This window comes from Leptopilina heterotoma, unplaced genomic scaffold (assembly GCF_015476425.1).
Source record: "Leptopilina heterotoma isolate Lh14 unplaced genomic scaffold, ASM1547642v1 Lhet_67, whole genome shotgun sequence".
In the NCBI taxonomy this organism is placed as follows: Eukaryota; Metazoa; Arthropoda; class Insecta; order Hymenoptera; family Figitidae; genus Leptopilina; species Leptopilina heterotoma.
In genome coordinates this window covers 602765-674853 of record NW_025111155.1, presented here as the reverse complement: position 1 = coordinate 674853, position 72089 = coordinate 602765, and the positions used below count along the sequence as shown (strand labels likewise).

Genomic DNA, 72089 nt, shown 5'->3' with positions numbered 1-72089 from the left:
TGTTGTTAAACATCCTGAAAAAAAATTTTATTTCAACTTTTAAGTCGTAGCAGCCACAATTTTTTTCACTCCTGGCCCAATATTGGGAGCCATTAATTTTCTCTAGGTTTATTATTGGCACCCAATAATGGATCACTAATGGTAAAATCGTGGGATGTCCACGCCGATGCCAATAATTGGCAACCATTATTGGCACATTATTGGCTGCCATTAAAAAACCAATAATAAAAAAAAACTTTTTTATTAAATTTTATTAAATAATAAATTTATTTATTTAATAATTATTTTATTTATTATTATTATTCTTTATTATTAAAAATATTAATTTTTTTAATTAATTATTTTGTAGAAACGGTTATTATTTTCTATCACATCGAAATGTGAATAACCCTTCTGTTCAGAGTCTAAAAATTATTTACCTCACATCCATCAGTGCAAAAATAGGAGAGGACGGGCAGAATAAAATTCCACAAATATTCGTGAGAATGCTGCCTCCTTATATACTTTTCAAGTTTCGTGTTAGTTGCGAGAGAGTTTTAAGCAACACCTCTTACGGAGCGTTGAGCGAACTACGTACTTACCCGCGTTGCAGAAATTATCATGAGGTAAGTATGTAGTTCGCTCAACGGCCCATAGGAGGTGTTGCGTGAAACTCTCTCGCAACTAACATGAAACTTGAAAAGTATATAAGCAGGCAGCATTCTCACGAATATTTGTGGAATTTTATTCTCCCCGTCCTCTCCTATTTTTGCACTGATGGATGTGAGGTAAATAATTCTTAGACTCTGAACGAAAGGGTTATTCATATTTCGATGTGATAGAAAATAATAACCATTTCTATAAAATAATTAATTAAAAAAATTAATATTTTTAATAATAAATAATAATAATAATAAATAAAATAATTATTAAATAAATAAATTTATTATTTAATAAAATTTAATAAAAATTTTTTTTTTATTATTGGTTTTTTAATGGCAGCCAATAATGTGCCAATAATGGTTGCCAATTAAAAGGCATCGGCGTGGACATCCCACTATTTTACCATTAGTGGTCCATTATTGGGTGCCAATAATGGGACAATAATGGAATGGTGGCTCCCATTATTGGGCCATTAATGCGCCAATGGTCTTTTTCCCATTGGGTGACAATAATTTCTTTTTAAATAACTTTATTCTTGTAAACTACCATAAAATTGTTACTTAGAAATCATTTTATGAATAATTTTATTTAAATACATTTCAAAATTAATTGAATTTTAAAAGATTTGCGTTTACAATTATTTTCATAAATAGATGAACTTTAAAGGATTTTAATTACAAATTTTATTAAACTGTGTGAAGAGATACCAGGATACATTCCCTCCGCGGAAACTTCCTGCTATCTCGGAGAGATACATCGACCTCCACGTCCGAACGAACAACGTTCACGTGCCCTTGGATATCATAGACGTCGCATCAATGCATCGGCAATGCTATAACGTCTATGTAACTAACGGAGGCGGTTCAGGGTCCATCTTGGCCAGATGGTAGTACCCTGTTAAGGTCAGATAGTCTCTCGATACGGGACAAACATCAAGTATGAGCGATTGTAAAAACATGGAAGAGTACCTGCGGGGTAATGCTTCGGCTAAATCCTTCACTGGTTCCGATAGTCAAGTGCCTGGCGTGGGAACGGTGGACAGTGGCCCAAGGATGCAGGAGGGCAACAACTCGTTGGTGGTACCAAGAATTGTCTTGGAAAGAGTAGATATACGAGGAAGTACGAGCAGCGTTACAAGTCAAGCCAGCTGCATTTCTGTCTTCAGTAATGCTTCAGCTAATGATATTGCTTGCTGAAATAAAGACCGAGATCAAGCTATAAGGCTGCGCAAGGAGAAAGCAGCTTGCATTCAAAGAATGGAGGAAGAGGCGATTAAGGACGGACTGAAAAGCATAACATCGCTCATACAGGAGATTAAGGAAAAGCATGCAGCTACAAAAAAAGTAAATGAGAGTTTCTACCAACAATTAGTGTGGTCAGAGGAATCAAGACAACATCGAAGAGTTAGATGCGACCGTTTAAACGCTGTAGTGTTAAGAAATGTCGTCTTGGAAGGTCAGAAACGGAAGAGGAACAGTCCTAAGTTGAACAAAAACTCAAAGAAGACGAAGAATGAAGGGCCTCCAAAAAAGCCGAAGGACAAAACATAGAAAGAAGGAAGGCCACAAAAGAGATCATCAATGATCGTTAAGGTAGCTAAAGATTCGACGTTCGCAGCAGTTCTGGGGAAGATTCGTAAGGAGGTAAACCCAGAAAAAAGCAATACAATTTGTATGGAAGCTGTACCCACCAAAAAGGGGGACCTCTTTATCAAACTTAGAGGTTCTTCTGATAAGGAGACCTTCACCAATGAGGTGACTAGGGTGATTGGTGACATGGGTAAGGTGCAGATTGTAGATCGGCTAACTACTTTGGAGATCCGCGATCTGGATTGCCTTACAGAGCCAACAGATGTCCAGGAGGCCCTGGATAGAGTTTCGGCAATGCCAGTAGGAAGAAGAAGGATAACTGTCCTGGGACCTAACAAGCGAGGTGTAAAGCTCGCTATTGTAGTAACCACACAGAAAGATGCAGAAAATCTGGAACGTCTCGGCCACATAAGGGTAGGCTTTTTGTCTTGTCCAGTAAGGAAAAGAGTTATGCTCACAAGGTGTCATAGGTGCCTTGGCTATGGCCATATAGGTAAAGATTGTAAATCGGTAGATAGGTCAACTGCGTGCTTTAAGTGTGGAGAAGCCGACCACAAGATAGCAATCTGTTAGAAGAGCCCATGCTGCTTCTTATGCGAAAAGAAGTTCGACGGGAAGGAGAAAACTAACCACGTGACAGGGTCTGGAAGCTGCAAGGTCTTCAGAACTGCCTTTGAGGAAGCAAAGAAGACTTTGTCTAGGATGCGAAGAAAATAAGGAGAACCATGATAGAAGGGCCATGTTTGCGGCAGTTGGCTTTGAAATCAACGTCGATAACATGGTGTGTATCATGGTTCAAAACCTGGACTCGTGTAGACATTTAATCCTTAATTATTAAAGTAATGGGGAAAATATAGAGACGGAAGACGAGGTTGACCGAAAGAATCCAGTGCTCAGGAGTGTGTGAGCGTGGGGGGAGGAAAACATTTAGCTTTTCCTCCCGTCCTTGCTCACACATTGCACGAGCGGATTAATGGCAAGTTAAGGAGCAGGACAAGGGGATCACCACTTGCGAAGTTTAAAGCCTGACGGTAGTGCCGCAGGTGGATCAAAGTGTCCCAAATTAAGACGGGAGTGGTTTTTAGTGGGTCGACCAGAACAAGAGCGGTCATCCCCGCATAACCTGGGTTTATCTAAAAAAGGTATCTGAATTTACAGATTTTCCACTTCCGACTACAAAAAAAAAATAAAAAAAAAATTACAAATTTTATAAAATTTCAATTTTGAATGAATTTTATTAGAAATTCTAAAGAACTTAAATTTTTGCAAAAATTTTTAAAATTTAAATTATTCTGAAATTAGTCAAATTTTTTAATATAATACATATATATTTAATTATTTGTTAAAAATATTGAATTTATCGAGGAATTTTAGTTTAAAACACTAAAAAAATTTGAATTTTTGAGAAGTTTCAAATGATTGCAAAAATTAAATTATTTTCAAGAGTAATAAAATTCTTCGCAAAATTCAATTATATTAAAAAGATTTCAAAAATTCTCTTCAAAATTACAATTCTCTTTATAAATAATAAAATTCTTCTTCAAAATTCAATTATCGTCAAAAAGGTTAATAAAATTCTTGGCAAAACTTCAATTATTGCAAAAATTTTCTTAAATTCAATGATTTTCAATAGGTATATTTACTATTTTAATTAAGTTTTCCAAAAACATTCAATTATTTAAAAAAAAATTTATTACAATTCTACGCAAACGTTTAATTATTATCATAAACAATAAAATAATTTTACAGGAATTCTATTATTTACAAACTTTTTATAAATTTCTTGGCAATAATTCAATTATTTTCACAAATAAAAAACTCATCGCAGAATTTCAATTATTTTTAGTACAATTGAGGCCTTAGATCCAATAACTTGCCTGACGCTCGAAGGCACGCGCTAATACCAGTCGGGTAGCAGTGAGTGGCCCAGAGGCGCTCACTGCTCACTGACTGGCAGTTGCGCGTTCCTCCGAGCGTCTGGCGAGTTATTGGATCCAAGACATCAATTTTAATCAAATAGGGTAAACCAGATAGTAGTCGGCCACTTTTCAATTTTAAATAGCTATAAAACCGTATGAGATATAAAAATATTTTGTTTGTTGATAATCATTTCTAAGGTTATCATAAACAAATCTAAGCTTTTGTAATTAAAAAAAAAAATTTTTACGGTTTTTGAAAGCTTTTTTAAGAGGCTGATTACTATAGGTTAGGTGGCCGATTATTGTCGGATTCTTACTTGTTACTTACTTGTTACTTACATCACATGGAAGAATTAGAAAAAAATATGAATTGCACTTTTAAAACAGTGTTAATTTAAAAGATTGCTTAAGGTGGCCGACTATACTGTCGGATTCTTACTTTTTTTGTAAATTTTTTTAGCGAATAAGAAATTTTTTTGTAAACATGATTAGTATACTAATTTTGTAAGACCATTAGGAACAATCACACATGAAAGAAACTTTAAAGAAATTTTAATTGTAATTTTTAAACAGTACCTATTCATTAAAAAGATTTTCTTTACGAGAATTCAATTAATTTAATTAGAAATTTTAAAGAAATTAAATTTTTTGAAAATTTTAATAATTCAAAATTATTCTGAAATTAGTTACATTTTTTAATATTTCTTTAATTAATTATAAAAAAAATAATGGATTTTAGTAGGTATATAGAAACATTTGAGTTAAAAACCCTAAAAAAATTGAATTTTGGAAAAGTTAGAAATAATTGCAGAAATTCATTATTTATTTTTAAAAGTAATAAAATTCTTCTCCGAAATTCAATTATTTAAAAAAATTTTAATAAAACTCTTGGCAAAATTTCAATTATTTTCAAAAAATTTCCTTAATTTAATGATTTTCAATATCTACCTACTATTTTAATAAAATTTTCAAAAACAATTCAATTATTTAAAAAAAATTTTGATAAAATTCTTCGCAAAAATTCAATTATTTTCATAAACAATAAAATAAAAATAATAATAATAAAAAAAAAAAAAAAAACAATAAAATAAAAATAATAATAATATTTTATTTTTAATAACATTTTAATCGAATTCCACGAAAAATGTAATTATTCTTAAAAAATTGATAAAAATTCGTTGTAAGAATTTAATTATTTAAAAATTTGATGATATAATTCTTAATGAAAATTCAATATTAAGGAACATTCAATCATTCAATAAATTATTTATTTTTTCATTTATATAATATTGAATTCTCATATAATTTTCTAATAAAAATTGAATTAAAAATGAATTTCATTTAAAATTTCAGACAATAATTGAATATTAAAAGCATTATAGCCTAAATTTCTAGAAAAAATTGAATTTTGAAAAGTTTTCAAATTTAAATATTTGATAACACAAACCTGCAAAAAAATAAAAATTTCCGTTGTCTGAGATCAAGAAGTCATTTCCCGCAGTATTTGGTGCGCTGAATCCGAATCTGGCAACGAAAACCTCCCATCACGTCAAGATTTTGAGAAAAGTGGGAGTAAATTCCCAAAAATCATTTTTTTTGCTGTTTTTGTAAATCTCCTTCGGGTAAATCCGACGTGCTAGAGACTTATCATAGGAGTCAAAATAAATCCTAAACCCTGTACTTTAAGAAGATATAGCGATATTGCTAACAACAAAATAAATTAGCTGTCAAAAATGATTTTTTTAATAGTTGTCAAGTATAAAAATTGACTGACACTGTCCGTAAATAAAACTATTTGAAAAATGATTGAATTCGCTTAAAATTTGTTACGCAGTGGTTTTTGGGGTCGCTGATTACGAATATGTTGTCAGATTATTAAAATTAAAAATTTCGGATCCAATATGGCGTACTTAATTTTCAAAATTGATCAAATTTAGTTGAAACTTGTTACTCGGGGATTTTCGGGGTCGTTGATTATGAATCCAACTACAGATTTTTTATTTTGAAATCGTATTTGTAAGCAACGACCCCGAAAACCCCAAAGCAACAAATTCTAAGCGAATCCAATCTTTTTACATGTTGTTAAAAATATTTTTTACATTTTTCGTTTTTTTGGGTTTATTTGTTTAAAAATTATTTATTTGACATTTGGCACAAGTACTCTGTCAAAAACAAGACCGTTCACGTTAGAGTTGTGCAAAAAGCTCGATCGAGTATTTCAAGCTTTTCGTTTTTCTAGCAGAGCTGAGCAGAATCAATCCGAACTCGAACCAAATTCCATCCGACACGTGCAGTATTAAACCTAAAATAATTTTGAGCATTTGAATTTTTCGAGCACTCAAATATTTTTGAGTAACTAAAACTCGAGCCCGGCTCGAGCTCGACCATGCTATTCGAGCTTTTTGCACACCTCTAGTTCATGTGAAATAAACCAAAAAAAATTATTTTTTTTTGAAATTTTAATTTATTAACTTTATAACTGTTGTAAAGCTTTTGTTTAATAGACACAAATCTTTTATTAACTAAATTACTTGTTTACGTATAGTTTAACTTATCTACTACTTAACACCTATCAGAAAATAGTTTTAGTAGGCTAGAAATAGAATTTAACATTTAGCCCCAGCATGGGGCGAAAAGTTAAAAAAAACAAAATTTTCAAAAAAGGACAAAACATGTATTTTATGCGAAAATATCAGAAACTTTTATTGAAAGTTGTAGAGGACAAGTTGCCCTACAATATATATATATATATATATTTGCATCTAAGCATATTATATTGTTTAAAAAAAATCATTTATACAAAATTTAACCTTTCGCCCCAGTCTCCCATATAATAAAACTTGAACTCATTTACTATAGTTATTATTATTAAAACTATTAGAATTAGAATTATTATAATTATTATTCATATATTTAGTAAACATTGAATTTAACGATCATTCCGACTCGGAATGATCGTCAAATTCAATGTTTATTAAATATTTATAACAACCGAGTGATAATATCATATAATAATATTATTCATATAGTTATTATTATAAATCTAATTATAGTTATAATAATTTTATTATAAAATATAAGAGATGTTTATTATTAATATATGTTATTATTGCTTCCTCATAAAGGAAGCCTTATAGTGATGTCGATTTCCGAATTTTTTAGAACCAATTATTTTTACAAATTTTCAAGTGTAGTATATATAATTCGTCGAGAGGAACAAATGTCCGGATGTATGTGTGTATGTATGTGTGTGTGTATGTATGTGTGTATGTATGTGTGTGTGTGTGTGTGTATGTCACCGATTCTTGTGGACAAATTTTCTCTTACACGTCTTGACGGATTTTGATAAAATTTTGTAGGTGTATTACGGTCACGAATACCAAAAATCAGACAAAAGGATTTTCAAAAATATCTAAAAAAAAAATTTTTTTTCAACAATTTTTTAATTTTTGAAAAAATAATTTTTGGATTTTTTGAAGTAACTTTTTTCTATATTAAAATTTTTATTAATTCTTGTCAAAATTGCATTCCTGACATAAAAACGAATCGATTCATGTATATAAAGTATATATTTTATCAAAATTTATAGAATTAATAAATATTTTTAATTTTCACAAAAAATTGAAATTTTGTATTTTTTGACATTTTATCTTAACACTTTAAAATAATTATTCTAAAATAAAAAATTAAACAATTGGTATATATTATATTGAGGAAGCTTAATGATCATGAAATTAACAACTTGTTATTATTGCAGTTATTATTATTATTCTCATTACTATAGTTGTTATTACTATCAGGCTCGACAAGAGGGCGGGACAGCAGGGGTAAATGCCCCGGGGCTCGGACTCTTGGGGGCTCGGTCGTTCTGGGTTTAGAGAAAAATGTAGTATTAACCAAAATTTAGCGTGAGTCCCATGTTAGCAGAGATTACCATACATTTTCCCGATTCTAATTTCCGGAAAGACGCCCTCCCGAATTACAATTTTTTCAAATACATTTTTCACGAATCTAATTTCCCGAATACCATTTTTCCGAATAAGTAATGTCCTGAAATTTGTGAACTGTTATAGTAAACTGTCATAGATATGTCTATCAATGTTCTAAACGTAAAGATGGTAAAGCTTATTGGGAGTGTCTTAATGTACGAAAAAGGACGTGTACAGCCCGTTGCGAAATATGACGAATACAAAAACAATGACGACATTTTATTTTTGTGTTGTTTATTTTTGTAGTATTTTATTTTTATAGCTTTTGTACTGTATGTCATATTTTCTAATAAATGTTTTCCACTTATTTTTAATGAAATATATTTTTTTATTTTTCGGGAACATAGACAGTCGGGAAAAATGTATTCGGAAATTTTGTAATTCGGGAGAGCGTCTTTCGGGAAATTAGATTCGGGAAAATGACCGGGAATTTATATATTTATTTATCATTTAATAAATGAGAAAATGATAGTATTATCTCACTATCTCTCTTACACTCAGGAAATTCTGCTTTCGGTTTTACGCTTTCTGCTCACTTGGGAATCCACATGAAAATGGAATGCGATTTGGCTTGTCAAATAAATTTTTATGATGTAATTGATAATTTTTCTAGCATCAAAGCTAGAAAATGTATTAAGGTGCGATCTCATGTGAGCAGAATACGTCGACCGAAAGCAGAATATCGTGAGAGTGAAAAGGACAACAATATCTACCTCTCTTTTGCACTCATGATTTTCAGCTTTCGGTCGACCCAGTAAAAATAGTTATTTATGATACAAGTGCGTAAAATCGTTGATTATACGAGTGTGACGTTTGCAGCTCGAGCCGAAGGCGAGTGCTGCAAGTCACACAAGTATAATCTGATTTACGCAAGAGTGTCATACAAAATTTTTTGCAACACTAAAACAACTAAACTTGCAGAAATATTGCCAATATTACTGAAAGTTTAGGTGTAGTGGGGGAACTGTTAAATGAAGTTTTCTAGAAGCTAAAATAAAAATGTGATTGTAAATTGTTGTTTAAAAGCTTTAATTCATGGTTTCTCATCAAACAGTCACAAGAATGCGTAAAGTAATCATTTTACGCACTGAAAATCACTTTACACACTGGAATTCACTTTACACACTGCTAGCGGTGTGTAAAGTAACACTTTACACACCGCTATAAAATGAAGTACTTTACACACAGTTTTCTGTGTGTAAAATTCAATTTTACAGGTTAGTGTTGCAAAAAGGATTTTTTAATATAGCATTTTGGACGATTGAGCAAGCCCTCTGCTCGATTGTCCAAACGGCATTTGGACAATTGGACTGGTTGCTCAATTATCCGATGCATTAGGTCGAATCATCCCAAATGTTTTTCGTGGCTGAAAAACTGCTGAATTAACCCTTTAATGCCCGAGTTTTCTGCCGTTATTATAAATGTATAATGTTTAGTAAATTCGATTATTCTATTATTCAATATGAGAAAATTTTTTTTTAACATGTTCCACCCCTTAAAACCACCCCTAACGTACATTACTACCCAAAAAAATTGATAATTAATCTAAGTGATAAATTAAATATTTTTTAGCTCCTGTCTGCTTTATAATTATTTATAAATATTCTCTGGTTGTTCAAAAATGAAAAATAATTATAAATAACCACTTGAACACAACCCTCAAAGTCAAATAGTAGCCACCCCTTGACGATAATAGTTTTGGTGAATATTTAAAAAAAATGTATAGATTCTAAATGCCTTCAAATTATAAAAAATGTTTCTAAGTGACACAAATATGAATAATAATGTTAAACACCCCCCTTGGAACCCACCCCTATTTTAGAATTATTCTTACATACTGTCAATAGTTTTGAACAATTAAAAAAATAATTTTCATTGATTCTATACGTTTCGAAAATACGAAAAAATATTTGTATGATGACTATAGGTAATGATACCTAGTAAATGTAAACTACCCTTTAAAAACAACCCTAAGGTCAAATAACCACCTTGTTGATAAAAGTTTTTGTGAATGATAAAAAAAATCTATGCTTCTAAATGCTTCTAAATTATAAAAAAAATGTTTCTAAGTGACACAGATATGGATAATATTAATAAGCACCCCCCTCGAAACCACCCCTATTGCATAACAAGATTCAGGCGAATCTGATAAATTTTTTTTTATTTTTGTCCGCAATATTGGATCCGCAATTTTTAATTTTTGAAAACTGACATCGGTTTAGTAATAAGCAACCCCGAAAACCCCCGAGTAACAAATTTTATGCGAATTTGGTAGATTTTTAAATTTATGGTCCGCCATGTTGGATCCGCTATTTTGAATTTTTTAAAACTGTCATCGGATTCGTAATCAGCGACCCCAAAAACCCCCGAGTAACAATTTTTAGACGAATCTGATGAATTTTCAATTTATCGTCCGCCATATTGGATCCGTCATTTTGAATTTTTGAAAACTAACATTGGATTCGTAAACAGCGATCCCGAAAACCACCAAGTATCAAATTTTAGGTGAATTTGGTAGATTTTTAAATTGTTTCGTTTTTTGGGGTAGTTTTCATTAATTTTTTTTACCCTGAGGTAAAATTTTGTTATTAATTTTTTTTACAAAGTTTAAAATATTTTAAAACATGTTACTTTGAAACCCGAAAAAAAATTTTTCTTGAATTTATAACTTTTTCTTAATTTTTGTCATTTCTTGCGTTTTTTTAAGGGGTCTATTTCATAAAGGGTAGTATTTTGGAAAATGGCATTCATATGTATTATTGTTACTCTCGCTCACCCCTTCAAAATGAGACTCTAGCGGAGTTGATCCGTTAAGTTTTAAGAAAGTTATGATTTTTTGAAGTAGAGGTGGTACGTATGTGTACCACTGGCCATTAAGAGGTTACGTACAGTTAGAGCTTCAAAAAAAGCTGTTTTTTAGGAATTTTTTGTGGCCACACTTTAAAATAATTAATAACAAATCTTTTTCCACATAAAATATATATATTTTAAGAAAATTTTCTGAAATTATAGTCCATAAATATAAAGAAATATGCGAATGATAGAACATTTGCGTAAGCTCCTTAAATAAAAATGGTTTCGCGGTGATCACGCTATCTCGTGACTGGATCATCTAAAATCAAATCGCGAAAAAGAAATCGTTAGGTAATGATATAATGTGGTACTTGAACGAAGGGATTTGAAAAATTTTGATTTTTCGCAAAATGGCGGATGTTGAAAGTCAAAAATTGTTTTTTGACCAAAATTTTACTGACATTTTCAGCTATAAAAAAAATTATTGTCAAAAAAAAATCCTTCGTTCAAGTAACGGCCAATTATATAACAAATAAGTGGTAAAAATTTCAAACCGATCGGTAAAGCCGTTCTCAAGTCACAGTAATCACAAACTCTCAAAACATGTCCGATTTGTCTCAAATTTTCAGAGAATACTTTTGAAATGGTATACTTTTAGAAAATGCATTGAAAAAAAATCGATTTTTTGAAAATCCTAAGTGTACGTAACCCCTTAAAGGGTTAAAGAACCAGCAGAAGAATTTACAGTCAAAATTTACGGTAATTGAACCTAAAGACAAAAATTAACTACGAAAATTTTTTTAAATCCTTAAAAAACAGGTCAACATGACCAGAAAATTTCAAGACAAAAACTTAGTATCTTATTATTCTTTTTTTCATGAAGGAAACAAAAATTTTATTTATAAAATAAAAAACCAAATTACGAAAATTAGAAAAAAACGTAAACAAAAAAACTAAAAATTTTAGGTCAATTTTCAGGGTCTCTAAGGTCAAAATCAAAAGAAGAAGTAAACATTGAGGTAAATGCGATGAATCCAAAGTCAAATTTAGTTTTAAATTTACAAATTAAGAGGGTAAAAATATTAAAGTTTTAAGAAAAAATGTACTGAAATTTTACAGAAACTTTAGAGAATTCTTAATTCCAGACAAATACAGAAAAATTAGGTATAAAAATACCTCGAGTGAGGAAAAAGAACAAGATTTCTAAAATATCACTTTTTAACTGACAGTGCAATGCTGTACTTGGAATTTAGTTGGCAAAGAAGTGAGGATTCTGATAAAGAGAAACACTTCATTATCCACTCTCAATACTCCTCATGTGGTAATATATTGTAGATTTCGGTTTCTCATTTTAAAAAAGAGAGAATTCAGCAAAATAAAATATTATTGTTAATACACTATTATTGAAAATCTACAAATATACATATTACCACATGAGGAGTATTGAGAGTGGATAATGAAGTGTTTCTCTTTATCAGAATCCTCACTTTTTTGCCAACTAAATTCCAAGTACAGCATTGCACTGTCAGTTAAAAAGTGATATTTTAGAAATCTTGTTCTTTTTCCTCACTCGAGGTATTTTTATACCTAATTTTTCTGTATTTGTCTGGAATTAAGAATTCTCTAAAGTTTCTGTAACATTTCAGTACTTTTTTCTTAATTCAGCAGTTTTTTAGCCACGAAAAACATTTAGGATGATTGGACTTAATGCATCGGATAATTGAGCAACCAGTCCAATTGTCCAAATGCCGTTTGGACAATTGAGCAGACGGCTTGCTCAATCGTCCAAAATGCTATATTAAAAAATTCTTTTTTACTGGGGACGTATTCTGTTGACATGGGATCGCACCCTAACTCAAGACGAAAAAAGTGTATTAAAAAATGATTAAAGTTTTTTTTGTATACTTTTAGCAAGGGATTAAATTTGTTAATTAAAATGTTTGAATAAAAGAGTTTTAATAAAAATTTTAGGTCTGAAATAATTCAAATAAAATCCTATTTTTATTAAAAGAGAATAATTTATTATTGTAACAAATAACATCTTTTACTATATTAGAACAATCCAAAAAAGTTAAACATCTTTAAAAAAAAAAGAAAATAATTTATGTTTTTATAATCCTACTATGGGGCCCGTCTCGGCTCTCCACGGCCCAGATTACTACTATAATTATAGTCATATTATTTATATTTTTAATAATTAAGTTAATGAATGAATAATTAAAATAAAAATTTTCCTAATTGTTATTCTTAATAAATTTTAATGAATGATAAAGTAGAATACATATTCGGCATGCTGTATAAAGAAGAGAGCATTAAGACAAATATTAATTCCATTAAATTGGGGAAAGAGACTAAGTCATTAGGGCACGAATAGCACCTTGCCATCCATACTTATTTTTCAATTAAGACAACGATTAATCACTTATATTCGCGCACCCATTCTTTTTCACCTTCTTCTTCTTCTTCTTCTTCTTCTTCATCATCTTCTTCTTGTTCGATCGTCAATCCTTTCGTTGAAATTAGAAGGGTGACGTCGAGTGTCAAGTTTTAATGAAGATTAAGCTGCATCATTGAGCAAAAGGGTGAGAGAGAGAAGGTGAAACAGTGAGATTTTTTTTGTCGAGAAACTTTGTTTTTTTCTTTATATTTTCTTATGTTCGTATTTCCCGTTTCCTATTAGTACATATCACGGTACATCTTTGACACGATATCATAAAATTTTGACTCTGACAGGAGTAAAAACATTCCCTCCTTATTTTTTTATAATTTTAAGTTCACCCTCTTTATTTTTCGATATATAATTTTTATATTTCTCCAAAAAGGATTTTTAAATTTGGAAATTCCTTTGGATTTTTGAAAGTAATTTTCGTTTATGGATATAAAATTGCGAGTCGAAATTTTGTTTCTGAAGGAATGTATTTTCGAAATTTTTTAGGGAACTCGGAATGCAAAAGTCAAAAGTTAAAAATATCAATTACTTTCGACAATATATCGTTTTAAAGATGGGTATGTTAAGCGTAGTTAACCTCAATCGTTGACTCTCCACGATAAAACACGGCTTAGGTCGAAAAAATCAATTTGAGTTTTTTATGGTAATCGACAGATTTTATGTTGCTTTTTCAAATGCAAAAGTCAGAAGTTAAAAATATCAATTACTTTCGACAATATATCGTTTTAAAGATGGGTATGTCAAGCGTAGTTAACTTCAATCGTAGTACTTCAATCGCTCGCCCTGTGAAATTCACGTTTGGGAGCTAAGCCTTGTTTTCTCGTGGACAGTCACATATATATATATATATATATATATATATATATATATATATATATATATATATATATATATGTGACGCGTTCCCAAGAAAGGTACCTAAGAAGAAAAAAATTTGAGGTTATGTTTTAAATTTTTTGAGTAAAAATACAGAAAGAGAATCAATTAATAATTAAAAACTGTTGGTCTTTAAGTTTTTATTATATTCAAAATATTTAATGAATATTGGTTTCAAATTCAAATAATTAAAAATGAACTTTTAATCAAGATAAATCTAACTCGAACCCAACCTATAATTCGTTTGCTTCTTAGGTACCTTTCTTGGGGTCGCGTCACATATATTGACAAATTTAACTAATTTTAGAAGATTTTAAATTATTAAAATTTTTCAAAACTCTAAGTTCATTGAAATTTCTAATTAAATTCATTCAACATTGAAATTTTATAAAATTTTAAATTAAAAACGTTTGAAGTTCATTTATTTATGAAAATTGTAAACGCAACTCTTTTAAAATTCAATTCATTTTGAAATACATATTTGAGTAAAATTATTCGTTAAATAATTTATTTATTTTATGATAGTTGTTCAAGATTTATGTTATTTAAAATGAAATTTTTGTCAGAAATTGAAAAAATGGAGGGTTTTGTATTAAAATTCGTAGTAATTTTATAGTTTATGAGTCAAATAAAAAAGTCACAAAAATTCAGAATTTTCTTATTATATGAATTCGAAAAATTTAATTTTTTCAGTAATTTTAATAAAAATTCCTGACTTTTCCCTGAATTCCCTATGTCAGAATATATGATTATTATAATTATAATAATATTAAAATTTTATTCCAATTCATATTTTATTTTTATATAAAAAAAATTTAAATTAAAAAAATTTACGTTCTCTTATTTTTGAAATTGCTAATTTTATTTAAAAAGTGAGTGAGAAGTCAGCCGTGCGCGTAAACGCGCGAATTGTTGCTAGTAATTAATTATTTTAGAAATCAAACTAAAAATACTTAATTTAAACTATAAATGACTTAAATTTTTTTTAAATATTTAAAAATCGAGGTTTGGTGTACCATTTTGTCGAGGTTACTATTGTACCTATGTTGTCTGAGAGTCATTAGGATCAGGTAGAATAATAATTTTTAATTTGTCTTTTCAATTTTTCAAAGGAACAATTTTTTACTTACCTTATTTCTTCATTTTTTTCTGAAAAGTAATGATTAATTTTCTATGCTGCACTGAAAGAATTTTGGGCAGGCTGCAGGCTTTACATGAGTGCCGCTAGAGCTCGCTGCCTTAAGCTCGCAGTTAACCTCAAAAAGGCGAGAATCTACTCCCGAAAGGTAAGCAGCAACTCCTCAGGGGCAGCTGCTCACCTTTCGGGAGTAGATGCTCGCTTTTTTGAGGTGAGCTGCGAGCCCTGCGCAAGGGGCACTGATTTCGGACATGAAAAGCCAGCAGCCTGCCTAAAATTCTTTCAGTGTGGTTCTCGACAATTTTAATTAATATGATTTTTAATTCGTTCACCTTCATCTGTAACCGAAACTTTTCAAATTGACAATATTGTTAACAAAAGGATAATAGAGAAAGTAAAAGAGAAGAGAAGAAGTAAAAAGGAGAAAAAAAGAAAGAAAGAGATATATTAAGAGAGGGAAATTGACTCCTTCCCCAAAGTGCCTCTTCATCTAAGAGAAAAACATACGAACCTCCAGTCTTTCATAGTCGATGTCGCCTCGTTGTTGACGTCGTCGTCATCTCTTTGACGTAATTCTGCAAAAGCAAACTTCATTACAGTGAATATAACATCGCGGGTGTGTATCAGACGTAATAAGGGAACAGCTGACAATGGCACCATACAACACGCAGCTAAAAGCAATTATGAAACTGACATCCCGTAGATTTCTATGGGTGCTTCAGGATCCCCGTATGGTCTTTTGCCTGAGTAATATCTCGCCGCACACCGTTTTCCTTCTCTCAAATACATGTGCGAGAGTTTTACGGGTCCTCCATTTTCTTGCAAGTATTGGTAGTGGTGGTGGTGGGTGAAATACCCCTCGTAGATTCTGGTTCACCAGAGACGCAGTAAAGGAAGAGTAAGTAAGACAATAATACTAAGAACATACAGGAGGGAGTGAGTAGAAAAAAACCAACCTCTACAGACCCAAAAGGGGAACTGCAAAGATACCGCTCTCGAAGATTAGAAGCTTTTATCGTTATTAAGACTAACTGGGTCGCTACCGCGTTTCCTGTTTCCCCCTTTCCAAAACATGACTCCTTTTAATCAAAAAAAAAATATTCTTCCTTAGTAATTAGTATTTTTCTTTGTTCCCTTTTTATTAACGTAATAAAGTATATAGGTGAAGATTACTCTGTAGTTTCACTTCTAAAAATTTTTTCGAATTTAACCCTTTAACGCTTAAATATACAAAATTTTGGCAGCTCAAAAATGGAATCTGAAGTTCAAATTTTTTTGCAAAATTTACCCGAATGAACGAAATTGTTAAAAGGGTTTAGATTAGCTTGAAACTTAATACTCGAGGGTATTAAGGGTCGCTGATCACAAAACTGAAGTCCAATTTTAAAAATTCAAAATGGCGGATCCAATATGGCGGACAATGTTTCTAAAAACTCATTAGATTCACTTAAAACTTGTTACTCGGGGGTTTTTGGGGTCGCTTATTATGAATATGAAATTCAATTTTCAAAATCAAAATGGCGGATCCAATATGGCGGACAAATTTCCAATAACTCATTAGATTCGATTGAAACTTGTTAGTTGGGAGTTCTTGGGGTCGCCGATCACGAATCTGAAGTCCAGATTTCAAAATTCATAACGGCGGATCCAATATGGCATATAATTTTTCTAAAACACTTTATTTTTTTTATTTATATTTAAATTTAAAGCTTGAAAAATCTAAATTTAAATGCTTGGTTTTAATTATTAGTTATGTTTGTTAGCAAAACTCTGTTTGCAGAAAAAGACTGTCTTGTTCACGTTTACCTCTACATGCTGAAAAAGGGGCAACATTAGAAAGACTTTAAACATTTTAATAGCTAAAAAACGTGATTAACGAATTTCAACGGACCGATGAGTTTTTATATGAAAATTCGTCGGTTATATTGGATCCGCCTTTTTGAATTTTGAAAATTGTTCATTACATTCGTCATGAGCGAACCAAAAAAAAACCCGAGTAACAAGTTTCAAACGAATCTAAGGAGTTTTTGAAAATTTGTCCGCCATATTGGATCCGCCATTTTGAATTTTGACAATTGAATTTCATATTCATAATTAACGACCCCAAAAACCCCCGAGTAACAAATTTCAAACGAATCTAATGAGTTTTTGAAAATTTGTCCGCCATATTGGATCCGACATTTTGAATTTTGAAAATTTAATTTTATATTCATAATTAGCAACCTCAAAAACCCCCGAGTAACAAGTTTCAAGTGAATTTAATGAGTTTTTAGAAACATTGTCCGCCATATTGGATCCGCCATTTTTAATTTTTAAAATTGGACTTTAGATTCGTGATCAGCGACCCTTAATACCCTCGAGTATTAAGTTTCAAGCTAATCTAAACCCTTTTAACAATTTCGTTCATTCGGGTAAATTTTGCAAAAAAATTTGAACTTCAGATTCCATTTTTGAGCTGCCTTTTTAATTTTTTCTATAGTCCCATCTTGTAGCATATATATTTATGTCACGTTATTTGTAACATTTAGAATTATTTTTCTGTTATTTCGTAGTAGAAAAAATTGAAAATTAAACAAAACATAATTGATTTTTCTATTGTTTTTTGAGTACCGAAATAACTCTTCAAACTTCATGCAAAAATTTTGTACATTTGGGCGTTAAAGGGTTAAGAAAAAACCCTTTTATTGGTCTAACGGACTTTGAAACGACCTAACCAAGCTCATTACAAATCCACACCCACATAGTGGGCGTGGATTTAAAATGGGCGTGGTTTAGTATTACTAAACGACCTTTATTTGGTAGGCGTGGTTTTCAAATGTTTTTCTGATTTTTATGGGCGTGGTTTGGTACCCTCCGCCCTTGGAGTAACATGAAATACAAGAAGGCGTGGCTTATGAACGGTTCTCCTCTACGAAGAGGAGTGGCTAAAAATTCTTTATTCTAAAGAAAGAATGGTTACAGATTTGAGCCTTAACAAAGTTTAAATAGCAAAATTATACCCCTCCTCATAGAAAAGCGTGGCTAAAAATGTTTGAAAGCCTAAAAATGCCTTATAGAATGCGTGGCTATGAAAAAGTCTCGCCATAAAAGGGAAGTGTTATATTTACGCCTCCCTATTTTACAAGGAGTAGTTGGAAAAAATCCATTTCTTAAAAAGGCGTGGCTTAAATATTAAGTGTATCTAAGTACATAAGGAGGCGTGCCTGAAGTGTATCCAAATATATGAGAAGGCGTGTCTTAAGTGTATAGGCGTGGTTATATGCTGACTCGTAAGAAGGCGTGGCTTAACCCCTTGACTGTGGATGACGTGTATACACGTCATGAAAAAAACTGGCCCAAACAGTGGATGACGTGTATACACGTCATGGCCCGAACAAGAAAACATCTTAACGTATATTCGCAAAAATTTTTACTCGGGGGTTTTTGGGGTCGCTGATCACGATTCTGAAGTCAGATTTTCAAAATAAATCATTTTTCATCCAAAATGGCCGCCAAAAATTTTGAAAAATTTCAAAAGTGGATAAATTCTTTTAGAAATTCTTACTCGGGGATTTTTGAGGTCGCTGATCACGATTCTGAAGTCATATTTTCAGAATACATAATTTTTTATCCAAAATGGCCGCCAAAAATTTTGAAAAATTTTAAAAATGGATAAATTCTTTTAAAAATTTTTACTCGGGGGTTTTTGGGGTCGCTGATCACGAATCTGAAGTAAGATTTTAAAAACAAATAATTTTTCATCCAAAATGGTCGCCAAAAATTTTGAAAAAATTTAAAAGTGGATAAATTCTTTTAATAATTCTTACCATTTAAACTTTGAAAAGCTAATAACAGATTCGTAATCAGCGACCCCGAAAACACCCGAATAACGAATTTTAGGCGTATTCAATGAATTTTTCAAAATCGTGTCCGCCATTTTGGATCCGCCATTTTGAATTTTTAAAAACTAATGTCAGATTCGTAATCAGCGACCACGAAAATCCCCGAGTAACGATTTTTAAGCGAATCCAATGAATTTTTCAAAATCGTGTCCGCCATTTTGGATCCGCCATTTTGAATTTTTGAAAACTAACACCGGAATCGTAATCAGCGACCCCAAAAACCCCTTAGTACCTACTGTCATGAAAATTTATTTACAAGAAGGTCTTACACATTTTGGGACCATTTTGTTATATTTTAGATACACACTGAAGGGGTTAAGTGTATCCAAATATATATGGAGGTGTGACTTTCTACAAGTCAGCATATAACCATTTCTATACACTTAAGCCTCGCCTCCTTATATATATTTGGACTTTTAGTTAAATAAAGGAGGAGGGCTTAACTGTCTCCGGATATATACCGAGGCGTGGCTTACTTGTGTAGGCGTTTACATATTGCAAAATTAATTTCTTATAAAAGCTAACAATTTTTAAACCACGCTTTTAAAGGACAAACGTCATTTCTGATTCATTATTATTACACAGTGCAACATTTTTGAGGTCATCGAATGTGCACTAAGTTTTGACTTCAGTTTCTGAAAGTACTTATCAAAACTAGCAAAAAGCTATTTCAGTTTTGCTAGATTAGCTCGGATTTGAATTTTATCGACATTTGAATTTTTTTTTGAATTTTCACATTTTTCAGTTTTCTGATACGGGCTGATGGGAACACTGGCTATAAAAAGTTAATTAAAAAAATTCGCAATGGTCAAAATTTGAAAAGTAATAATCCCGCTTTAATTACAGAGAAAGAAAAAAAATTTGGTCAAAAATTGTTCCAGTTACGAATTTTTTTTTGGCTTTTTTACATTTTTTGGTTTTATGAAAAGGGCGGGTGAGAAAGCTGGCTATTAAAAGATTATTAAAAAAGATTTCGCAGTGGTCACCATTTGAAGAGCAATAATTCCTCTTTAATTTCTGACATTGAAAAAAAATTTGGTCGAAAATTATTTGAGTTATGAATTTTTTTTTGTAATTTTTCAAATTTTTCGGTTTTTCTAATACGAGAGGGTGGGAACGCTATCTATTAAAAGTTTATTACAAAAAATTCCCAATTGTCATAATTTAAAAAGCAATAATCGCTCTTTAAATTCTGATAAAGAAAAAAAAATTTGGTCAAAAATTGTTCGAGTTATGAATTTTCTTTTGACTTTTTCACATTTTTCGGTTTTTTGATAAAGCGGGTGGAAACGCTGGCTATTAGAAGTTTATAAAAAAAATTCGCAATGGTCACCATTTGAAGAGCAGTAATTCCAACCTAATTTCTGACAATGAAAAAAAAATTTGGTCGAAAATTGTTCGAGTTATGAATTTTTTTTTGACTTTTTCACATTTTTCAATTTTTTGATCAGGCGGGTGGGAACGCAGGCTATTAAAAATTCATAAAAAAATTTCGAATGATCACAATTTAAAGAGCATTAATCCGTCTTTAATTTCTGCCCAAGAAAAAAAATTTGGTCAAAAATTGTTCAAGTTATTAATTTTTTTTACTTTTTTTCAATTTTCGGTTTTCTGATAACGGAAGTGGTTGCACAGGACTGCGGGTATACAAATGTACAGAAATGAATAAATAACACGAATAATTTTCTACCAATTTTTTTTCTTTTATCAGAAATTAAAGAAGGATTATTGCATTTTAAAATTTGACCGTTGTGAATTTTTTAAATTTATTTTTAATAGCCAGCGTTCCCACCCGCCCGTATCAAAAACCGAAAAATGTGAAAAAGTAAAAAAAAGCATAATTAGAACAATTTTTGACCAAATTTTTTTTCTTTGAAAGAAATTAAAGAAGAATTATTGCTCTGCAAAATGTGACCATTGCGTTTTTAAAAAAGAAAAATTTAATAACCAGCGTTCTCACCCGCCCAGATCAAAAATAAAAAAAATTTGAAAAAGTACGAAAAAAATTCATAACTCGAACAATTTTTGACCAAATTTTTTTTTCAATGACAGAAACTATAGGGAGGAATTACTGCTCTTCAAATGGTGACCATTGCAAATTTTTTTTATAAACTTTTAATAGCCAGCGTTTCCACCCGCTTTATCAAAAAACCAAAAAATGTGAAAAAGTCAAAAAAAATTCATAACTCGAACAATTTTTGACCAAATTTTTTTTTTAATGTCAGAAATTAAAGACGAATTATTGCTCTTCAAATGATTACCACTACGAATTTTTTTTATAATCTTTTAATAGCCAGCTTTCTCACCCGCCCGTTTCATAAAACCAAAAAATGTAAACAAGCCAAAAAAAATTCGTAACTGGAACAATTTTCGACCAAATTTTTTTTTCTTTCTTTCTAATTAAAGAGGGATTATTGCTTTTCAAATTTTGACCATTGCGAATTTTTTTAATAAACTTTTTATAGCCAGTGTTCCCATCAGCCCGTATCAGAAAACTGAAAAATGTGAAAATTCAAATGTCGATAAAATTTAAATCCGAGCTAATCTAGCAAAACTGAAATAGGTTTTTGCTAGTTTCGATAAGTACTTTCAGAAACTGAAGTCAAAACTTAGTGCACATTTTATGTGTTGCACTGTGTTATATAATAATTACAATTATTTTTTTTATTTTTTAATATTTTTTTTAAATTTTAGTTGTTTATTTTAATTTTATATTGTGAAAAAAGATGGTCACACATATCTGAAATATTATTTTAATTTATAAAAAGTTACATTAAAATCAAAATATTTAAATTACTTATTTTTTTAAAAAAGCGTATAGTTGAATAATAATGATATATAATAATTTCAGTTCTGTGGTAAATTGATACAGGTATAAGTTTTACATCTTTTATTAGTTAACTACAAAAATTGACTTTAAAATTACTCTCTTGAGGTAAAATTTACCTTGAAATTATTACACTAATAAAATTTAATCATTTTAAAATGATGATGATAATTTTTTTTATTCGGCAAATAATAGAATGTTTATGTAAATTATTCCGGATACGAATTACAGTGTAACACTTTTTTCTCCGATTTTTTATTTTGAAACGAGATTTAAGAGTATTTTAAGAGCATAAAGAAAATGCTCCAAGGCCCAAATGTAAATCCCTGCTTGCATGCTCTCTTATACATTTAATAATACTCAAGTCGAAGACTAATCGACCGTTATTTCTTCTTTAAAAAAACGTATTCTCTTCTTTTGCAAATAGGTTACCATATTTTAGGAGATAAGAAATATTTTTTAACTGCAAAATTGGAAAAGCTTTTTTCTTTTATTTAGTAAAATAGAAAATTAAGTGAAATATATTAATTTATTTATACTAATTTAAAGTACTTTAATGGTACTTTCACACGATTTTAAAGTTATGTGTAGTATGTATATGTATATAGAGGTAGTGTACTAATGTTGCACGCCTCGTGTTTATGCGTAATGGAGTATAAAGCCTCCTCGAGGCATCATACTGTCTGCCGATGGGGATAGTAATCGCTATGCTTATATATATATGTGACGCTCCACGAGAAAAGGGACCTTATATATATATATATATGGCTAGTCTTAATCGAGCATTAAATCTATCTTCATCGATTGATAGATGACTCTTGGTATATACTACACTATACACAACGAGTGAGATTACACGATGACCAATGTGAAAAAGTTTTATGTCAGTAACTTAAGGGGTCAATTTGAAAATGTCATGTACCATAATTAGTCCTATACTTAGAAATAATAGTCATACATGTCCATTTGATAAATGCTATTTTAAATCCTCTGTATTTGTAATAATCAAATACAAAATGTGACTCATAACTTTTATTTATTATTTATTCACTCAAAGCTGTTTTAGGTCAATGTTGGGTAAACAAAATCTACTTATTCGTAAGATATATTTCTGAACATGACTTTTGACCTTAATTTCATTTCACTTGTGTTTATTTTCCCACTTCACCTTGGAAACGTACTTTTTTATTATCACTTCTACGTATTTTTTCATCGAAATTTAAAATTCCCGCCTTTAATTCATTTACTTTTGTGTAGATAGCGCTTTTGATCCTTAATCGCTTTTTAGATTTTCTCTATACAAGTTTGCTATTCTATGTTTTTCTTGATTCACTCTCCTTGTCATAAGTGACACAAAGTTTTTCTTTTTATTAAAAAAAGATTTATAAAAACTGAAAAAGACAAAATATTGACCCGAAGATTTTAAGTAAAACAAGAGTTAATAATACCTATATAACCTAAAAATCAAAAAGATTTATAAAAACTGAAAAAGACAAAATATGAACCCGGCGATTTTAAGTAGAACATATAAAAAACTGTTTCTTTGAAATACTATAATTTTAATTGGAACGCCAGTAAATAATACATAACCTAAAAATTAAAAGCATTTTTGAAAAACTGGTAAAGACACAATACCATATGATTATTATTCTATTAACCAATTGACCTACATTTTAATTTCTATTTCTGCCTTTCATGTTAGGTTACTTTGCATAGAATTACATTAGTTTATAGCTTACGTTAAAAACGTTAATGTTACGTTAATGCTTTGTTTGTTTATGCTAATTTACGTAGAATTACGTAAATTAAATTATGTAGAGTTACGTGTTAAGTAGATAACCCACACAGCACATGATATTTCCTAAATATTTCCTAAATATTTCACTGAAAGATTGAAATATTTCAGTGCAAGGTTCTTGAAATATTGCTGCAAATTGAAAATGTCCGCCTATATGAAATATTGACGCGAAAGTTTTAGAAAATATTTCATTGAAATATTTTGGAAATTTTCAACTTAAATTATGCGCACTGGTCGAACTCAGTTTCTATGGCCTGTAGAGCTGCGCAGTAGTTTTTAGCTTTCTAGAATCCTATGGGTTTTAAAATATTTCACAAAATTCCTATTGATTTCAGGTGTTTAACAAATTTTTTAATTTTGTGAAATATTTTCAGAATATTGCAGAATCGTCATGTGTAATATTGCAGGAATATTTCAATGAAATATTTTCTAAAACTTTCGCGTCAATATTTCATATAGGCGGACATTTTCAATTTGCAGCAATATTTCAAGAACCTTGCACTGAAATATTTCAATCTTTCAGTGAAATATTCAGGAAATATTTAGGAAATATCATGTGCTGTGTGGGAAATTATATATATATATATATGCCATAGGGATAACGGCAATAAATATGTCTTCACCTAGAAAGATAAAATAATAAATTACAGTATAATACAATAAAAAATCTATATAATTGTAGATTAATATATATTATTATAAATGGAGATTTATAATTTAATATATACAGTATAAAAAGCATTTCATTTTTTCCTTTATTGGACAATAAATAAGCGAGAAACTGTAATATTTGCTTAATCGAGAAAATATGCAGGGTAAAATACTAGAATATTAGGAAAAACTCACATCAGATGCGCTTTGTGTCTAGGGGATATAATTAGATGTTTATTATACGTATTTTGGTAAATACGGCACACGATTAAGGGCATATGGCGCATCATATTTTCCGATATTATATTCAACAAGAAGGAGAGAGAGAGGAACCGCGCCTTTTTCTCACATGGCAAAAATATGATTATAATGACGATGATGACTACTATAATTTTATATCAAACTAAAATTAAAGATAATAGATTATTACTTATCCATTAGTTGATTGTGCACACACACACATATATATATAGAGTGTAAATTCTTTTTCTGTAAATCAGCGCCAATGATTTATGATATATGTATTTATGAAGAAAAAAAAATTTTTTTTTTGCAAACTATAATTCACTTTTGCAAAAAAATAAATCGAAAAGCCGCTTTCATAAAAATGATCTATACCCCACTAATCTCTATCTCCTGCTTTAAATGATGAGTTGAGAGGAAAAGATAATTTATTACCAGTGGGGAATCAAAAAAAGGAGGAAAAAAATTTTTTTTATGTGATTCACTTCCTCTCTATATGTGCTATGAGGTTTCTCTCTCTTTCTCTCTCTCTCACGGTCCTTTTAACCCCGTGTGTTTATCGATCACAAGCGACATAAAGCAAGCAATTTTATCTAATTGCGTACATCTGCTCGATTCAAGCGAAAATTGTATACATTGCTTTGGGATATTTTTAAAAAGGGCATTTTTTTAGTTGACAAAAAAGAAATATTGTTGGTGAAAGAAGAACTAAATGTAACAGTAACTCTTTGTAGAATTATTTTTAAAAAAACAGTATAAACAGTAAACATAGTATAAAATTTTTCAATTTTATAATTCAAAGTTCACCCTGGTAAAAATTTCGGACTAATTCCGGATTAAATACGGACCCAGGTAGAAATTTTGACTCGGTTTTATCAAGTCACTGAAAAGTTTTTCTGGTTTCTGGCCAGTGACTATCAAGATAATCTAGCAAGTGACTGTTTAAAAATGTAACGCGATGCTTTTGCAGTGACTGGTCAGATTATCTGTCCAGTAACTGGACAAGTTCTGGACAGATACTGTCTAAAATCTAGGAAACATTTTTAGAAAAAAATAAATTAAGCGTTTGGATACAGTAACAATTTAATTATATTATCAAATTTCACTCAATGTTCATTCCTTTCACTTTAATCGTTAAAGAACAAAGGACAAATAAGTGATTTCTGATAATATAAAAAATCGTTACTATATCCAGACTGTCAATCGTCAATTTTAAAGAATTAAACTTTTATTTATAGCTTTTAAATTAAACAATATTACAAATGTAACAATAGAAAAAATTTTAATACAAGTACTTTCATATTAGTTTTCACTTTACTCTTCTTTGAACTTTTCATGTTTTAACATTTTATTCACTTTGTACCTTATCAAGAGTTAAATCTTCTTGGTTCGCTGTTACAGAAGTTTTATTTTTTTCGCCACACGATGGCCAAACCAATCTTTTGAATTAGAAATTACAACCCCTAAATCTTTGTAAAAATTGGTGGTTTGAAATTCTGATTTCTCTGCAATAGACTTGCTTTTAAAAATCTCTGAAACATAATTTAAATAAATTATTAACAATATACACTTTTACGTTTATACTGTATTTTATTAGAAATTTTTTTTACCTATTAAACACTGACAAAATGTAGTGTTTTTAAATAAATGTTTTCCTTGTACTTGCTTTATCGTCGTAAAGCACATTAATACGTCTCTGTCGATCAAATTTTGCAACATTAAAGTTAAATTTTTTGTCAATGTTTTGTTTTGGACCACATAAAACTGCAACTCTATTTTCTAAAAACAACCAATTAATATCTGTTAATTATTATTTTAAAGAATGTAAATTAATGTAACCATAGTTATCTATTATTATTGTTATTAATATATTTGTTATTTAGAAATTATAAAACACTTACGAAATGATCGCGCAGTTGACCATTTGTTTTTAATTTCTTATCAAAAACTTCAAATTCGTCGAAAGTTTTTAATGGAAAAACTATTTCGTATTTTTCACAAAACCATTATCTTTGTTTTTTAAAACTTTTGAAACCAATTTAACTGATTTATTAGATTTTTCAACAATGCCATCAAAATTCGTTGCAGTTGTTGAAAGTAATTTATTATAGGTCATCTGTCGTAATGGTAGGTTTATTGCCTCTTCTTCATCATCAAAATTCAATTGTCCTGAAAGAATTTGTTAAAAAATGTATAAAATGTTTAGTAATTTTTTCATGTCAAGAATTTTAATATACATTTTAAAAAGACTAATTTTAAAAAAAATATTATAGGGTTTTCTTGAAATTCTCTAGTACTATAGTTACAGCATAATATTCAATTATTAAGAATTCGTTCTATCAAAGTATTATTTCTTAAAATTATTTCAATAAATTCTTTATCATTCATCTGTGATGACTCATATCTTCAGAAAATTGTATTTACCTGGCTTGTTGGTATGACCAACTGTAGTAGATTCTAAATTCGTTGCAGATTTTGAAAGTAATTCGCTGCAGTTTGTTTCCTTATCCTCGTTTTGTAGCAAAAATGGAAAAGTTTTAATTTTTTCTTGTCCATTAAAGTTAATTTGATCTAAAAGAATTCATAATGACATGTATTAAATTTTTATTGATAATAATAATGATAATTAAATATATTTATTATTTTAAAAAACTTTTATTTACTTGATTTTCTCTGAATAACTGATTTGGAAAGTTTACGTGGAGGTGTGTTCTCACCATCAGAACTACTGCCTGTTATACATTAAAAGTAAAATGGTTAAATTTTTGAAAATAAATTTACTTGAATTTAAGATTAAATATTATATACAGAAAATCTTTAAATGTCAATAAAGAACAATAAATTTTATAAAGACTTACTAATTGAAATCGATTCATCCTCATCCGAATCACCAGAAGAAATGTTCACATCAGAAACTTTAGCAAAAGCATTTTCTATTTTGCGGTTATTTATTTTGGTTGGACCTTTATTGTATTTTTTTTATGTACGTTTGGATTGTGCTGTCTTATTAATTGCTGTATCCGATATAAATCCGATTTCATCGCCTTCGACTAACTTTTAAACGCGCTTTGTAGCTTTAGCAAAATCATCTGAAACATAAAAAATTCGAATTCGCCATTTACTAATTAACAGTCACAAAATAGAAAAATATTTTCAACACAAATTTTTTTTATATATTACCTGCATCATTTTTTAAAATAATTTCATACTCCGGCCAATCCGATTCCGCTGCAGCACATTTTTTAACCAAATTACGTCGTTTAGTTGATCTGTTATTCGTATATGGCGGCGGCATAAATTTCGTATAACACTTGTTTTTAGTTTTATCATAACGAACCCAAATTGTGGGTGCCAGATCGTACCACGTTCGTATTTTAGCAGCTGCAGCCTCATCTGTGTCGTCTTCGTCCTTTTCGAATTGAAATATTTGATATTTACGGTTTCTTCTGAATTTATGATAATCCTCCCTAAAAACATTAATAAATTAATATGAAAAAGATTATTATTGTGACGCTTATATTTATAGGTTAGATTTTTTCTGAGTTTGAAAGAATTATTCTTTGGAACTACAATTAATAAATTAATAAGAAAAGAATTATTACCGTGACGCTTATATTTATAGGTTAATTTTTTGCTGAATTTGAAAGAATCATTCTTTGGAAACTACAAAATATTAAACTCAGACTATTGTAATAAACTAAAATAAACACTTACCTCAACGACATTTTCGATAAGCCGACTTTTGACGTGCCTCAAAAGATGGTGAGAAATACAAATAATTTGTCGTTTGTTAATTTCTTTAATCACAAGATCACAAGAGTATCAAAAACCTACAGAATATTCTGGACCTTTTACACACGAGGCACACGAGATGTTAGGATCGTATCACGTGAGCGCGCAAGTCAACTGTACGTCCAATCAGAGCATAGAAATTAGATTACGCGGAATTTTTGAATTAAGTAAAAAATAATCTACAAAACATAAATATTTTAATAATGCTTATAAAACATGGTATGAAATAAAAATTAATTTCAAACATTACAACTATAAATTATATAATTTTTGTATTTTTATTTATTAAAATACAAAACTCTTATTTTTTTGTATTAAAATACCTAAATATTAATTTTAAATTAGTAGAAAAGTGTATTATAAAATGTTTAATATTATGTTATTTTATTATTAACATTTATATTAAAGTTATAACAATAATATAAATTAGTTTGAAAAGCAATATTATTCAAAATTATTTTTCGATTATTTCTAGATTTCTAGTTACTCTGAACTACTATTATAGACGATTTAAGCAACATTTTCTTAAATGCTAACATTGTTTGTGTATATTTAAATTAAAGCTTTTACATTTATAAAGAACGCATAGATTTAAATTTTATAATTCTAAATACAATGTTATTACAAAAGACGCTTGTAAACTATATATTATTCACTTTTTGCAACTAATTTTTTTTTAAATTTCAAACATGAAGAAGCGGAATCATGAAATGTTTCTCATTTTTTTCAGGAGTCGGTTTTAAAGACAATAATACCAATTTGTGATCAATTTCAGCAATAAAACGATTTACATACTCTGAAGACATTTGTCTCTTCATCTTCCACATATTTAAAAAACTAGACTTACACGGATAATTGAAAATGGGCTTTTTGGTTTTCCAAATAACTCCTTGTAATTGAATATTTTTGAGCGGTTCGTTGTTTTTTAAATACATATTCTGAATTAAGCACATTGTTTTATCCTTAAATATTATTGCATTATCAGGACTTTTAGCAGTTATTGTAACACCTTTGTATTTTAGCTTTTGAATTTTCAAAATGTTATTTCGCATTTGTTTAGATTTCAAAATTTGTATTTCAGGAGGTAAAACTGCTTTTGATGTTGAAATAAAATATTTTTCATGTAAACGGCGGCTAAGTTGGGCCAAAGTTCGATTTCCGCTACGAATATATTTTTTTATTTTTCCTAATGTGCTTTCAAATGAAAAAGAAGTTATTTTACTTAAGTTGCACTTTGTATTTATCACATCGTCGGCTAAATGGATAAGGTTGTGTGCATTCATAATTTGTGACGCTGGTCCATAACAGTATTTTAAAATTTTAAAAAAACTTATTAAACAATTTTTTGCATACGAATTATAACGAATGCATAATTCTTTTGAGCTTAAAATTCGGCATGCAGTATGTAATAAAAGAAAGTGTTTATATAATGAACTTTTTAGCACGCGTTTTAAAAGAATCGGACCACTGTACAATAAGAAAAACCGACACTCAGTGGCTTTCCATCGACTAAAGTGAAAAATTGACCTCGGCTTTCTTTGAAATTCTGCAGGAATTTGCTTTCTCATATCTTCGATATATTTCGATAATTGACTCTTTTGAGCATTGCTTAATTTTACAGCATGATTTCCTTGAAACCAATATTCGATTAGTTTTTTAGTAATGCCAATGCCAATCCAGGACAAAAATGGTGACTAAATTCAAAGCTAAGTTTATCAATGGAGTAGTTCCTTTATGATGCTTTTCCTGTTTTCGGGACCTAAAGGATTCATCAGTCCTTTTCTCTTTTTTTATTGAAGGATAAACAACGCGTCCCTTAGTTTCCCCTAGCAGTACAACATTTTTGCCACGTACGGTGCAACGCTCACAAGCATAATAAGCTCCATGGCCTTTTACATCTTTCAAGAAAGAACGAGCCGGAGTATCACAGACGAAGCAATGTACTTGAACTTTAAAATGTTTATTTCCAACAATAACCCCATTCTCCAAAATATTATCAAGATCTATAACAAACTCCTCTAAGTAGTCATCTATGCACATAGGTTTCGTAGTTCCGGAAAAGATAGCTACTGGTAACGGTTTATATATGTCTGGTTCATAATGTATTTTACAAAGAATAGGCCAAAGATGTAAAGAATTTGATTTGAAAAGGGGCAAACCATCTGCATTTATTTGCAGCCAAATAGTATCGCTATTATGTATTTCTTCATTAAGAGAATTTATGATTCCTTTCTCAAGGCCAAAATACACAAATTCTCCGGGTTTACCATCGCTTCCAAGCATTTCCCTTAATTCATATTGTGCAGAAGATGTACCCAACAATGTTTTTGCAGAAGCAGGCAAATCAGGCAGTAGCCGTTTTCTTAAAATTCGCAATAATTGGTCAAGATGGCTTTGGCAGATGTTATTTTCTATTGCCCAGGAACGTATCTCTTTGATTTCTTTTTGTTCATATTCATGATGATCTAAATGATCAACTTCATTGTCAGAAAATAAAAGTTCATTTTCTGAACTGTAACCACTTGATGACGATGTATCACAATCTGATAAATTGTCTGATAAATTGTCTGATGAATCTTCTGTCTCTGAATCTATCTCAGAAGAGGAATCTTTGTTACTTTCAACTTAACAAGGAATGTTGTAACTTGTTTCGCCAATAATTTCCGCCAAAGTGAATTCTTCGTTATCTATAACAGAAATATATCTTAAAGCTAAAACTGTTTTTTCCTAAATGTGAATTTTTCCAAGAAATTTTTATGCGACTTTTATTTAATTTTATTATATATAAAATTCTCCCTAACTTTTTTTAATGATCTACTTTTAGAAAGTTAGGATGTATAACAAAATAAAATTTACAAAGCAAGAATTCTTAAAAATATAATATATGTCGCCTTATAGTAAAAAGTACATGTCGAAAAAAATTTTTAGGTTATGTTTATGATTGTTTTATCTTAATTATAATGAGTCTGTTTAAAGTTTTTTGGAATCAAAAATATTTTTCATTGAATATTTTACTAGCGATTTAAATACCAATCATATTGAATGTTAATCATATTTATGTAATTTTATTCTTGAATAAAAATGTTTGATTTTCACTTTAAAATTAACCATAACCTAAAATCTTTTTAACGGTAAATATATCTTTCCCATATATAATTATATTTAATATGTAGTATATAATTTTTTACCTGGAACAGTATTAGACAGCGTAGATTCATTGTCCGTTTCGTCCTCTAAATTTCCGTTTGGAACAGCATTAATTTTTTCGAAAATTTTTTTTAAAATTCTATGCTTGCGAACGCGAGCCGCTGTCAGCTGATTTTTCAACTTCTTCTGGCTGAACACTTAAAATGGAAAAGTATTTATAGAGAAAATATTTAAAAATAATTACAAAAAATAAGTACAAAACAGTAATTGTTATATTAAATTAATTTAAAATTTCACTTACTTGTACATTTTGATCTAAACCACAGCTATACTCTTAACTTACGTGCTATGAACAGTCGGTCGAAAACAAACAGAGCCGTCTACAGTCTAAAATTTGAAACAGGAACATATTTCCAGAACAAATTTTCTCAACGATAATTCTAACAGACGAGTAATATGTAATTACAATGTACAAAATATTTGACGATTTCTGTCTATTTTTGGTTGTTAAATAAATATTTTAAAAATATTTAGTAAATTCTTCCACAGTTATTTAATAAATTAATTTTTTCGATTTTTGGAAGACGTATATAAAAGGTAAAAGAAAAACACTCTTTTACTTTTTTATAAAATAGACGACGTTTCGGTGGTCAGGTTCGCCACCATCATCAGGTCACTTTAATAGAAAAAATTTTTTTTATAAAAAAATTAATACAACAAAATTTTGAAAATTTAAATTTAAACAAAAAATAAAAAAACAATTTTTACCTAGTTAAAGTCAATAAATAAACATCACGTCAATAAATTAAAAACATAAATAAACGCAATACAACAAAAAAATAAAATATTTAAATTTACAAATCACAAACATATTAAAACGAGTGATTAGTCAAACTGACTGAGCCGGTGACAATTTTCGCGTTATATACAGTCGATGGGGTCAATGACCCGCAATCGAAATATTATGAATTATAACCATTATTTCAATTTATTAAGCAAAGGAAAATAGGAATTACTAAGAAACTGTATATCTTCCTTCTTGTTAATAGTAAAATTATTGCATTTAATATAAATCATCTCAGAAATTAATCGTTTTTTATAAGAAGTTTCATAATCTAAAATTTCTGCATCGTCAAAATTAAAAGAATGATTATATTCAGTTTGATGTTTGTTCACAACGGATTCGAGGTTTTTGTTTTTATGCTCGCTAATTCTTTTTTTCAAAGTACGCTTTGATTCACCAATATATGTTGCAGGGCAACTATTACAATTAAATTTATAAACAATATTATTCCGATCCCACTTTTTTGTCAAGTCCTTTCCTAATTTTATTACAGAGCTTAAGCTTTTTTCCACAATAGGAATAGAAAGTAAATTATATTTTTTTAAAATATTAGATAATTGATAATAAATATCATTGAAAGGAATACAGATTTTAGGTAGTTGTTGATAAATACTAACGACATTGTTAGTTTGTTTTTTATCTATTGTTTTATGAATTAATGTATGTTTTCGTTTTTTAATATTTTTTTGTATAAATTCTAAAGGGTAATCGTTGTTTTGCAAAATTTTAAAGATTCGTTTAATGTTTTCGTTATGAAAGGACTTGTGAGGCAATAAAATTGCTCTATCATATAAATTGTAAACAATGTTTTTCTTTTGTTGAATTGGATGACGTGAAAAATAATTTATCAATCTATTAGAAGAAATGGATTTTTGATACCAATTAGTGATGAGTTGATTGTTATTTTTTATTAATGTCATATCTAGGAAATTAATTTTATTATCCATTTCTAGTTCATGAGTAAATTTTAAATTAATATTAAACGAATTAAAAGTGTCAATGAAAAGTTCGACTTGATCTTTGTGGACGCACAAAAGTGTGTCGTCCACATATCTATAATAAAATAGAGGAACACAATTGAAATTGTTTTTAAGCAAATTCAAACAATCAGTTTCCACGTCATCCATTACAATATCCGCAAAAAATGGAGATATCGGTGACCCCATCGGAGTACCGTAAATTTGTTTATAAATTCTTTCATCAAAAACAAAATAAGTATTATCAAATAAAAATTCAGTACAATTAATAATGTCAACAAAAGGAATTTTACATTTATTATGAATAATATTGTTTCTTCTATCAAGGCTTTGTATAACTAAATCGCATGGAATATTAGTGAAAAGTGAACTAACATCAAGAGAAAGTAAAACAAAATCTTGTGGTACAGTAATATTCTTCAATTTTTCTTTTAACTCAAAGCTATTGTTTACATGAGATTTTGGTAAAGGAATTACAGTTTTTAACTCTTCGTATATGATTTTGGCCAAAAAATGAGTTGGACTATTTATTAGCGAAATAATAGGACGAAGAGGTGCATTATCTTTATGAATTTTTGGCAAACCATAAAATTTTGCCAAAGAGGTATTAGTCATAGTTAACTGATTATTATGATATTTTCGTTTAAGAAATTCATTGTCATTTAAATTTTTTAAAATTTTATAAGTTCTTGATTGTAATTTGGATAAAACTCCTTTCGTTGAAATTTCTTTATAAGTGCGTCGATCGGAAAGTAAGTCATGGGCTTTGGAAATGTAGTCTGATTTTTTCATACAAACTGAAACATTTCCTTTGTCTGAATTAGTAAAAAATATGTCAGGATTTTCTTTCAAGAAACTTTTTGCAGAATTTAACTTAATGGCAAAACTTCTGTCTTCAAATGTGATGTTGTTTTTTTTGGACAGATTTGACATTACACTATTACTAACTTTTTGTCTAATTTGTCAAACGTCAGCTGGCTGAAACATCATCAAAACGACATTTTTTGCTAAGGTGCAGGAGCAATGGACTCATTCCGCAACATCTTCTTCATATAAGTAATCGATCTAATCATATTTCATTTCATAGTAATTCATGTAAAAAAAGCTTTCATAAATTTAATCTTTATTATTCACGCACTTTACTTAGTCATGAGATTAGAGATATTCATTTTCATCTCAATTTCTTGACTAAAAAGTTGCAATTTTTTGAAAACAAAATCTCACAATGTCACATTGACTCAGAAGTATTAAATAATTTTTTCCTGTTTTCTGAGAAAAAATTTTCATCTATTCACTCACTTTGTAACCACAAACTAATTAAAAAATTTAATTCATTACTTAATAAGAAAAACTCTGTTCATAATATTAACTCAAAAAAACAAAATTGGTTAATTAATTTAACTAATACTGTCATTCCTCAAGAAGTTTGTGATGTTATTTCTTTGGGCCAAAATTACAGTTGTACGAAACAGAATTCTAAACATGTTTCGAAACAAGAATCTATCAATATTATAAAAAATTTAGAATGTACTATTTCGAGTTTAGATATTAGTTCTGAAGTCAAAAATGAGATTAGACAAAAAGTTAGTAATAGTGTAATGTCAAATCTGTCCAAAAAAAACAACATCACATTTGAAGACAGAAGTTTTGCCATTAAGTTAAATTCTGCAAAAAGTTTCTTGAAAGAAAATCCTGACATATTTTTTACTAATTCAGACAAAGGAAATGTTTCAGTTTGTATGAAAAAATCAGACTACATTTCCAAAGCCCATGACTTACTTTCCGATCGACGCACTTATAAAGAAATTTCAACGAAAGGAGTTTTATCCAAATTACAATCAAGAACTTATAAAATTTTAAAAAATTTAAATGACAATGAATTTCTTAAACGAAAATATCATAATAATCAGTTAACTATGACTAATACCTCTTTGGCAAAATTTTATGGTTTGCCAAAAATTCATAAAGATAATGCACCTCTTCGTCCTATTATTTCGCTAATAAATAGTCCAACTCATTTTTTGGCCAAAATCATATACGAAGAGTTAAAAACTGTAATTCCTTTACCAAAATCTCATGTAAACAATAGCTTTGAGTTAAAAGAAAAATTGAAGAATATTACTGTACCACAAGATTTTGTTTTACTTTCTCTTGATGTTAGTTCACTTTTCACTAATATTCCATGCGATTTAGTTATACAAAGCCTTGATAGAAGAAACAATATTATTCATAATAAATGTAAAATTCCTTTTGTTGACATTATTAATTGTACTGAATTTTTATTTGATAATACTTATTTTGTTTTTGATGAAAGAATTTATAAACAAATTTACGGTACTCCGATGGGGTCACCGATATCTCCATTTTTTGCGGATATTGTAATGGATGACGTGGAAACTGATTGTTTGAATTTGCTTAAAAACAATTTCAATTGTGTTCCTCTATTTTATTATAGATATGTGGACGACACACTTTTGTGCGTCCACAAAGATCAAGTCGAACTTTTCATTGACACTTTTAATTCGTTTAATATTAATTTAAAATTTACTCATGAACTAGAAATGGATAATAAAATTAATTTCCTAGATATGACATTAATAAAAAATAACAATCAACTCATCACTAATTGGTATCAAAAATCCATTTCTTCTAATAGATTGATAAATTATTTTTCACGTCATCCAATTCAACAAAAGAAAAACATTGTTTACAATTTATATGATAGAGCAATTTTATTGTCTCACAAGTCCTTTCATAATGAAAACATTAAACGAATCTTTAAAATTTTGCAAAACAACGATTACCCTTTAGAATTTATACAAAAAAATATTAAAAAACGAAAACATACATTAATTCATAAAACAATAGATAAAAAACAAACTAACAATGTCGTTAGTATTTATCAACAACTACCTAAAATCTGTATTCCTTTCAATGATATTTATTATCAATTATCTAATATTTTAAAAAAATATAATTTACTTTCTATTCCTATTGTGGAAAAAAGCTTAAGCTCTGTAATAAAATTAGGAAAGGACTTGACAAAAAAGTGGGATCGGAATAATATTGTTTATAAATTTAATTGTAATAGTTGCCCTGCAACATATATTGGTGAATCAAAGCGTACTTTGAAAAAAAGAATTAGCGAGCATAAAAACAAAACCTCGAATCCGTTGTGAACAAACATCAAACTGAATATAATCATTCTTTTAATTTTGACGATGCAGAAATTTTAGATTATGAAACTTCTTATAAAAAACGATTAATTTCTGAGATGATTTATATTAAATGCAATAATTTTACTATTAACAAGAAGGAAGATATACAGTTTCTTAGTAATTCCTATTTTCCTTTGCTTAATAAATTGAAATAATGGTTATAATTCATAATATTTCGATTGCGGGTCATTGACCCCATCGACTGTATATAACGCGAAAATTGTCACCGGCTCAGTCAGTTTGACTAATCACTCGTTTTAATATGTTTGTGATTTGTAAATTTAAATATTTTATTTTTTTGTTGTATTGCGTTTATTTATGTTTTTAATTTATTGACGTGATGTTTATTTATTGACTTTAACTAGGTAAAAATTGTTTTTTTATTTTTTGTTTAAATTTAAATTTTCAAAATTTTGTTGTATTAATTTTTTTATAAAAAAAATTTTTTCTATTAAAGTGACCTGATGATGGTGGCGAACCTGACCACCGAAACGTCGTCTATTTTATAAAAAAGTAAAAGAGTGTTTTTCTTTTACCTTTTATATACGTCTTCCAAAAATCGAAAAAATTAATTTATTAAATATTTTAAAAGTTATTTTTAAGTGATTTTTAGTTATTTTCTTTAAATTCAGGAGAGGCGAAATTGATATATCTCAAATATGACAAAAATTTTCTGTTTAAAAACTCTGAAGACTTTAAAAGAATTCTCTTAATAGAATTCGTCAAGTTTTTTAATCAGTAGTGGACCAGTTTTTCTGAGTGGAACCTTAAATAATTTTTTAAATCAGTGACTGGTCAGTATCTGGAAAGAAATTCTTATTACGATTATGATCAGATTTTCTGGTTAGTGACTTGACAGAATTACTGATTAGAAAGGGAAATTTTTTCGGTTCAGTGAAACTTGCCAGTCACTTATCCAGGACTGGCCAGATTATCTTGTCAAGTAAAACTTGCCCTCAACTTCACAGCTACTTGGAAGAATCAAGTATTACTTGGCAAATTTCTACCTGGGGACAGATTAGTACGGATTAGTCCGAAAATTGTACGAAAAAGGTCCGAAAATGATCCGCGATAGTCTGATATCAATCCGAAAGAAAACCTGAATCCGAAAACACTCCGGAGTAATCCTGAATGTCTACGAATTCAGTCCGTAATTATTCCGCAACAATCCGAATTTATTACCTGTGAAGAATTCTTCTAAAATAAGTACGGAATTATCCGATATCAATATGTAAAGAATACGGAATCAGTCCGCAACAATCCGAGTTTAATCTAGTTAAAAAAACTTAATCCGAAAAATGTCCGAAGCAATCCGAACTCTGTAAGCAAGAAATCCGGTATTAGTCCCAGGGTGGCCACTTTTTTCATAAAAAAAAATTCACGGTCATTTCCCGGTCATAAAAAATAACTCTAAAAATAAATTATTCCATGAAAGATTGAAAGAATTTTCTGATTTTTAGACAAAACTTTGACTTTTTTCCAAACCCTAAAAATATTTTAGTTCACTCTAAAAATAATTGAAACTCTAAAATATGTTTATAATACATTTTTTTGAATATCTTTAATACTAAAAATAATTTTGAACTTAAATAGATTTTTTGAAACCAATATTTAATTATTATCCATTATTTTTCCATGTAGGTATTCAAATTTCAAATCCTTTACATTTGAATAATTTTTAAGAATTGCTACTGTAACTTATTAAAAATTATTTTCAAAATTTCAATTCAATTATTTTCTAGAAATTTTAACTAAAATATTTCTAAAATCCACTTGTTTACAAGACAATTTCATGAAATTTTGAATAATTTGAAATTTTTTCAATAAAATATTACATATTTAAAAACATAACTAATTTGAAAAAATGTGAATAAAAATATTTCAAAAAACTAACTTATTCAGAATTTTTAATTAAAATCTTTTAAAATTCAACTTTTCTAAAACTTCAATTTGAAACTTTTTAAAATTCAATCTATAATAATATTAATTTAACATTCTAAAATATAGAAAAATTATGCTTATCAATGATTGAAAAAAAATTGATATTAATGCAAAATACGGTTTATTAAAAATTTATTTTCTAAGAAAAGAAATTTTATTTATTTTTATTAACTTTATTTATTATTTAAAAATTAATTTTTATAAATTTCGTATCACTTTTGTTCTATTTAGTTCAAATTTTTAATAATTCAAATTTGTTTTGTTATAATATTATTGCAAAAAATATTTTTAAATTGATTTACTTTTCACTATTTATAGGATGTGGAATTTTTTCTCTTTAAAATTTTTATAGTACTTTTCATAAAATTCCCTGACAAAATAAATAGATTTTATAGAAGATTATTCAATCTTTTTTAATGAAATATAATTAATAAGTCCTAAAATAAATATTTCTTTTTTTTCTCACAAAATAATGTGTGTTTTTAAAAAAAAATTTCCAAAATCCCGGTCAAGATCAAAATTTCATGTCATTTCCCGGTTTTTCCCGGTCCGAAAAAATTCCCTGTCATTTCCCGGTTTCCCGGTCCAGCGGCTACCCTGAGTCCGCAACAATTTGAAACTAAGTGTGGCCAAATCCTATTCCGAAAGAAGTACGAAAAAATCCGAAATCTGTATGCTAAGAATCCAAAAATTGTCTGCAACAATCCGGATTTAATCCAACTAAAAGGTATAATCTGAAACAAATACGAAATAATCCGAAATCAATATGTAAAGAATATACGAAATCAGTCCGCAATAATCCGAATTTAATCCATAGTTAAAAGATTTAATCCGAAACAAGTATGGAACAATCCGAAATCTGTATGCAAAGAATTCGGTAATAGTCAGCGTCAATCCGAATAATATAATCCGATCAAAACACCCCAGTCTGAAAATAAGTCTTATTATTATAAGAATTTGTAAATATGTACAATCCACAGACAGTTAAAAACAATCCATATTCAATCCAATTCAAAGACTTAATCCGGAATGATTTTGTTATAATATTGAATTAATATATTAAAAACAATTTGTATTAAATGCTCACAAACCGTATAGAGTTCGGATTTTTCCGGATTAATTTCGGGTGACAAAAACCTGACCATAAACCGCATTGTTTCGGAAAAATTTCGGATTAGTCCGAAATCTGTCCGGTTTTTTAACCAGGGTAATTTAAAAAATTGATTCAATTTATTAGAATTGAAAAATTGTAAATCGGACATTATTATTAGTATATTTTTTATTATTCCTTTTATTTTTTACAAATATAGTAGTAGTTCAATATATTTTTACAATTTATGTAATGCTCATTTAAATATAATGGAATTTTAATTTCATAAATTCGCCATATGGCTGCACTTAAGTCTAACGCACAATAGATACGCGAAAGTCATTCGCGAACGAGACGCATAAGATAGACAAGGACACAAATATATATCTGTCCTTTTCTAACTCATGCTTTGCGTTCGCGAACCTATTGTGCTTAGGCCTTTAGTCCCGCATAACCTCTAAATTAACAGTTGTCATGAAAAAGTCGAAGTGCTGAATTTTAAAAATTTAATCAGTTTTGATAGTTTTTCAATCTAACGTAATTTAGGGAGACATACTATCATCCCAAAGATTTCATTTGCTACGCTATAGTTAATAATATCATTGAAAAAAATATATTTATGGTACTGCCATAAATATATCCAATTCTCACATATTATATTGGTGGATATGGAACTGCCATACAGTATTGCTGTTTCAGCAATTCGCAGTGTAGGACAGCCATATGTATGTGAGAGACAGTAATATGTATGCAGTGAATAACACCAATACTGTATTTCAAGAACAGCAATACAGTATTGCTGTGTCAGTTAAACGTCCTAACCATACTTGTATATCAACATTGACTTTATCATTTTTTTCAGTGTACATATCCTACAAATCAAAAAGATTTTATAAAAACTCAAAAAGACAAAATATCAATGCTGAGAATTTAATTCGAAGGCAAATTAGTAATACCTAACCTAAAAATCAAAATGATTTATTAAAACTGAAAGAGACAAAATATTAAGGCAATAATTTTAACTTAAAAGCGAATTTATGATACCGTAAACTGGGGCTATTAGGAACAAAATTCTGTTTTCGGGTGGAGTTGATGCTATCGGCGCCGTTTATCGATAAATTGTGTTACTTGCTTTTGAAAAATTGTTGCTGCGGTAACTGGCAATACTTTTCAATGCAATAATTGTGATTATTAATTATTTTGTAAACAGTAGTAGCTTGTAAGTGACTTAATGTGATTTATTGAAGTTTCAAATGTGGAAAACATTTGATTGCCGAAGTAAATTGTTTCATTTTTAACTTTTCAAAGTGATTGTTTTTTATTAAAGGGATTTCTTATGGGAAACTTTATTGAGTTCACTAGGTAATAAATATGTCAATTTTGTATTTACAGTAAGATTTATGAGACAAAAACCAAAATTCACAAACGGCGGGGATATAAGGAACACAATTCTTTCTTTCGAATTGTTAAAGTGTGTTGCCAAAACGTAAGTTTTTCGTAATTTCTTTTGTTTTTTATCACCTAATTTGGTTTTTAGTGTTCATAGATGGTTCGAAATTGTAAAAGAGTGTTTTGACGAGACCGTCAAGTTGCAAAAAGGACCAGTGATTCCATTATCGACCTCAACTGTTGATACCAGCAACGTTTAAAACACACATTCGCTCTTTGGTTTTGTTTTTACATTTGTTTTAAATTGTGTGTGTACTTTCGAGCAATAAAAAATAACTTCTTTAACTTTAAATACGTTTTCCAATGGTTTTTACCGCCTTGATCCTAATAGTCCCATTTTGTGATTGCGAAAAATTGCGTCTTTTTCGACTTTTTTGTATAAAATTCCAGCTTTGATCAAGACAATTATTTAATCCTTCAATGTGCTCGCCAAGATCAAGAAAAGAAACAAACAATTAAGGCAATATTTCAAAACACAAAATAGTTACAAGCCTTTAAAGATAAAATCTGTTCCTAATAGCCCCACAGTTTACGGTACCAAACATCAAAATCAAAAAGATTTATAAAAACTGAAAAAGACAAAATTCTAATTAAGATTCGAATTAATAAAACCTTACCTAAAAGTCAAAAAGATTTATAAAAATTGAAAAAAAAAATATCAGCCCAAAAAATTTTAATTCCAACGCCAGTTAAGGGGAGGGACCGGTGAAATTTCAACTCATCTAAATTTTTGTTATTTATGGGTTGTTAATGTTTCTTCTAACAAATTTTGGTATTTCAAATTATAATATGCTTCAAAAAATTTAAAAAAATGTAATTAGTTAAAAAAATTTAAATACAATATCAAAACACAGGTTTACAAATTAAAAACTTTTTTTTGCCAATCGAACGAAACATTTTTTTTCGAATAGTAGGTATTTTTTGAGTAAGAAAATCATAGTTTTAATTTTTTTCCCTCGTGCAGTTTTTCTGTAGCTTCAAATTTTGCATTTTCGAGGTGCGACGCCACTTAAACTTAGCTGTAGAAAAATTAGCTTGTCAAAATATAATAAATGAGGTATCATTGGAAAGGTCATTAAATCACCTTTCGATCCATAGGTCACAGAATAAAATTCAACAAAAATTGAGAGAGTTACAGTTGATTAAAGATGAAATTTCATGACAATTTTGATGACTTTTAGACATTTGAGTAACTTCTACTATTTTTTTCTACATCAAACAGGAGAGAATGTTTAGGTTTTAATTTTTTTATTGATAGACTATATCATTACACAAATTTTGAGCCCTTGTGGACCTCGATTGGATTAAAAATGACAATTCTACACTAAATTTAGTGAACGAAACTACATTCTTCATTTTTATAGTATCCCTTAAACATTTGCAGCAAAAATTCAAGTTAAGCGCTAAAGTTACTAAAATCATTAATCAAGAGTTTCTGAAGTCGTAGATTTCGAATGCAATATTAGTTTTCCAAATTTCAAAATGGCGGATCCAATATGGCGGACAAGTTTTAAAAAATCGATAATATTCGTCTTAAATTCGTTAATCGGGGGTTTTCGGGGTCGCTGATTACGAAAACGATGTCAGATTTCGAAAATTAAAAATTATGGATTCATAATGGTGAACGAGTTTTTTAAAATTCATTGAATTGAATTTTTGAAATCTGATATCGGATTCGTAATCAGCGACCCCGAAAACCCCCGAGTAACGAATTTAAGATAAATATTATCGATTTTTAAAAACTTGTCCGCCATATTGAATTAGTGATTTTAGTAACTTTAGCGCTGAACTAAATTTTATTACTTGAATTTTTGCTGCAAATGTTTAAGGGATATTAAAAATGAAGAATGTAGTTTCGTTCACTAAATTTAGTGTAGAATTGTCATTTTTAATCCAATCGAGGTCCACAAGGGCTCAAAATTTGTGTAATGATATAGTCTATCAATAAAAAAAATAAAACCTAAACATTCTCTCCTGTTTGATGTAGAAAAAAATAGTAGAAGTTACTCAAATGTCTAAAATCATCAAAATTGGCATGAAATTTCATCTTTAATCGACTGTAACTCTCTCAATTTTTGTTAAATTTTATCCTGTGACCTATAGATCGAAAGGTGATTTAATAACCTTTCCAATGATACCTCATTTATTATATTTTGACAAGCTAATTTTCCTACAGGTAAGTTTAAGTGGCGTCGCACCTCGAAAATGCAAAATTGGAAGCTACAGAAAAACTGCACGAGGGAAAAAAATTAAAACTATGATTTTCTTACTCAAAAAATACCTACTATTCGAAAAAAAATGTTTTGTTCGATTGACAATTTCACTGTAAACCAGTGAAATTGTTTAAAAATAAAAATTTGAACTACTCTCGTAATTATTATTATTATTATTAATATATATATATATATATATATATATATATATATATATTATCATCATTATTATTACAATCGTATGAATGTTCAAAATTTTTGACTTTATCCAAAAATTTTAATTTTTTTCAAAAAATTTCATTTTCTGCAAAAAAAAAAATTGTAAATCAGTTGAAAATTACTTTTATTAATTTTTTATAGTGTGATATGATTTCAGGTACTGAAAAATTATAAAAAAAATTTGATACCCCTAAAAATGGTCATTTTTGATTGGCTCAAATCTTACTAGTAGTTCATAAAAAATTCAACTCCTACCACATTTTTTATTATTTTTCGTTGCCGAATTTTTTGTAGGATTTTCTTACGATTCTGAATAATCAATTGTAATTGAAAAAGGTAAAATATCAAAGCAATCATTTTAACTAAAAAGCGAATTTATAATACCAAACGTTAAAATCAAAAAGATTTATAAAAACAAAAAAAAACAAATTATCAACTTAATGATTCTAATTAAGACGCGAATTAATAAAACTTAACCTAAAAATCAAAAAGATTTATAAAAATTAAAAAAGACAAAATATCAGCACAAAATTTTTTAATTCTTTCGCGACTTAATAATGTACATAACCTAAAAATCAAAGATTTATTAAAATTGAAAAAAACGTTTATTATATCCCATAACGTTTTTAATTATGACGCAAATTAATAATACCTAATCTAAAAATCAAAAAGATTTATAAAAATTGAAAAGGCAAAAATCAGCCCAATGATTAAAATTTTTTTTCTTTTCGTCTTTGCAATTATAAAAATACAATAATTTATTTTCTCTGTTGAGGAATGATTATTATTATCATTGTTTTATTATCACTGAAAATACGAATTATAAAGTTAGGAGGGAACTATATATATATTATTCATTAAAGGTGACAAGTAAAGTAAATAAAAGCCATTTCCTATAATATAAATGAGGGAAACGTAATACGTGGAAAGTAGAATTTTTCCCTCCTATATATATATATATATATATATATATATGTAACATAATCTTTCTTTTCATCTATTTCTTTTGTGTCTTATTGTTTAACGAGAGCCGTAACTCTTGACACACGACTTTGAAATTCAGCCCACTCTCAAAGAACAATAGAGAGACACACACCATGCGTACAAGTCTATTTATAATTTGAATCGGTTTCAATCGTTCCCCCCCTCTCTCTGTCTATTCTTCCACCCCCCAAAAACTAATCAGGATCTCTCTTTTACTCTCGTTGGACGATAATGGCACGGTCACGTGTTTTGTTTCCCTGAATCCCTCGAAATATGGTCACGTGTCGCATGGTGTGTGTGACACCTTTATACATCTCCTAGTCAGTTACGCGTGTGGTCCAGGATTAAGGAGTGGGAAAAACTCTCATCAAAGTCGATCGATAACGTGTATTTTCAAATTTTCTGATTGATCAAACTCATGTAAGTAAATATGTAATAAATTCAATTCAGTGATGGATGATTCAGTGAAGTTGCGGATATTTCTTTTCTCATGTGTCTGAAATTGTGGAGTCAATTTCATTTTTATTCGATCGTGAAATTTTTATTGTTGAGTGTAAAATTATTATTAGTATTACTATTGTCATTATTAGTATTCTTTTATTTTTTTTTTTTTTGCTTAGGGAATTTTGGGAAATCTGCCTACAGATACCTTGGATTCCGCACTCCAAGGTTATGTGGGGTTGGTGTGATAAAACAAAAGGAAATATAAAAAAGAAGAAAAAGAAAAATAAATATATAAAATAGTAAATTTAATAAACTGGCGACCTACTGCCAGCCCGACCCACCAAAACCCGCAACCCTTCTTCTGGAGCCCCTTACCCTCCCTCGGAACTGTCGTAAGACTTTAGCCTTCGAGGGTGGCGCTCCAACTCTGTCGCCAATACGACCTTCTGCCCCTCTCCGCGGTTATCCTGCGTCTTTAGTTAAAAATTTAAAACTATTTAAATAAATAAAATAAATAATTAAAAATTATTCGCTCCTTTTCATATTCCTTATTTACTTTTAGTCCTTGCGAGAGTCTTCTTCGCCTCCTCAAGGGCCGTCCTGAAGACTCCGCATCCTCCACTTCCTGCAATATAGGTGGTTGACACCTTATTGCCAATATTTTCCTTGCACAAAAAGCAACTTGAGTTGTTCTTACAGTTGGAGAACCTGTGGCCGGCCTCACCGCACTTAAAGCACGCAGCCAATCTGTCCTCCTTCTGGCATTTGGACTTAATATGGCCGTATCCCAGGCATCGATGACACCGGACGACCATTACTCTTCTTTTGATTGGGCAACACATAAAACCAATTTTTACGTGTCCCAATTTCTCCAGCCTGTTCGCCTCTTCCAGGTTGGTGACTACAACCGCGAGCTTCATCCCTCGGCGGTTGGGTCCTAAGACCGTCACTCTCCTGTTTACTGGCTTACCCATTGCTTCAGACAACACTTGTTGCACCTCAGCTTCTTGGGTAAGGCAATCCAAATCACGGATCTCGAGTGTAACTCTTCGATCCAATGACTGCACCTTACCCATGCTTCCAACCGCCTTGGTGACAATTATTATATAATTATATAATTATTAAAATAATTATTAATATAATTATTATATAATTATTATTATATTATTATAAACAATTTTTCACTGTAGCACGTTATCGAAATGGAAATTCGTCTTTTTAAAATATTTATTTTCTCCTTATTGACGTGGATGTGAACGTTGACGTGCTGACGTCACCCATTTAAGTCGGTTCTACAACCCGTGCAGAAATTAAAATGTGGGCCTCATAGGGTACTGGACAGGTTTTCCCGATCTCTGGTGTGGCTCTGGGTAGAGAAACTGACTAGTGCCCGACTAATGTGTGACGCTGTTCCCGACCAATGCCCTACTTAGGGAAAAACTGGTCAGGGCCTCGTCAGTTTTTCTTAAAATTGCACTGAGAAAAGTGGAGTAATGGACTAAACATCTGGAGGGACAAATCGTTCATATTTGAGAGTTAGCTATTGGATAACAATCTAAATGTTCAAATACACCATTGACAGATATTCGTGCCATTTCTCTTGGAGGGAAAAAAGAGTTTATAACAGAGGGACAAATTAACCATCTTGAGAAATCCCTTTCTTATCCGGCGCGAAATAAATAAATATGGCAACCTAACCCCTAAATTAAATACATAAAATGTCAGAAAAATAATTTTAGGCGCATCAGATCGTACACATTTTCTGCGCTACTTTTAACCCTCAGATGTAATGGGAGAGAATATAGAAGTAGATTTCCATTATCAATTCAAAATTTATTTTAGAAGGACTATTTAACTCTCTTCATAACCAAAGGAAACATACACTTTTTGAACCTCTGAATTTGACTCACCAGTTTTCTCAGTGTGCCCTATTTTGTGAGGTTAATTTTATTCAAAAGAAATTACAATAAAATTACTGTAATTAAAAATATTATTATATTAGAAACATAATGAACATATTCATTACCCAGATAGCCAAGCGTACTAATCATTGTTTTTTAGTACAGCGTATTGGTATCGTACTCATATTGCACTAGCACGAAATAATAAGGTATGTACATACCAGTACGATACTAGTATAATAACGGTATGTCATACGGATAGAATTATGAGATTGCCAAAGTACTCCGTACAAGTATAACACTAAGTACAATACCAGTACGCCAAACTAATTGAGATTTTAGGTTATCAATTTACAATGCTTTTCCGCCATTATCTGTACGATATACCAGTACAGTACCTGGTACAGTGCGAAGGTACATGGCTGGTACAGTACTAGTACGCTGGTTATCTGGGTATATATACAACATATTTATACATAACATAATGAGGTATTATAGTCATTTTGACTAATTTAAAAGTGAAAATGATAAAAATAATATAATTTCAAGAATAGAAATGCTTAAAAATTTTTGTTAAATATAATTTTTGGTTTTATGATTAATTCATTTTTCTTTTGGAGATTGTCTCGCTCCTTTCTGCCTCCTTAATTTTATAATATTAATAAAGGTTATAATTTTTGTTTTCAAAGTATAAGTAATAATTAATATTTATTTAATAAATATTTTATTCAAATTTATTAATTATGTTTAAAAAATAGTTATTAAATATTAAAGGTGTTAAATTTAACAATCTCTCCGAATCATTTTCTCACTTTAAGCTAATATAATATAAAATAATTATTATTATTAAAATAATATAATATATATACAAACCAAATGATAAATTCATCCTATAAATTAATAATTATTAAAATTCATTAAGTATAATTTATTAATAATTGTCTATTAATTACTATTTTTTAAATTCATAATTTTTATTTTTAAATAAATGTATAAGGGGCATTCTCCGTCAGATTTTCACTCAAAATTTTTTTTGTATTAAAATAATTTTTTTCGAATTCTATATGAAAAATAAGTAAATAGGTGTTTTTTTATTTTTTTATTTGATCAAAATTATAAAAGTTATGATTTTTTAAAATTTAACCTCTTCAGAAGCAAAAGATTTTTCTAACACTTTTAACTCCGTTATACCAAAAGATAAAAAACAATGTAATATATGAAAATGACTTGTTTTTTCTTTAATATTTCAAATATGTAATAAAAAATAACTTTAATAAAGCGAAAACATTAAATAAATTGAAATTTCTTCAAAAATGTGACTTTTCTCAAAAGCGAAGTAATTGATTTTCGATTTTTTTCTTCCATTACAACCACTGATAAATATAGAAATTTTTCCAACTTATGCCAAAGTGGTGTTCTTTAGGGTTCAAATTATATTTAAAATTATGTCAGTAGTTGCACAGAGTTTTATTCGATTTTTACACTGTTTAAAAATTTAACCTTCAAAAACAAAAGAAAACGAATGTTTAGTGGTTAATTTCTTAATTTCCTTCTGTAAAATCTGTGCAACGACTGATATAATTTTAAATATAATTTGATCCCTAAAGAACACCACTTTGGCATAAGTGGGAAAAATTTCTTTATTTATAAGTGGTTCTAATGAAAGAAAAAAATCGAAAATCGATTACTTCGCTTTTGAGAAAAGTCACATGTTAGACGAAATTTCAATTTATTTAATGTTTTCGCTTTATTAAAGTTATTTTTTATTACATATTTGAAATACTCAAGAAAAGACAAGTTATTTTCATATATTACATTATTTTTTATCTTTTTGTATAACGGAGTTAAAAGTGTTTCAAAAATCCTTTGCTTCCGAAGATGTTAAATTTAAAAAAATCATAACTTTTATAATTTTGATCAAATAAAAAAATAAAAAAACACGTAATTACTTATTTTTCATATAGAATTCGAAAAAAATTATTTTAATACAAAAAAAATTTTGAGTGAAAATCTGACGGAGAATGCCCCATAATAATTAATTATTTAATAACTATTATTATTCGTTATTTATAATTTAGTTGTTATTATTAATAAATAAACTTTATTATAATATTGTACTTAAAGAAAAAAAAATTATATATACACTGGGGTCAAAAAGTTTCAGCACATATGTACTGATTACTTTTAAATGCTCGCTTCACTTCAAATTTAAATATTTCTGTAAAAATAGATGTTAGAGCTATCAAACTAGGATCATTTTAAAGTTAAATAAATTTAGAGTCAAATAGGCTAAGATATAACCAATTTAATAGTGTAAATATTAAAAATATAATTCTTTAAAGTTAGAGATTTTTTGTGAAAATTGCGATTTTGAAATCTGGAATTCAAGCGCACGCCAATTGAAGAAATTTTTTTTTAAGATTTGATAGTTGCACAATATCAAGTATAAATTCCATTCTTTAATTCTAGACCAAAATAATTTACATATATTAAGTATTTTTTTCAAATTCTATAAAAATAACTGCTCTCGAAATGTTTAAAAAAATATTAATTGCGAATTCGTCATTTCCGTTCACTTGATTTATCAATTAACCACACTTTTGAAAAATATGCACCTTTTTGTTATTGTAAAATAAAAAATAGTCACCTGGAAAGAAATTAAGGAATAATGATAGAGTTAAAATTTATAAAACTATAAGAAGAGGGATAAATTTCATGTAAATATCTTAAATTTTCTAAGATGAAGAGGTTCTATATTTTTCAAAAGTGTGGTTATTTGATAGAACAAGTGAATGACAACGACGAATTTGCAATTTATATTCTTCGAAAAATTTAGAGCAAGAGATATTATTTTTATAGAATTTGAAGAAAATACTTAATATATATGTATGTGAATGATTTTGGTCTAGAATTAAAGAATTAAATTTGTACTTTTTATTGTGCAACTATCAAAACTTAAAAAAAATTTTTCTTCAATTGGCGTACGCTTGAATTCCAGATTTCAAAATCGCAATTTTCACAAAAAATCTCTAACTTTAAAGAATTATATTTTTAATATTTACACTATTGTAATGGTATAACGAGGGAAATATTCGTATTTACCTCGGTGCTGATGAGTCATAGGAATGGATCGGAGATAATAAAATATAGAGGTATGATTAGTCGCTTTTGGTCAGTCGGACCAGCGAGAAGTATACTGTCGACAATACTGTCTTTTAAAGTAAAATAGTCTCTGTGTCTTGTGAATTACTGGATGACTGAGTGTGGGGACGCCTACACTCTGGATTACGAGTTATTTGATCTACCTAAAATAAAGAGATCTGGATCTTGGATTAATCATCAAGGAGGACAACGCAGGTTGCAGTTCCACGGAGGATTTTATGATAAGTCGATGTTATAATTTGTATGTGTATGTATGTTCGGGTAATGAATGAGGATTAAGGATTAATGGCCTAATCCCCTCCATTGAATGTGAATGTTGATGTGTATTATTATTTATTCTCTATAGAGTTTGTAAATTGATCACATAACACAGGTCAACAAAAAAAGACTAACATTTTTTTCATGAGATATAGGAATGGTTTCCGATGTATTTTTGGACGCTGAACACGATCCCGACTTCCAAAATTGCCCATCACGTCAGGATTTTGAGAAAAGTGGGGGTAAAGACCCCAAAAACGCTTTTTTGAGGATTTTCAACATTTTTTTTCTCTTTAACCTGACGTGCTAGAGACTTCCACAAGGTCTTAAATTAAAGCTTGTAATGTGCACTACAAGACCCATATCCATAAAATAAAAAAAAATTAAGATTTTTTTTAAAAAATGGGGTTGAAGACACTAAAAAATGTGTGTTTTTGGATTGCTTTAATAGACTTCTTGCAATTGCTTGGATTCGATTAAAAATGGTTACTTAGGGTTTTTGGGGTCGCTGATTACAAATCCGATATTAGTTTTCAAACATTCAAAATGGCAAATTCGTAATCAGCGATCGCAAAAACCCTGAAGTAACAAACTTTTAAGCGAATCCAAGAAATTCTTAATTTTTATATCTGCCATCTTGGTTCCGACATTTTAAATTTTTAAAAACTAATTTTGGATTCGTAATCTACGACTCCAAAAACCCCGAGTAACAAATTTTAAGCGAATCCAAGCAATAGCATGAAGTCTATTAAAGCAATCGAAAAACCCACCTTTTTGGTGCCTTCAACCCCATTTTTTAAAAAAACTTCTAATTTTTTTTATTTTATTGATATGGGTCTTCTAGTGCACATTACAAGCTTTAATTTAAGACCTTGTGGAAGTCTCTAGCACGTCAGGTTAAAGAGAAAAAAAATGTTGAAAATCCTCAAAAAAGCGTTTTTGGGGTCTTTACCCCCACTTTTCTCGAAATCCTGACGTGATGGGCAATTTTGGAAGTCGGGATCGTGTTCAGCGTCCAAAAATACATCGGAAACCATTCCGATATCTCATAAAAAAAAAGTTAGTCTTTTTTGTTGACCTGTGTAATTATTCAAAGAATCTTCTAATCCGAGTTCGAATATTGAGAGCATCATATCGCGATAATTAACGATTTCTTCTGAAAGTTTAGATCTGTTAATAAAGTGATTTGATTGTTTAATTATAATTTAATTTATTTTCTTTAATTACCCTCTCTTTTGGTTTCCAATCATGCCTGTGGAACATTCCCCGCCAAAGGGCAGACAGGAAATGTTTTATATGGCGCCCGAAACAAATGATAGTGATAAAAATGATGCACTTGATGATCGAAATCGAATTAGTAAATTAAATAAGAGTTCGATAAAAGAAAATAACGATGAGGTAAAATTTGAAATGTTAGAACAAACGGGAAAATTCATGAATGAATTAACAGATATATTCAAGGGCATTAAAAATATAATGACAAATATAGAAGCTAGTGCGGAGATAATACGAAAGAATAATTCGCAAACAAACCATAATAATAGTAATCAAAACAATAATGCGGGATATAATATAAAAGTAGATATACCAATGCCGGAGTTTGTGGATGAATTTCAAAATAATCCGGTGGAATTTTTAATCGAGTTAAAAGAATATTTTGATTTAAAGAAAATTCCTCACAAATGTTTTCCAGTAATAATTAGAAGAGCATTAAAAGGTAGAGCCAAAGCATGGTACTCCGCGAATAGTGATAAATGGGAGAATTTCTGCGAATTTGAATCTGATTTCAAGAGTGAATTTGACACGATAGAATACCGGGCCGAAAAAACAAACGAGTGGAGAAATAGGAAATTTTCGAAAAAAGACGAATCATTTGTACAATATTTTTATTATCAAGTTAAAGAAGCAAACTACATAGATCCACCCCTGACCGATTACTCACGAAATTATGCAATAGTTCGTCAATTGCCAAGAAAAGTGCAAGAAACATTAGCGGCAATAAGATTAAATGATACCAGTCAAATAGTGAAGGCGTTGGCATGGCTAGATAATACTGAACGCGAATTTAAACAAAATCATACCCAACGATTTGGCATAGGGGGAAATCAATATAAAGAGCAGAATAGATATGAGGATAGAGGGGAAAAGAGAGAATCGATAGAGGAAGGAGAAAGAAAGAATAGATACGAAGAGAATTGGAGATGGCGAGAAAGAAGTGAACAAAATAAGAGAGATAATGCGAGACAGTATGAAGATAGAGGTAGGGGTGACGAAGACAAGAGTAGACAGGAAGATTGGCGAGCGGAGAATAGAGACAGAAAGAGACAAGACGTAGATGAAAGACGGAGAAAATATTATGATGACAGACAAGGGCAAACTTATGAGGGAAAAAGAAGGCAAGATAGAAATGAAAGACGAGATGAATTTAATAAACAGACAAATTACGAGAGACGGACATATTATAGTAGAAATGAAAGGCGAGGAGAGGGAAATTTTAGAACGAAAGTTGAGATAGTAACCGAAGAGGAAGAAGAGCGGTATGACGAAGAAGACGATACAAACAGTGATATGGATAAAATGTTAGATTTAAACTAGAGAGCGACAGTAAGGTGGGTCCAAATATCTGACGCTGGATTTGTAATATTACTGAGGACCTAGTCTTCGACATTGAGGGGAAGGAAATTTTTAAAAGGGAAATTAAGGAAAAGCAAATAAAATTTAAGTGTCCAGTGTTAAAAGCAAAAATAGTTGAGGAAAAAATAGATGTAGTAATAGATACGGGAGCTCAAATTGAAGGAATATCGGAAAAGTTTTATGACAAATTAAAATGTAAGGGTTTATTAACACTTCCAGTTTCAAATATCAAATTATCGGGACCTTTTAGGGGTAAATCAGTAATCATAAAAAACAGATAATGACAAAAATAAGAATTGGAAATCAAAACATTGAAACATGCTTGCTGGTAATTCCGGATTTGTGCTATGACATAATATTAGGGACGAATTGGTGTGGACAAAATGAGGTCGAAATAAAATACACGGATAGGACAATGAAAATAAATAACGAAATAATTTTTAAACCGGAAGTTAAATTTACGAATAATGTCGATGAAAACGATGCATCAAAACGAGTTTCGAGCATCGGGGTGGGGGATCGAGAAAATAAAAATAAAGATAAAGAAACTTGGGACTCGATAAGTCATTTAAAGAATATCACAAATCAAGAAAAAAATAAACTGTATGCATTACTACAGAAGCATAACGAAGTGTTTTCAGAAAATCCGGGACGTATTAATAATTACGAGCATATAATTAGATTAAAAAATAAAAACTCATTTGTTCATAGAAATTATCCAATCCCATTAGCTAAGATACCAAAAGTACGCGCGACGATTGAAAAGTTGTTAGACATGAAAATATTAGAAAAATCGACAGCCGAATTCTGTAGTCCTTTGCGGGTGGTAGAAAAAACTAACGGCGACATTCGCCTTTGCTTGGATGGCAGATTCATAAATGAAGTGATTCTCTCGGAGGTAGATGGCCCCCCGAACATGGATGACATATTACAAAAATTTGAAGGAAAGCGATTTTTCAGTTCGACAGATTTGCCACTGGGATATTTTCAAATACCGTTAGAGGCAGAGTCGAGAAAAAATATACAACATTTGTTTTCGAGGGGAGGGCGTATCAGTTTATGAGAATTCCGTTTGGCATTTAAACCGCGAGCAATGGCTTCATCCGAGCAATTAATTCAATTATGGATAATGAATTTCTTGATTTTATGGCAATTTACGTGGACGATATTTTGGTGGCCTCTAAAACATTTGACGAACATTTGGACAATTTAGATAGATTTTTCACGAGGGTTAAAAAATCAGGGCTAACGCTAAGTTTGAAGAAATCAAATTGGTGCAAGGAGGAAGTCAAATTTTTGGGGTTTGTCGTGAATTAAGGAGGGCTTGAATAATGGTGATCCATGTGGAGCAGAAGCATCAAAATCGGATGTCAAATCTGAAGAAAATAGAGTTGAGAAGAGTCATCTAATGAACAATAGTCTCAGTTTACAGAAGAGTCTGAATTAAGTAGGGCTCAAATAGTATGAGAGAGACCACATGGGAACTATGGGAGGCGAATCTGAAGTAGAGTCTGAATTAAGTAGGACTTGAAGAGCAGATATCAATCCAAGAAGAGTGACACGAATCGGGGCAGGTGCTTATGGAGGAGTTGTAGAAGAATCTTCGGGGCAGTTTGAGATATTGTCTTGCATCCAATATCCCAAAGGGGGATTATGTAATGGTATAACGAGGGAAATATTCGTATTTACCTCGGTGCTGATGAGTCATAGGAATGGATCGGAGATAATAAAATATAGAGGTATGATTAGTCGCTTTTGGTCAGTCGGACCAGCGAGAAGTATACTGTCGACAATACTGTCTTTTAAAGTAAAATAGTCTCTGTGTCTTGTGAATTACTGGATGACTGAGTGTGGGGACGCCTACACTCTGGATTACGAGTTATTTGATCTACCTAAAATAAAGAGATCTGGATCTTGGATTAATCATCAAGGAGGACAACGCAGGTTGCAGTTCCACGGAGGATTTTATGATAAGTCGATGTTATAATTTGTATGTGTTTGTATGTTCGGGTAATGAATGAGGATTAAGGATTAATGGCCTAATCCCCTCCATTGAATGTGAATGTTGATGTGTATTATTATTTATTCTCGATAGAGTTTGTCAATTGATCACATAATTATTCAAAGAATCTTCTAATCCGAGTTCGAATATTGAGAGCATCATATCGCGATAATTAACGATTTCTTCTGAAAGTTTAGATCTGTTAATAAAGTGATTTGATTGTTTAATTATAATTTACTTTATTTTCTTTAATTACCCTCTCTTTTGGTTTCCAATCATGCCTGTGGAACATTCCCCGCCAAAGGGCAGAGAGGAAACGTTTTACTATTAAATTGGTTATATCTTATCCTATTTGATTCTAAATTTATTGAACTTTAAAATGATCCTACTTTGATAGCTCTTACATCTATTTTTACAGAAAAATTTAAATTTTAAGAGAAACGAGCACTTAACAGTAATCAGTACAAATGTACTTAAACTTTTTGACCCCAGTGTATTTTCGTTTTTTAAATATATTACCATAATTATTTTATAAAGTGTTTTAAAAGAACACGCTTTTTTAACTTAAATATCTGTTTTAAAAAAGTTAATTTTAAAAAATTAAATTTATTTATATGCTTTTAAAACGAGGAAAACTGTCGAGGCCCTGATCAGAGCCCTATTTCATATCTAGTGAAAACCCCACTTAGGATTTTGGCCAGAATTTCTGGTCAAACCCATAAGATAAAAAAATTCTTAAAAATGTAGTATAATTACTCCGTTTAATTAATTTCTTCAATTGTTTATAATTTTATTATGGGAACTAATTTAAAAAACTTAATTCATTTACACTTTATTCAAACGAGGAAAACTGTCGAGGCCCTGATCAGAGCTCTATTTAATATCTAGTGAACACCTCACTTGGGGTTTTGGCCAGAAATTCTGGTCAAACCCACAAAATAAAAAAAAAATATTATTAAAACGATAGTATAATTACTCCCTTTAATTGTATTCTTCAATTGTTCATTATTTTTTATTAAAAGTAATTTTAGAGATTTAATTTTTTACACTTTATTTAAACAAGGAAAACTGTCGAGGCCCTGATCAGTACCCAATCTAAAATCTAATGAACACCCTACCTGGGGTTCTGGCTAAGAATTCTAGTCAAACCCCTAAAATAAAAAAATTATTAAATAACTAAAATAATGATTGCCTTTCATTGTTAATAGCTTCTACAACAAAAAGGAATTTTCTGCACAGGAATGGGCACGTCGGACGTAGTCGTCTGACGGGCCCATTGTAGAACCGACAATGGACGCGTTCAGAGAACACAATCCATGGAGACGCATGCATTTCCCCTAATCGCCAAATCGTCGAATGATCAAATAGTCGAATGCTAAGTAATGGAATGGACAAAACGTCGAATGCTAAAAACATCGAATCAGCATTTAGTCGAATGCTAAAAACATCGAATTGTCAATACGTCGAATGTTCAAAACGTCGAACTGTCAATTCGTCGAATGCTCAAAACGTCAAATGTTCAAAACGTCGAATGCTCAAAACGTCGAATCGTCATTTAGTCGAATGGTAAAACCATCGAATAGTCCATTCGTAGAATGCTCAAATAGTCGAAACGCCATCTGTTCGAATTATCAAGTAGAAGAATAGTAAAGTTGTCGAATGTTCAAAACGTCGAATCGTCATCTGTTCGAATTGCCAAGTAGTAGAATGGTAAAGTAATCGAATGGACAAAAAGTCGAATGATAAAAACGTCGAATGCTCAGAACATCGAACTGTCAATTCGTCGAATGCTCAAAACGTTGAATGATAAAAACGTCGAATGCTAAAAACATCGAATCGTCAAAAGTTCATTGTTTTAAGTTAATGTCTACTGAAAACAAAGAACTTTTTCGAACTTTTGACGATTCGATGTTTTTAGCATTCGACGTTTTTATCATTCGACGAATTGACAGTTCGATGTTCTGAGCATTCGGCGTTTTTATCATTGGATGTTATGAATATTCGACTACTTTACCATTCTACTACTTGGCAATTAGAACAGATGGCGTTTCGACTACTTTACCATTCTACTACTTGACATTTCGAACAGATGGCGTTTCGACTATTTGAGCATTCGACGAATGGACTATTCGATGGTTTTACCATTCGACTAAATGACGATTCGACGTTTTGAACATTCGACGTTTTTAGCATTCGACGAATGGAAAATTCGATGATTTAAGCATTCGATGAATTAACAATTCGATGTTTTTAGCATTCGAAGAATTGACGATTTGATGTTTTTATCATTCGACTAAATGACGATTCGATGTTTTTAGCATTCGACGTTTTTATCATTCGGCGTTTTGAACATTCGACGTATTGACAATTCGATGTTTTTAGCATTCGACTAAATGACGATTCGATGTTTCGAGTATTCGACGTTTTGAACATTCGACATTTTTAGCATTTGACGTTTCTATCATTCGACGTTTTGAACATTCGACGAATTGAGAATTCGATGTTTTTAGCATTTGATTAAATGAGGATTCGATGTTTTTAGCATTCGATGTTTTGGCCATTCGATGTTTTTAGCATTCGACGTTTTTATCATGCGATGTTTTTAACATTCGACGAATTGATAATTCGACGTTTTGAACATTCGTCGTATTGACGATTCGATGTTTTTAACATTCGACGAATTGATAATTCGACGTTTTGAACATTCGACGTATTGACAATTCGATGTTTTTAGCATTCGACTAAATGCCGATTCGATGTTTTTAGCATTCGACTAAATGCCGATTCGATGTTTTTAGCATTCGACGTTTTGTCCATTCGATTACTTGGCATTCGACTATTTGATCATTCGACGACTTGGCGATTAGAGGATATGCATGCGTCTCAATCCATGGGAACGCGAACGTGTACGCGAACGTATGAAGTCTTCTTCTTCTTCTTCTTTTGTTTTAATGGCCTCTTGTATAGACAAATAGCCAGTACTATTAAATAATTATATAAGCGAATTTTATCGATAATTTTCCTATTTTAAAGTTGTCCTCGTAGTTGAATTAATTTCCATACGAGATAAGTCGAGTGTTTTCTCGTGTATAATGTCAGCAATTGTTGGTGTGACGAGTATTGCTAGGCTGCCATTTTATAAGGAAGGAAGGAATATTTATTACATATGGGATACAACTCAATTTAAGATATAAGCCCGCTCAGAAAGTCCGCGTTTAGTTGCGTATTTGACTTATTAGGAAGCTCAAGTAATTTACATATCCTCACAAAATCGTGTTACCGCCCGAAAAAAATTTACCAATATTAGTTGTTATTTCAAGGTCAGGGTTAAAAATCAACTGACTAATATCAAACTCATCAAAGTCGAAATGTGGAAGTTTCCTTGTTAGAAATGTATTTAATGCCGGTCTCTGGGTAGAGAGCAGAGGACAATCTTTAAATAAGTGTTTTAGAGTTTTAAAATTGTTACCACAAGAGCATTCCAAGGGCAAAGTCCATCTCATCCGTGCGAAGTGCTCTCCCGTGCAGACGTGCGACGTACGTAGTCGTGTGATAGTATTAATATTTCTCCTTGATGACTCGACACCCCTGAACCAAGGCCTTTTTGTTTTGACCGTGATATAGTTGAAGTATTTATTTGTTAGGGGAGTGGTAAAGGAATAAGGCCAGGAGAGATTCAGCCAGTGTTCGTAATCCTTATTAATCATCTGAAGGAGATCACGTGGAGGGCCACCCTGGAGATTACCGAAAGGGAGGGAGAGGGCGTTCCGAGCCCAACCATCAGCAAGCTCATTTCCCCGAATACCCGAATGAGAGGGGATCCAAACAAGCGAAACTCCACTACCTCTATCTATCAGGGTAATGATTCCAGTTATAATTCTCTTAAGTAGAGGATGGGGCAAAGAATTAGACATACGGTGTTTGATTTCGTTTAAAGCATTTTGTGAGTCGGAAATAATTAATACATTATCAAGATTCAGTCGAACAGCCTCCTTTACAGCTGAAAGAATAGCATAAAGTTCGCATGAATCAATCAACATAAGGCCACTCAGACGAACGCTAAAGTTTATATTTAGTTTTGGTATCACAAAACTAGCACCCGAAGAACTCTTGACTGGATCATGCGATCCATCGTTATAAATATCTATGTAGTTTTCATATTTAGTTTGGAGGAGTTCGGAAAATGCTTGTGGTGGGGAGGAGTGCGATTTAATTTCCAGACCAGATTGGAGGTCCACCTCAACGTGTCTAGTGAGCTCATCCCAGGACATCTCGTACTGAAGGGAGGGCTTTTTGGTTCTGCCACATTTACTCATGATTTGTGATACATCCCCAAACGACACCAGCAATGACGAACGAATTCCTGAAGAGGGGTTAGGAACAAGAACATTTATCCCAATTCTATCCTGCAAACAATGCAGGCTGGTAGAAAGTGGATTCAATGTCCAAGACAAATTACGAATCATATGACGTCTGTTGATCAGGGTTCTACGAATGGATAGCGGAGAAATATTAGACTCAGACAAGAGTATACTAATGGGCGTTGATTTCATGCAGCCAAGGATAATTCGTAGAGATTGATTTTGGATCCGGTCCAATGGCCCCAGATTGCACTGAGCCGAATCGGCAAAAAATTGACTACCCCATTCAAGATGTGAGCGAGTTAGGCTCTTTAACACTGTTAGCATGGATGAAGGATTAGCCCCCCAGGAAATCCTGGTCATTGACTTGATCAGGTTAAGTGTTTTTGTTGCTTTTTGTGAGATTTCCCTAATGTGTTTTTGCCAGGTGAGTTTCTTGTCCAATATAATACCCAGATAGGTCATATCTGTCTGTGCTGAGACTACAGTATCCTCTATCTTAATGAAGCAGTTCTCAAAGTTCTCGTTTGCCCTTGAAAAGATGGTCAACTGGGACTTCCCCGGGGATATAGATAAGCCGACTTCGGCCAGCCAGGGAGTCAAGTCCGTAATTGCTTTCTCCAAAAGGCGAAGGGAAGACTGCAGGTCCTTAGATGTGATGTCAAGGAGCAAATCATCGGCAAACATCAGCCACTTGACCACACCAGGCATGACCTCACCAATCCTGCTCAGTGACAAATTAAACAGTAGCGGAGACAAAACACCACCCTGTGGAACACCTATATAGGAATCTCTAAATTCTTTGCTCTCAGCATTGAAAAATAGATGTTTGACTGTAGTTATAAATGAGATAAAATTAATGATTCTAGCTGAGACTTTCAATTCTATCAATCTGTTATAAATGGATTGGGGAAGGATATTGGAAAATGCTCCCTTCAAATCAACCGCAAGTGCGAGAGTATGTTCGCGGCTAACGAAACCCCTAGTTACGTCAGAAACAAAAACAGAAACACAATCAGACGTCGATCTTCCCCTCCTGAATCCAAACTGATTCATCGGTATCCCATCAACGTACTCGACATGATGCTCCAGTCTTTTTTGGACCATTTTTTCGTAGAGTTTGCAAATATTTGAGGTGAGAGAGATTGGTCGATAACCCTTCCCTAGTGGTTTGGGTAGGAAGACCACTCTGGTATCTCTCCATGTTTCGGGAAAAGTTAATTCCATAAAAAAGATGTTAAAAAGTGTTAATAAGAATTGTTTAGCTTTAGCAGGGAGTTTTTTAAGTATAAAGTATGTTATAGTATCTAAACCAGGTGAAGTGTTTTTTTTATGCTATTTAGTGCATTATAAAATTCATTTTCAGAAAAAGGGCTGTTGATCTCAGAACCGCTACAAAAATCTGTGAGGAAAGGGAGTAAAGTTGGTCGAACTTCCTCCTGCACTAGGTCCTTTTGTGATTTATGAAAAACTTCGGAGTCAGGGTCATTAGTGATACCTGTTCGTAGAGGCTGAGAAGCCGTAGCAAAAGCTTTTACCCTGGCCCAGATATGATTCATACCCATTGCAGGATTGATTTTATTACAAAATTCAACGTATGCAGTTTTCTTTTTATTTCGCAGAAACCACTTGACTTCATTGTCTATTTCATTAAACCTAGCTCTATTAGAGTTCGTCTGCATCCGGATGAACTCCTTTCTGGCATCTCTCCTCCGCACCAGAGCCTGGTCGCACTCCTCATCCCACCATAAAGGTTGAGATTTGCGCAACCCTCTCAGATGCGAAGGAAAGTAGGCCCCAGAGTCCATCAAGCTTTGTATTATATTATCAGTGAACAACTTATAAGTTTCAAGAGGTTGGTTATTTTCTTTAAGATTAGAATCAAGGGTATCGATGTAAGAATCAATTCGAGTGCAGAATTCTATCCAATCCACCTTTTTAAGATTAAGTCTATTGGTGGATGATTTTGTGAATTTAGGGGTCAAGTCCAGGTCTGCTACAACCAGACAGTGATCAGAGGAATATGTCTCCTCAACTACTTCTACACGCGAAAATTGACATATTCGGGCTGATACGAAAACTAAGTCTATATTACTGCTACTCCTTCCATCCCCACCCATGTATGTTGGAAGAGTGTCGTTCAGTGGGACCAGTTCATAATCATCAATCAGTTGATTGAGATCATTGCCCCTCTGATTACAGTAGGGGGAGCCCCAGGCCCATGAGTGTGCATTAAAGTCTCCGATGAGAATAATCGGGTGTGGCAAGGAGCAATTCTTGATGAGATCAGTCCATTGCTTCATAGGTATTTTAATATTGGGGGGGGCGTATACTCCCAGAAATTGAACTTTGTGTTGTGCTGTAGTTATGTTTATTCCCACACAGTCGAGGTGTCTTTGTGTGAGGTTTGAGATTGAGATAGGGGAAACAACTAAATTTTTTCTAACCAAAATCATCACCCCTCCCCCCGGACGATCACTTTTTCGATCACATCGGAAAGTGAGGTAATCTCTGATTTGCCATACAGGGTTTCGATTCGTGAGCCATGTTTCTGTAATTATTAGTATGTCCAGGTTGTGTATGTGTAGTAGTGATTCTATTTCTGGTTTTTTATTGAGAACACTGTGGGCATTCCAGTTGCCGTATCGCAGACGCCCAAGATTAGTAACAGAGGTCATATTATTAACATTAATGGGAAAGAAAAAATAAATAAGTAAATAAAAAGAATTAAATTTAGTATATGTAATTATATAGTTTCTTGTAAGTATGGGCTAAACAATTCCGAATGATAACCACAGAATGTGCAAAGGCAAAGATTTATAGATAAATAAACAAATAAGTAAACGAGGTAATTATGGCCTAGTTTTGGAACAGTTTATATCTGTTTCAACTTGAAAAAATGTTAGCACGATAATCGAGCCTTAACGAACAATAGAACAAGAATACAACAATAACGACTTAAATATAATAGTGCAACTTAAGACTAATTAGTTTTAGGAGGGGTAAAACGAAATGGCCCTTCCCAATAGTTTTCCTAGATAATAATATAATTTTAATTTTAAGGATTTTTACTTAAAAGTAATACAATTCAAATAAGAGACAATTGTGGCAGTCGGGATTCTAGCCCTTCATTCCATTAACGAGAAACTCCGCTCTCGAATTTTAATAAGGGAGGGAGTTAATCACAGGTATTCCTGTGTAAGACAAGACTGACCAGGGTTAAGTATAAACTTAGAAAAATTATACAACAAAAATCAGGAACATAATAACAGAGATTGAATATAAACATATAATATAACAATAGCAAATTATTAAACAAATTATTTGAATATAGACAAAAATTAGTTCGTAAACAGATGTGTCTGTACCCTATAAATGCATCAAGGCTGGCGATCATCTCACACCAGTCCTCAATGATCCAGGAATTCATTTAGTTCCTCCTCAAGTGACTTTAGCCGGGAGACTGTAGAGGCCAAATTTTCCTGTAGCGAACCTAACAGTTCAGAATTGGACTTATTCAGCGAAATCAAAGAGTTAACAGCGATAATTTGTTCCGAGGTATGAGGGGGAAGTGTTAATTTAAGAGTGGACTGTTTTGAGCCCTTCCGTTGCGAAGTGGTTGGTATTGTTTTATCTCCCCTCAAATCAGCACTGTGTACAGTGTCGTGTATGAGTGCAGGCGCAGAAGGGCCATCAGCAGGCTGTGGTGGGACTATGTAGGAGTCATTCCTTGAATGGATGATCCCCTCAAGGTCCGGATTTTCAGCAAAAAACATCTCCTTCGCCTCGGAGCGACTACAGTTTGTTGTATATCTGATCTTTAAAATACCGAATTCCATCTTAAAGATGGGGCAAAAGTTTGATGAGGCCGTATGTTCTCTTTTGCAATTCTTGCATAAAGGTGGAAGATCTTTATAGGGGCATAAATTTGTCATGTGTCTGCCTGAGCAGTGCTCACACGAAGGATATGTGGATCTGCACTGGTTTTTGGTATGACAGAACCTCTGGCACCTATAACATTTGCGAGGTCTTTGTATAACTGGAGTTATCTGAATTGAGAATCCTCCAATTGTTATGAATCTAGGTACTGTAAGACTAACAAAAGAAAACTCAATTCTTTCAGTGACTATATTAGGAGGACGAACCAACCTCTTAATGCATGATATATCTTTTAATTCATCGGGTGTACAGGCCCTGACAATATCCCTGACCGAGCGCTCCGGAGGAAACCAATCAGTGAAGCCTCGTTTGTGTAAGTAAGTATCAGGAATGAACATCCTGAAACCATCATTCTTAAGGGCAACCGAGGTGACAAGATCATTTGCACTCTGGAAGCGCTCACACTCCACCTTAATTTGATTAATACCAGATCTCGAGACCCGTTTGCCTCCGGTAATATGCGGAGAAAGAAGATCTATAACCTTGATTGGGTCAAGCTTGCCGAGGTTGAAGCCCGACACCGTACTTTCAACAAAAACAACAAAAGGGGATGAACTAGAAGCATTGTAAAGAGACATAGTATTAGTACTATGTCATCCCAGATCATATTCCTCATAAACGAGGAAGTAGAGTAGAGTAGAGGTGACGAATGCTTGACTAGTCGTTGGTTCAGGGGAGCCAGTACGTTCATCATGGACATCGCCGCCATCAACCGGCACCAAAGAATACGACAATTTCTCTTGCAGATCGCGTTCCGAATCCTCGCTCCTTCCGCCTATGGTGAGCACTCCGCCCGGATAGGCAGGTAGGTTTGACATTAAAACCTGTTGAGAGTAAATTTAATTAAAAACAGCTAAGATATTCAGTTATACAGAATAAAGATAAACTATATATATATATAAGTTTCGAAGATAAAAATTGGTTATTTATATAAACAAGAACGTAATTAGGGACAGAAAAATTTATTTTGCTTTACCTCAGCTCTCAGACAGGTCGACACCAAACACAACTCAATCAGGTATGTGTCTTCTTCATATTTTAAAAAAATGCTTATGAAAAAACAATTAAGTATATAAAGGGAAAACAGTACGTATACTTAACCGACCGCCACAGTCCGATGTAATTTACTGTGTCATCCTTAAAACAACAATCACAAACAAACAAAACAGACTTAAACAAAAATTGAATTATTAAATTGTGTGTTTTATCGTGACAAGATTGGAATAAAAAAGGCTGGAAGACAGTAACTATTGCTTGTTAAGTAATGAGAATAGTAAGAAGGTAATTGTAGTTTAACCTTTTGTTGTATAACTGTAGTCTTGTAGTTTAGGTCCTTATGTTATTTATTATAACTCTTATTGATTGAACAAATCCATCATATTATAAAGCCAATCGACTCGAATCTCGAATTTCGGCGTTCCCTCGTGGCAAATTGAGGTTATGTTGGATCTAATTGGAGAACGAGAGCTTATTTCTCTCGAGATAATTTGTTAAGGAATTTATTCCTCGCTAAATACACTTATTGTATTTTATTACAATCCTACGAAGATATTTTATCATTCACAATTCAATTTGTTTAATTTATTTCAATTCAATTAACACTATAACAAAACTCAGAAAATAAACGTGTCTCCCGCTCGACATGCAAAACGGAAGTCCAACGTATGAAGTCATAATGTTATTCAAATGGGTGACGTCATACATTCGCGTTCACGTTCACGTTATTGTGTTCTCTCCTTAAAGAAATTTTTAGGTTAGAAACTCTCCATCCATGAAAAGTATACATCAGGTGTGCCAAACTTGTAAAATTGAAAACTACAGCGTCACCTGGGAATGGCGCGAAAATTCAAATAGTAACTTGTTACTCAGGGGTGTTTGGGGTTGCTGATTACGAATCTGAAATCAGATTTTCAAAACTTTGAAAATTCAAAATGGCAGATCCAATATGGCGGACATTTTTTTTCAAAATTTCTCAAATTTACATAAAACTTGTTACTGGGGGGTTTTCGGGGTCGCTGATCACGAATCTGAAGTTAGATTTAAAAAATTCAAAATGGTGACCCACGAAAACCCTCGAATAACAAGTTTCAAGCGAATTTAAGCAGATTTTAAAATAATGTCCACTATTTTCAATTTTAATTATAATTTATAATTATAATAATAATAATTTTAATCGTACTATGTAATTTTTAATTTTTTTACAAGTAGTGGTAACGTTCGAGATTAAGGCAAGCTAAATTAATTCTTAATTGGTTCAAATTTATAAGAATTATGTCAAATTTCTTAAGTGGTATATATACACGGAAAGAAAAAGTCTAAAGAATATTTTAATATATTATAGAAAAGTTGAACAAGATGGACAATTTATTTATTTAATTTCCTGAAAATTATTTCAAGATGTCTAAGAAACTTTATGTTGCGTATGATAAAACGTTTGAAATGTATTAAAAAAATTATAGATTATAAATATTCTCATATAATAGGAAAAATGTTTTTAATTGTCGTAAAATTATTATTATACTTTATGAAACTATCAATATACATTATTTTAATACTTATAAGAAAGATGAGTTTAGATGTGTATTCCAGACAAGTTTAAAAAAATTACTATACTGCACTGAGAGACTTTTGGGTCAGCAGCAGACTTTCGATAGGCTGCTACTGACCATTTTGGTGGTACGCTACAGGACTATACTTTTGGGTTGCTGCGGTACAATTTTGGGCGCGTGACAGTCCAAAAGTTGATTAGCTGCAAACCAATGACGGCATCCCCACTACTTCGGTGAGCTTCTCACCAACATTTTGGACTGTCACGCGCCCAAAATTGTATCGCAGCGCACTAAAACCATAGTGGAGCTGCTATCTCATACGTTGTTCCGCTGCAGTCCAAAAGGTCTCTCAGTGTGTATCAAACAGGGAGTAAGACTAAGGAGACTGAACTGACTGTGTGAAGTCTCTGAAAAATGAAACCTTTTTCTGTAGGGGAACTATACTCGCAGAATGACAAAACTTATGCTCCGCGCGCATGCGCAGTACATGCGCATATTGCCCTCTCTTTTTATATCGTAAAATATGAGCAAGTGAGAGAACAAAAACATATCAATAGGTTATGGTTATGTTTTGACATATGATTCCTAAAATAAAATTTCAAAATTATGGTTTGTTGCATACCAGGATGCAAAACATCATATTACAATGATCGACAAACGAATAAATTAACTTATTGATAACTTTTATGTGACATTTAAAGCTGTTTATTTATAAAGTATATAATTAAAGTAAATTACAAATTCGTAAATATTATTTACTAACAGAGCTACGCGCGCTAAAGCGCGCGCGATATTTCTGTTTCTGTCTTTTGATACTCAAGACCTTATTTTATTGTGTGTATATAAAAATGTAAGACCTTATGATCCGTTTTTTTCTTTTTCTAAAATATTGGAAAAAGATTACAATTTTTTTTTGAAGAATTAAAAAACATAAAACACGAAAACCAAAAATTAAATTTAACACACTGAGCTATATTGTAAAATGTTTATAAAACGTTAAGGTAATTACAGATTTTTTCAAGATAATAGAAAGGTTTTTCCGCAAATAGAATTAACATTACCAATTTGTTGAAATTTGTACCACTGTTAGATAAAAGTTTTTAAAAAATGTAGTTAAATTTTTTAGACCTGTGGGGACTTGTGAAAAAAGTTATAAGCGTCTTTGTTTTTAACTTTTAACATTGAGTTTTGTGGGAATTGAGTACATTTTCAAACATATTTACTCACCACAAAGTACTTAAAATTAAGAAATTATTAAAACATTTTTTAATACGAGACAGATATATAATGGTTAAATATCTGTTTAAAAAGTGTCATTAGGTACCTGTGAGAGTTGCAATAAATTAATTTGTAAAAAAATTTCATGTTTTATACAGTATATTGGACAGCTGTTTGAACATCTGGAAACATTGCACACAATTTTCTACTCAAAACTAAATGTAAACAAGTCATACCAAGCATTTGCAACACGACTAAAGAAATGCTGTGTTGCCAGACGTTTCAAAGTACCAAGCAAGTCAAACTACAAAATAATGGTTTTTGTTTTAATTAGTTCAGTCAAGCGATAGAAAAACTTTATATATATTAATTATACATCAGAAGAATTATTTTATTGAAGTATTCTTCCTTCTTTGTCAAAACATTGACACCGAGATTTATTAATAGTCATGATATAAGTCGAGGTATAAGCCGTCCATAAACCACGAGGACAATTTTATATTAGTTTTTGACCCTCCCCCCATCCAATATGGAACACAAATTTTTACTTTATGCAATGGACCTTAATTTTGTCACTCGGTGGTTTTTAGGGACGCTGATTACGAATTTGATGTAAGTTTTCATAAATTTAAAATGGTGTATTCAATATGGCAGAATTTTCTTTTAGATTTATGCAATTGACCGTAATTTTGTTACTCGAGAGTTCTAATACCAGTCAGTTAGCTGTAAATGTCATAGGAGCGCTCACTGACAATTATTTTAGCACTTGCGTCGATTCACGACCAGCGAGCGTGTATAGAAAATTTTTTTTAATTTCTCTTTCCCATATTATATTAGTTATTTGAAATTTTGAAAACAAACATCGCATTCGTAATCAGCGACCCTAAAAACCACCGAGTGACAAAATTAAGATTAATTGCATAAAGTAAACATTCTGTTCCATATTAGATCCGCCATTTTGATTTATGGGAAACTAAAATTGAATTCGTAATCAGCAACCACAAAAATTCCCGAGTGACAAAATTAAGGTTTATTGCATAAATTTAAAAAAAATTTGTTCTATATATTAAATCCGCTATCTTGAATTTCTTAAAAATAACATTAAATTAGTAATCAGCGACCCCAAAAGCCTTCGAGTAGGAAAACTTAGGCGAATTTAATTACATTTTAGTATTTTGAAAAATAGTCACCACCCCTTTTAAAGTTCCCTTCATATTTTAGGCCATATTTGGTCCGCTATCTTTAAATTTTACATTCTAATTTACTTTTTTTAAAAGTATACAATTTTTGTGCCTCTATGGATGAGAATTGAATATTATTCACGCACGTTTAACTCCTTAGCAGAGTAGTCAAAATAAAGTTTTTGTGTCACAACTTTGCTAAATTTTTTTATTTCTTTTAATGCCAGATATCATTATATTTTATGTTTTTGAGGTTACTGAATCGAAATATTTGGATGGGTAAATGGGTAAAAAAAATAACTAAACTTGAAAAAATGAAATTTCTTTTCTGTTTTTAAAGATAAAACCGCTATATTTAATTTTTGTTTTAAACGAAATTCTTTTTTTTTCACCCCGGAGTCGAAAAGAGCACACTCAATACCTATAAGAAACATACTTGCGGTATAAAATATAATCTGTTTTATTCATAAAAGTATAGGTTGAATTTGCGCAAAGAATTTTCTTATTTTAGGCGTTAATGGGTTAATCATTAAAATAATATTATAATATTTGGGGAGAGTGGGACAAACCGTCCAGATGTCAATATCTCCGAAATGGCGAGATTTTTTTGTTCATAAGTTTTGAAATTTTTTTAAAAAAATCATCGGATTTGCTTGAAAATCGTTACTCGGGGGTTTTCGAGGTCGCTAATTACGAATATTGAATCAGATTTTTAATATTCAAAATGGCGAATCCAATATGGCGGACATTCTTTTTTTAAATCATTGGATTTGCTTGAAAATCGTTACGGGGGTTTTGGGGTCGCTGATTACGAATATGACATAATTTTTTAAAAATTAAAAATGGCGGATACAATATTGTGGACGAAAAAAAAATTAAACAAAAAAAAATTTTAATTAAAAAATTTTCTTTTCCGCCATGTTGGATCCTCCATTTTCAATTTTGAAAATTTGATATCTAATTTTTGATCAGCAACACCAAATACATTTTTGTTTGTCTTTTTTAAAAAATGCAAATGAGAAAACATTTAAATCATACGATTGCTTATCCGGATACAAAAACATCTTTGACATGGCGAAGAATAAGGATGTATAATTTTTGTTTTACTTCAAATTTTGCAATATTATTTTAGGAGAGTATTCTTGACACTATAAAAAATCCGAAAATAAAAACAAACAAAAATTTCTGGGCCCGCATTTTATTTACAAAATAAAGCTATATTTTTGTTAAGCGCCATATTATTCGCCATATTGGATCCGCCATTTTGAATTTAATTTTAATTAAAATTTTCGAAATTATGTTTCAAATGCTTAATAAATAAAGCATTAACTAACAGATTGAAACCAATTCAACGCATGTAACGCGGCAGTGCAACCGCCGGTGAAACTGCACGCTCCATGTCTTTTTTACAGCGCGTAACAGGCTTAAAAAACCATCGGTACACTTCAGAAAGCCTTACCCATTGTTCGAAGATAATTGAATCTTTAATAATTATACGAATTAGTTTTTTAAAATATTTGCGATTGTTCACAACTGGAGGCGGGGTGGGAGTCAAAAATTGATGAAAAATTGTCCATTTGGTTTATGGAACAACGATAAAATTTATACCTCTCACTCATACCTCGTTCTCGATCTGCCTTTCTTTTACTCCTTAATCTATCTGTGAGTGAAAAAAGAAAAATAATTAGCCAATAAGGAAATAAGACGCCCATTTCGTATTTTGGCTTGAAAGTAAAATTCCCCACTTTTCCTTCCCCTATCAAATTCTGTTCCTCTCTTTCTACCTGACACGGAAAATGGAGAAAACATGGTACCCCCTTCTAAACCCAAAAAGTGGGAATTACTTTCTTAACTATTCGTCACTCTTTCGTTCCTACTCTAAACTAAAAGGAGAGACAATACCTCCCTCCCTCTCTTTCTCTCTCACTGTGAACAGAGTATATAAGGAAAGACTATCTTAATATATATATAGATATAATAATAATATTCGCCTTTCTTTCGCTCCTACTCTAAACTAAAAGGACAGGCGATACTTACCTCTCTTTCTCTCTATCAACCTTTCTCTCTCACTGCGGACAGAATGTACACGCTCTGGACAGACTGAATGAAAGAATACGAAGATTATTATAGTTGATTTAGGAATTGTTCAATTGTTTCCACAAAAAATAAAACACTCTGTAGTTATATACCAAAAAAATTTATTCTGAACATTTATAAATATTTCATTATATTATTAATATATTACTTATCACTGAAAAATATACTCTTTAGTATATATTTTTGTATTCACATATATATTTATTAAATTAATTTTTTTTTTCAATTTACTAATAGTTATTATTAATAATATTTCCTGAAACGCACAACATTCACAAACATTAAACATAACCTTCTCAACTTGTAGCTTATCATGATTTTCTCAGTCGCATCTGAGTTACTGAGAAAGACAGAGACAAATATATTGCATGTGCGCATGCGCGAAAACCATAATTTTCAGTCTTACGTATAGTTTCAATGCGACGAATGGTTTCACTTCCATAGCATTAGTTCAGTCTCCTTAGTCTTACTCCCTGGTATCAAATATTTTAAAGAATCGCGCACGCGTCAGTTGCGCAGTAGTTTGCTGCGCATATATTTGCAAAGTGAGAATGTTCTCTATTAACGAAAGACCACCTGCAGCGTGCGTTGCGTAGCTAGTTGGTTAGGGTTACGTTCTATTAATATTAGGGTTGTGCGTTCGATTCCGCTCGTTAGTAGATTTTCTGTTAGGTAGGCTATCATTAAGTATAAATAAATGTTTAGAGTTTATAATGTATGAATTCTGGGTGCAATATCAATATCAATGTACCAGAGGCATAAAATAGTTAAGACTACCTAGTAAAAGTCAGAAAATAGCATAAATATAGTTATAATTCAAAATTAAATGCATTTAATTTTAGTTTAAAATTTTAAAAAAGATAAAATATTCACGGAGAAACAAGGATAGTTAAATTTACCCTGAGGAGTGTAAAACTTGACAAATTTTCAGTGTAAATATAGGACAACACTCGGTTGTTTGTAAATTACACAGCCCCACAAAAAAAAGTGTCGTGCGCGGCAGACCAGACTAGTCATTTCCTATGTATTTTGACGCGCTGAACACGAATCCGAAGTCCGTTTTGCTCCATCACATCAGGATTTTTTTCTAACCTCAAAACTAGGGGTTTTTTTGGGTCGCTGATGACAAATTTGAAGTTAGATTTTCAAAATTCAAAATGGCGGCTCCAATATGGCGGACGAATTTTTTAAAAGTTAATGGATTTACTTCAAACTTGGTAACTAGGGGTTTTTTGGGTCGCTGATGACGAGTTTGAAGTTAGATTTTCAAAATTCAAAATGGCGGATCCAATATGGCGGACGAATTTTTTAAAAATTGATAGATTTGCTTCAAACTTGGTATCTAGGGGGTTTTTGGGTCGCTGATTACGAATTTGAAGTTAGATTTTCAAAATTTAAAATGTTGGCTCCAATATGGGGGACGAATTTTTTAACTATTGATGGATTTACTTCGAAGTTGGTATCTAGGGGTTTTTGGGTCACTGATTACGAATCTATAGTCAGACTTTCACATTTTGAACCCCCTGCATGAAAAAAAAGGCCGTGCACCGCTTGTCTCACTTCCAGTGCAGTTGATGCAGAGGTTGTCCGATGGAAGTGCGTTTGCTGTCTCTAAAAAGGGCCGTATATGATCCCTTTTCAAAGTGTAAGATTTGTACTGTAATTAAGGACCAT

The 72089-nt window shown here is 30.9% G+C and overlaps 2 protein-coding genes and 1 long non-coding RNA gene across 4 annotated transcripts; all 3 read right to left on the bottom strand.

Annotated features, from left to right (window-relative positions):
• Positions 1-26101: 26101 nt before the first annotated feature.
• LOC122510126 lies at positions 26102-27846 on the bottom strand. The gene is made up of 6 exons (XR_006302418.1): positions 27654-27846; positions 27459-27527; positions 27220-27366; positions 26697-26964; positions 26406-26574; positions 26102-26327 (listed from the first exon to the last, which is right to left on the bottom strand). It is a non-coding gene; the product is annotated as an uncharacterized LOC122510126 (long non-coding RNA).
• A 1508-nt stretch (positions 27847-29354) lies between these two features.
• Positions 29355-32106, bottom strand: LOC122510127. 2 transcript variants are annotated; one of them, XM_043624559.1, is made up of 3 exons: positions 32036-32106; positions 31776-31931; positions 29355-31274 (listed from the first exon to the last, which is right to left on the bottom strand). In XM_043624559.1, exon 3 carries the CDS (start codon positions 30868-30870, stop codon positions 30244-30246), a length of 627 nt encoding a protein of 208 aa, XP_043480494.1. In that variant the 5' UTR covers positions 30871-31274; positions 31776-31931; positions 32036-32106; the 3' UTR covers positions 29355-30243. Both variants share the same exon structure in this region, with proteins under 2 accessions (XP_043480494.1, XP_043480495.1).
• A 22228-nt stretch (positions 32107-54334) lies between these two features.
• On the bottom strand, positions 54335-60538 carry LOC122510137. The gene is made up of 2 exons (XM_043624574.1): positions 58612-60538; positions 54335-54444 (listed from the first exon to the last, which is right to left on the bottom strand). The coding sequence occupies exons 1-2, from the start codon at positions 60536-60538 to the stop codon at positions 54335-54337; spliced, it is 2037 nt and encodes a 678-aa protein (XP_043480509.1).
• Positions 60539-72089: the final 11551 nt, after the last annotated feature.

Bases quoted from the DNA above. Each gene is read 5' to 3' on its own strand.
- LOC122510137 (XM_043624574.1), bottom strand. From the start codon at position 60,538: ATGGTCCAAAAAAGACTGGAGCATCATGTCGAGTACGTTGATGGGATA. The intron at 54,445-58,611 runs GTACGTCGCACG...TATTTTCTTCAG, and splicing joins TAATACTATCACACGACTAC to ATTTGACATCCGATTTTGAT.
- LOC122510127 (XM_043624559.1), bottom strand. From the start codon at position 30,870: ATGCTTGGAAGCGATGGTAAACCCGGAGAATTTGTGTATTTTGGCCTT.